The 63060-nt window shown below is 45.5% G+C and overlaps 1 protein-coding gene and 1 long non-coding RNA gene across 2 annotated transcripts; both read right to left on the reverse strand.

Annotated features, from left to right (window-relative positions):
* Positions 1 to 6778: 6778 nt before the first annotated feature.
* Positions 6779 to 13798, reverse strand: LOC311625104. The gene is made up of 4 exons (XR_014795433.1): positions 13667 to 13798; positions 10964 to 11050; positions 7119 to 7349; positions 6779 to 6950 (listed from the first exon to the last, which is right to left on the reverse strand). It is a non-coding gene; the product is annotated as an uncharacterized lncRNA (long non-coding RNA).
* Positions 13799 to 25603: 11805 nt separating this feature from the next.
* Positions 25604 to 44938, reverse strand: CYP24A1 (cytochrome P450 family 24 subfamily A member 1). Its single transcript, XM_084887281.1, has 12 exons — positions 44087 to 44938; positions 43679 to 43869; positions 42416 to 42509; positions 40482 to 40578; positions 38289 to 38380; positions 37384 to 37495; positions 35776 to 35921; positions 31629 to 31795; positions 30150 to 30228; positions 29495 to 29692; positions 29287 to 29406; positions 25604 to 27374 (listed from the first exon to the last, which is right to left on the reverse strand). Exons 1-11 carry the CDS (start codon positions 44342 to 44344, stop codon positions 29296 to 29298), a joined length of 1545 nt encoding a protein of 514 aa, XP_084743407.1. The 5' UTR covers positions 44345 to 44938; the 3' UTR covers positions 25604 to 27374; positions 29287 to 29295.
* Between the last annotated feature and the right edge of the window lie 18122 nt (positions 44939 to 63060).

Here is a 63060-nt window from a genome sequence, read left to right on the forward strand (position 1 = left end):
GGCCTGAGCCACTGTGCCTAAAGGAGATGTTGGCTCCGGTGGTGATGGGTGGGCGGTAACAGGAGGGACTGAGCAAACCAGGTGTAAGAGGGATGCAGCAGGAGCTGTGGCAGCCCAGAGCAGGCATGTCCCTTCCGTAGGAGACAGCCAAGCTCGTTGGGATCTGGGGGGAAGGCAGAGAATGAGCGCTCAATATTGACAAATGGGCAAATTTTCTAAGTTTAGAAAAGAAACCAGGAATCCAAATATTTTTTTGAATCAACTCACTGTTTCTATGAACACTATTCTAAGAAGAAATGAAGGGAGGGAAGGAGGAAAGGAGAAAGGGAGAAAGGAAGTAAGGAGAGAGCAAGGAAGGAAGGAAAGAAGGAAAAGGAAAAATACGGGGAAAGAACAAAGCATCCCACTTTGATTCAGTAAATGGACTTGGGGATCATGTGCATCTCAGCCGGCCCACTTGCTAGAGGCGTTCCTTGGGCAATGGACTTCATTCTCTAAAACGCACCTATCACCTATCACTATAACATGGGGATAACACTAGAGGCACTTTTGCTTCAGGGATGTGGGTCTTTAATAAGAATGCGGATTTGTATCGGGCCCTTAAAGTGCGATGGCATTTCAGATCCAGGCAGGGGCCTGTGGATCAGGCTCCATGCTTTCTGGAGCCAGGAAGGTGGTGCGGGGGCAGAGGAGGCAGGCCGGGCCTTGGTGGAGCCCAGCCCCCAGCTTGGGGCAGCCCTGCTCAGTCTGGCCCATTCTCGCCAAATGGGGATGCGGGCCCACGTCAGACACACTGACTTCCAGAGGGGCTGGGAGCCCGATTCTATGTGAAGGGCCTCGTTTATCTGGTTATGCTGGCAGTGGGTGGCGATGCTTAGAAACACAAAGTGACCGAATAGCGCACATCTGCAAGCTGGACGAGGCCTGGTGTGACCGGCTGGGATCCACTCCGATTGGAGAGGAATTCTGCAGTCGGTGCCCACATGTCTTGTAGGTGCCCTGGGAGCACTCCTGGCAGCATCTGTAGTGCAGGCCTCTGTGCCGGCAGGGGTGAGGCTGGAGGTGAACTTGGGGTAGAGCTCGTGTAAGCAGAAAGGAATGTTCAGGCCTCTGAGTCTGCATCACTGCTGGGAGGAAGGTCTGTTGGGGGGATCTGAATATGTCACCAGGAAAAAAGGACAGAGGTGTGTGAGGGACCACGCAGGACCCAGGTGACAGATTTTCGGTATTTAATTTTTGATTTTTTAGGGGAAAGAAAAGAAGCAGGTGAAATAAGAGGAAAAGGAATCCAGACATGCAAATCATAGGACTCTAGAGAAATCCTGAAAGCCAGGAGTCCCTGGAAAGTAACCTCCTACCTTTGCCAGTGAGATGTTTCAAGAGTATAAGGAGTCATTCCTCTAATAGAATCTTAAAGCTGAAGACCACAAAAGGAAACTTCACATTTTCAATATATATGTTTTTCATTTTAGAAATAAATAAAATGGGGACTGGAGTTAAAAGAAGGATTTGCCCATGGCCCAGAGCACCTGCTAAACACCCCAGTGCCCAGAGCGTAAGGCAGAGGATCTAAATGAGTGAGCTGGACCAAGGGGGAGGTAGCAGGGAATGGTGGAGACTGGGGCAAACCAGAGGGGTGTTTGTCAGCTGTGCCAGTCAGGAAGCAGGCCCACTGTGGACAGATCTAATGTTAGAAAAGGAAATCTCCGTTTGAGAGTGAAACCTCCCAATTTTTAAAAGTGGTCAACGAATTTAAAACTTTTAAATGCACCATGCAAGTCAAACAAAGCATTTCTGAGGTCCACAGTGAGCTGGAAACTGGCCAGTGTGTGACTTGTGTTCGAGAACCTTCCAGCACCTTCACAGGTTTCTGCCACAGCTTTCTCACCTCACTTCCTGTCCCATGGCTCCCTTCCAGGGAGCCTGTTTGCTTTCAAGTTGGAAGCCCTTGTGTGACAATCTCCCCTTCCCTTTTTATCCTGAATGAGGACCTTGAGCAAAGACAGTATTAACTTTTGCTTCCTGCCTACCATTCAGTCTGCTTGTCCAGCCACAAACTCAGGAAGGCTGTTAAGTACTAAAGAACGGTTTAAACTCTCACCCCAGCCCTATTATTCATTAAAGGATCTTCTTTTTATAGTAAACTAGAGAGAGGATGTCCAGAGTCCGGGTTCATAAGGTGCAGGGTTTTTGCTCAGTGGAGCCCCAAAATAGAATTGCAAAAATACGACCTGGTGAATCTTTAATGGCCCAACACAACCCCTTCCCTCAGGGAGCAGTCAGTGAACTGTGTCCACCTCTGTACTCAGAGCGAGACATGCCATTTTTCATGCACTGATGTTTCTTTCTAGTTCACAATCCCATCTGAGCATCTTTAAGGCAGGAAAAACAGCACGCGGCTTGATTATAAGTCTTTCTCCCGGATTTGTATGCAAACTGGGAAAATGAGTCAGAGGCACATCATAAACCCCATAAACTTCAGTTTGGGGTTAAAATCTTCATTTAAGATGAGGCCATAGCCCCCAATTATAATTTCTACTCTTCAGTGTGCAAATGTGTTCACTTTAAGATGTTGCTCTTAAAAGTCTTTCAACAGACATCATCTTTCAGAGAACTGCTAAGAGAGCCACTGTGCTTCAATCACAAAATGATGGGGTAGAAATACGAATTTTCATCTATTAAAATTTGGGTTACAAGTGATGTCCTCCTCCTCCCTCACACCCACACACACTTTCAAGACACAAGATGGTGAGGGATTACTTAGGGTGAGCGATCTCACCAGTTCACTTCATGGCTCTGGGCTGTCTTACCATCTTCCTAAACTTGCCTCCGTTCCTTTTTCTGCAAAGCACAGGTAATGACAGTGCCTCTCTCAGAAAGTTGTTGTAAAGATAAAATGATATAAAAATGCAGCTCATAGCACAGCGTCTGGTACATAAACACACCCATCCCTGGGAACGTTACTGATGCTAGCACTTCCACGACTCATGTTCGCACAGGTGTCTTGCTTCTAACCACTAAATGGCGCAGACAGAACTGTCCAAAACCAGAGCTCATGTTTCTCCAGAACTGTCCAACACCAGAACTCATCGAAGCTCAGGACCAGGATAATACAACCCAAGTTCTTCACCTGAATCTACTGGTCCCATCATGTTGGGAAAGAGAGACGGTGAACCCCGGGCCATGTTTACCACTAAGTGCGAACATGTGTGTGCCATGCAGACCCAGATCACGAGTTGTCCGTGTCCCTGTAAAGCATGGAGTCCCTGAAATGATGTGGTGGGGAAATACAGTATCTTTGGGGGGATATAGAAGATGTAAGGGAAGAAACACAGTCCCTGGGGGTGGTAGGTGAGTTCTGTAGGCAGTTGCTGCTTCTGAGATTTGAGACAAGCCATGCCTACAATGCACAGAAATTTGACTAAATGTCCTGCATTTTATTCAGACTACAGCCCAGATAATAAGTCAGCATTTCCTTTTAGAGAGATCCACCTTTTCCCTCAGATTAGGTTCAGCTAAAATGGGAACTCATCCGTCTCCTTACCTGTTTCACTTCCATGAAACTGTATGGTAGAAGGGGGGGGGGGGGGGGATAGAACCAGGGTGTCTAGGTCTGATTTCTGGATGGGCCACTTCTACTGGTTGGTTAATTTGGGGTTGTGAGATGGGGATGGTGAAAGTAGTGGTGGAAACTCATAAGTTGGTTGGGAGTACTCAACAAGACTCAGAACAATGTCTGGCCCCAAGTGCCAGCTCAAGGAATGTGAGCTATCCCAGCTTGGCCAGTTTGAAGACCTAAGAGAATCTTACCTGAGCTAAGGTTCCTATCCCGGAAATGCTCATTATCACATACACCCAAAGTCTGAGGGTCTTTCAGGGGTACACAGATCTCGCCTACACCCACCTCCTAACCCCAAGGCTAAGCACCTCTGTCTACAAACACCTGAAACAATGGACAAGTGTGTTTGGGTGTGCAAACTTCTTCAATCTTTGTCAGGTGACCTCCCGGCTTTTCTGAACCATGGCAACAGGTACAGGTAAACAAATAGGTACTGTGGGAGGGAACTTTGTAACTGGGCTCAAAGTTTCCTTTTTGTTTATTAGGAAGGAAAGCATAGGATCTCCCAGCCATCTTGGTTGGGTTTAGAGAGCAGGAGGAAGGCTTGGGTTTCCCAGGAAATGGAAGAAGCCAAGCTTTTCACCTGCCCTAGCCGGCCTAAGCCTCCACTCAAGGCTACAAAGTTTCAATTATAGAAAGTAAACAAATCCAAACAGAAATAGCTGCCATCCACAGAGACCGCAGGAGGCTTGGCTCCACTCCAGGCTACAAAGTTTCAATTGTAGAAGGTAAATAAATTCCAGATACCAGGGCCCCTGCTTGGATTGCCAGGGGGCATGGCTGGCCTGCAAACCACCACAGGCCCCTTGCTCTGGCTGCCCCATGCCCCAAGGGAACCCCCACCCTCATCCAGGACACCCTTCAGGGCAAACCAGCTGGCCCCCACTCATGCACCAAGCCTCTAGCCTATCTAATAAAAAAAAAATAATATGCAGATTTACCATCACTCCAACACACAATAGCTGCCCCCATGTGGTCAAAGATCCTGCCCCTATGAGGACACAAGATGGCCACTGCAGGATAGCCATTAGGGGAGGACAGTTGGGAGGCATCAGGCCTGCAAGGGAGGGCAGTTGGGAAGGACCAGGTTTGCAGGGGAGGGTAGTTGGGGGCGATCAAGCCTTCAGGGGAGGTGACCAGGCCGGCAGAGGAGGGAAGTTGGGGGCAAACAGGCTGGCAGGGGAGCAGTTAGACATCAATCAGGCTATCAGGGGAGTGATTAGGGAATGATCAGGCTGGCAGGCAGAAGCAGTTATGGGCAATCAGTCAGGCAGGCAGGTGAACAGTTGGGAGCCAGCAGTCCTGGATTGGAGAGGGATGTCCAACTGTCCGTTTAGGCCCGATCCCGGTGGAATTGGGCCTAAATGGCAGTCAGACATTCCTCGAGGGGTTCCAGATTGGAGAGGGTGCACTCTGGGCTGAGGGACGACCCCCTGCCCCGAGCCCACATGCACAAATTTTGTGCACCAGGCCTCTAGTTGTGAGAATAAACAAGTAATCTTTTCTGTCAAAGAAGGGAGTGTGGGCAGCTGCCATTTTGGCCAAAGTGACTTGCAGCTCCCCTGGGAGCTGCCATTATGAAATGTCAAAGGGATTGTTGTAAAAGAAACAACAAACAAACAAACAAACAAAAAACAAGGAATAGTAAGGGAAGAAGGAACATGGGCACAAAGAATAAAAATGGTGACAAACAAGTACCTATCGTATCAAATGATAACCTTAGAGGTAAAAGGCTTAACTGCTCCAATCAAAAGACATAGGGTAGCTGACTAGATAAGAAAACATGACCCATATATCTGATATCTATAAAAGACCTACCTCAGAACAAAGGACTCATATAGACTGATAGTGAAGGGATGGCAAAAACTTTTAGGCAAGTGAAAATGAAAAAAAAAAACCTGGATTAGCAGATCACAACTCTTTGAAATTGAAAGTAGAATGGTGGTTTCCAGAGGCTAGAGCAAGGGGGAAATGGAAGAACTCTTGTTTAATGGATATAGTTTCAGTTTGAAATGAGCTCTTGAGATTGGTTGCACAACAATTTAATACTACTGAACTCTACACTTAAAAATGGTACCAGTGGTCAACTTAATCCCCCCCCCCAAAAAAAAAAATTCAAAAAGTAAATTGAACTTTTAAGTAACTAAACATTTCAATTGCCTAGGGATCCTTGTCAAAAATGAAAGCATGGCCAAAACCGGTTTGGCTCAGTGGATAGATCGTCGACCTGAGGACTGAAAAGGTCCCAGGTTCAATTCGGGTCAAGGGCATGTACATTGGTTGCAGGCACATCCCCGGCAGGGGGTGTGCAGGAGACAGCTGGTCGATGTTTCTCTCTCATCGACATTTCTAACTCTCTATCCCTCTTCCTTCCTCTCTGTAAAAATCAATAATATATATATATATTTTTTAAATGAAAGCATGTTTTGTAACAGTAAATTTAAAAAGAGATAGCATCAAACATTTCACATTCCAGGTTAACCGAATTCTATGAACGAAGAGTATGGTGTCCAAATACCTTTCTGGAAGGAAGGGCATTGCTCGCCAGTACACAATCTACAATTGCTTCAGGTAAGGGTATGGCTAAGTGTGCAGCTGTTTAACATGCACCGCCAATAACTTTACCTAATGCAACACAATTCCTGACTTAAACCATAGCTAAGGAGAAAAATATATCACATGAGGAATATGCTCTCAAAACTTTTAATGGTTAACTTGCCAAAACCAGGTTTATTCTAAAAGTAAAAACAGGAACATGATTTCTTTTAAAAAAAGAAGATGGCACTGTTAAAACTTGAACCATCTTGAGCAAATGGAAGTAAGTTTACCATTCTTTTTAGCCCTTAATAATGTTATTGACCGACCTCCTGAAAGGAAAGGGAGAAACAGCACCCTTTAATAAAAGCCTTAAAGTCACTAGTCCCCATTACCACAAGATTTTACAGCAGGTGAAAGCTGTTTGCATTTTCACAAACAATTGTGAATCCAGGAAATAGCCTGGATATGCTTTCTGACCTGGAACAGTAGCAGGCACAGAGGAAAACAGAGGGCATGTCCTACAAAACAGGCAAACGTGCTCAAGGTCCAAACACTGGGAGGCATTTTTAAATTAGGGCGAACAGGGAGGCACAGAGGAGACAGCACGTTTACCGTTCTCCAGCTGATGCTGAGGATCCTCTAAATCCTGCTGCACGGACTGGTAGCGGCCCAGGAGGCGTTCAAAGCCCTGCTGGACAAAGTCGGGGGCAGAAGGCCTAGACCTGAGGGCTGCGCAGCTGGCACGCACCATTTCCATTCTGGGGTGGAGGCCAAGGAGATTCGTCAGTTCCCGCTGTGGAGGAGAGAAATCAGGTCACATCACTCACTGGAGGATGAACGTCCTCACAGAAAGCTGATCAGAGCAGAATTAACCTAACGGTCCTGAAACAAGGAGCATTCCTTTCAATACAGGACTGGGCACAGAATTCTTTCACATCCCGGATGGATGGTGTCTCTTTACCTTCGCACTCCGTAAGGCCTGCTGGGGGGGATGCTGAAGAGGGGGCATGTTTTAGCCACTCCTCCTTGTGTCTTTATGGTCCTGTCAAGCTCCTCGAGTTGCCTAAAGTAAGTGTTTATATCTTCCTGGAGCTGAATCTTTCTTGCCAGATCCTCCAAATGCTGAGATACATTCTTCCATTCTGATAATACCTTCTTAGGATATGCTTTGTATCTTCAGTCGGAAGACCTTCTATACAGGCATGAAAAATAAGCAAACACTTCATATATTATGACAAAACTGGTTTGGAATTTGTTATAAATAACATACTCAAAATAATGAGGTAATCTCACATATAATGATCATTCCATAATCCCTTTTAACAAAACAAAAAATATATAGTCATGAAATAAAATAAGTAAATATAAAATATAAACTATAATGATGCTATAATAATGATAATAATGCTGCTGCTGCTGCTGCTGCTGCTAGAAATAACTGCTCAATTCGTTGACCAAACTGAGAGAGGGGGAGCTTGAAATGGTGTTTCAGGAGTGGTGTGACTATCACAAAAGGACCATCACTGGAGCTTAGAACCTCAGCCACTGCCTTTCCTATACAAGGTGTATTTGCATCCTTGGCATCCTGGCATTCTGCTAGCTGCTAGCCTAAGCCAGGGAAATAAAACAGACTGTCTGGAGGTGTCTGGGGCTCTGACATCAGAAAGTAGACACTCTGTTAACAGAAAAGGGGCAGCTGGCTACAAAAACCAGGAGGCAGCTTAAGTCTTTGGTGACCAAACCACAGTGTCATAGGAATAGCAAAATGAATAGCAAGAAATCTCAGTGCTGGGAGCAACCTGGGAAAGTGTAGAGACAGTCAACCAGCAGCCAGACCCACGAGCATCAGCAAGTCTGCCCGGCACGCCACACACAGACCAGCAAATACCAAAACATCAATGCAGCAGTAATATTATCTACTTCAGAAATACATCAGAAAAAATGCCATTATGTTTATTACTGGCACCTTATACTTATTTTTAAGTGGGAATATCCCAAGAGCTTTACTTATTTATTTTGATACATTATATCCCCAGGAATTACATATAATTTTGCTTGTCTACTTTTTTTTTTATTGATTTCAGGGAGGAAGAAGGAGAGAGAGATAGAAATATCAATAATGAGAATCATTGATTACCTGCCTCTTGCGTGCCCCCCCCCCCCTCAGGATCGAACCCACAACCCAGGCATGTGACCTTGACCAGAATTGAACCTGAGACCCTTCAGTTTGCAGGCCAATGCTCAATCCACTGAGCCAACCCTGCTAGGGTTTATCTCACATTTTTGAGAGTTAGGAATGTTCATAGAAATAATCAAATTATATATAATAACAGCTTTTGTCATATAAAAACCCTAAGTACTATGAAAAAGTATGAGAAATCTGCACAGGAGAGCATGTATGTTGGGAAGATAGGAGGCCAATGAAGACAATTATACTTTATAAATATGTACCATTGAAATCTGGGGTAATGAGAGCAATAAGGGAAAAAAGGCAAGAACCATGAAAGTTCACTTCTAACCCACAAATGATGCAATTTCAAAAATTCCTATAACACCTGGTATCCACTGAAAATTAGAAATGCATACAGGACATGATTTGAATACATCACCCATGTCAGTGGCTGAAGTTCACTGGCTGTCATACAGGTAACCGAATAATAATTAAACCTAAGCAAAATATTCATACCATAGCCCAATGGTCAGCAAACTGTGGCTTGTGAGCCACACTCTGTTGACTAATGAGTTTGCCGACCACTGCCATAGCCCTAGTTCAGTTATCCCTGTTAACGGGGGTCATAAGCAAAACACATTAACATCTTCCTGACAAACTAACTGAGCGACGGAAACTCAGGCTGTGCTTCCACCTGGTCGTTTCTATTGTAAGTGGGCAAAAGAATAACTCCAACCACTTCATTTTCATGTCAGCACTTTGTGCTAAACAAGAAAGAACATCGAGCAGGTAAACAGTCTTGAGATGAAAAAGTATCGCTGCTCAGTTAAAAAACAGGCAATGGGTGCTCACGTTGGGTTCTAGGGAAGCCGAAGCAACTTCTCCAATTCCTTTGTTTATTCACTGACAGTACTTCATCATCCATTTATGTTGCCTCTTCAAACCAATTCTCAAAATGTAAATCTCCCTCCTCCAAGCTTGAGGTAATATAGGTCAGACCAATATCAAGGAAAGCACAAGTTGCATCATAAAAAAAAAAAGAGGAAAACTACACATTGTTTTTTAAAATAATGGTTTTGCTCCCAGAGACCCAAAATAATGACTTTTCTACCTCTATAAATCACCCAACTCTTAGAGGACTAATTAAAGCCACATCAATAGCTTCTCATTTTACTACTTAACCTAAGAAGAATAAAATAGAACATATTCTTGCCATTTATTCTCATTTGACTTTATGCTGTTCAGTGACTACACTGTTGCAATCAAGAAAAAGGTTTACAGAACACGGGACCATCAGGCTTACATACTTTGCCAGGCATAATGAGCGTCAATTCGTAAAGCCAAATGCCTATCCAAATGCCCCACGACTCTAATACATTTATTGAGAAACCCTAGGAGCCTGAGAAGCAAAACCAACACTACCAGGTAGAACCCTAGGAACCTGATAAGCAAAACCAACACTACCAGGTAGAACAGCAAAACCATTATTTTAAAACCTCAATATGCTATATGAGCTATCACAAAACTTAATTCAAATACATTAGCCAGAAAAGTCCTATCAGAATTCATTATGGTAGGATTTTTGATGGAATAGTTTGAGGAAGCCAGTGACATGATTATTTGAATATGCTTTTCTAATTGAACTGAATTATTTACCTGCCTCCTTACCTAGGTAGACTATAGCCAGATTACACCCTATAACACACACACACACACACACTCACACACACACCCTCTTATTAATTACCAGTGTTCTAGGACTTATTTCAGTTTTCTAGGGGAGGAGAAGGAGAAACAGAGAGGATCACCCAATTGTGCTTTCATTTCTGCTGATCATTCCTGGTTTTATAGCAGCAGCAGGATTATCAGCACTAACCACATGTGGAGAAATAATATGCAATGCTGTAAAATTATAATAATAGCTAACATGGAACAACAGTGGGGAAATTTTAAAAAAATCATTTTCATTCTCTCACTAACAAAAAGCAAACACCTTAAAAAAAAATGATAAAATTAAACCCAGAACATATAAACCCTGGATCAATGCCCCTATTTCTCAGCTTCCCACCCCATCCTAAAAAAAAATTTAATAACAGATATGAAATAAATAGAATTAGGGTTCTATAATGAATGCATTTCCAGTCCTACCAAAGCTCAAAATAATGGTAATGCAAAATATAAAAGGTTTCTTATGAAATTTAAAACGCATATATTAGGTCACAAAATTCATACCTTAAAGTAACTTTATCTCTCTGATGTTGCCAAAGCAAAATTTTCTTTTACAACCTCCCCTGTCTCCTCCCTTCACATAAATTTCCCAACATATAATCCCAAAGGAGGAGATTTTAAAATCTATGCAGTAGAATGTAACTGTTTTGCTGAGGTATCCGAGTTTTAGGTTCCCTGATCCTGTCTAAAAGCAGAACGACTTTGCTTTTATCAGTTTGATAAATCAGCCTCTGCATAAGATTTCATTAAAAAATATATACATATTTTGCTGACAAAAAAGTTTCTGAAAACCACTCTTCTAGCAAAGATGGTTAGAGTATCAAAACATATATTTGATTTGTCAAACTGTAAATGTGATGCAATGCCACCATCTAAAAACACATTAAAAAAAAAATCAAGGGTCTCACCTTTTCCCATTTGCTCCAAAAGGATTGTCCAGTTTTGTTTAATTCATCTAGTCTGGGTCTTCTTTCTGTCTGTTCTCTTTCTATTCCCTGGAAACAACGTCTCAATATAAGAATATTGTAAAACTTTCTTCTGCGAATAATGTTGAAGCTCTTTAAGTGTTAGTGTTTAAAGTCCCTCCCACATTCCCTTTAGGTGTCACTCAGTTTACCTAAGAGGATGCTACCATACACAACTAGGCAACTGCAGGCCACCTTCCAGAGCACCAGAGATGTTTAATTTTAAAAGGTATGTTCAAACAAACAATAAAAAAAACTTGGGTTTCTTAAAAAAAAAAAAATGTTTACACTACAATTACAAGTTTCTATCAAGAGGAAATAAGGCCGAAACCGGTTTGGCTCAGTGGATAGAGCGTCCACCTGCAGACCCAGGTTCGATTCCAGTCAAGGGCATGTACCTTGGTTGCGGGCACATCCCCAGTAGGGGGTGTGAAAGAGGCAGCTGATTGATGATTCTCTCTCATCGATGTTTCTAACTCTCTGTCTCTCTCTCTCTCTTCCTTTCTGTAAGAAATCAATAAAATATATATTTTTCTAAAAGAGGAAATTAATAAAATTAGTGGTTTAGATCCAGAATATCTATCTATTTACATATATATAGCCTCCACATATGCCACACCATAAAAATAAGGGTTTGCGCCGAAACCGGTTTGGCTCAGTGGTAGAGCATCGGTCTGCGGATTGAAAGGTCCCAGGTTCGATTCAGGTCAGGGGCATGTATCTTGGTTGCAGGCACATCCCCAGTAGGGGGTGTGCACGAGGCAGCTGGTCGTGTTTCTCTCTCATCGACATTTCTAGCTATCTCTCTCCCTTCCTCTCTGTAAAAAATCAATAAAAATATATTTTAAAAATAATAAAATAAGGGTTTGCATCCAGCGAACTGAATGTGCTCAGACAGAGATCACTGAACAAAAATTAATTAACAAGAAAAAGAAACAGCCCTCACTGGTTGGCGCAGTGGATAGCATGTCGGCCTGTGAACTGAAGGGTCCCAGGTTTAATTGTGGTCAAGGGTACATGCTTGGGTTGCAGGCTCAGTCCCCAGTAGGGGGCATGCAGGAGGTAGATGATCAATGATTCTCTCTCATCATTGATGTTTCAACATCCCTCTCCCTCTCCCTTCCTCTCTGAAATCAATAAAAATTATTTTTTTAAATAAATAAAAAGAGGCCAAAATAATTTGAGTCACAGTATTTTTTGTTGGTATTACATTAAGTCTAGAATGTATTGCAAACTTCAATCATCAACATAAATTCATACATAATTTATAAATAATTCCAACATACTTTAGGATCCAAACTAAAGCATTTTGGATTTTTGTGTTTTAAAATGGTTTAATTTTAATATTTACGTCTCTATGGTTTTACATTCTCGTTGTGCCTACTAACAGGTTATGAAGACAAACTCCACAACCTCTAAAAAAGGGCTGAACAAGATCACGAGAATACATACACATATATATACACATACACATACACATACATGCACACCCAGTATTTGAAATTTTCCCCTCTCCTCAAGTCCCAATTGGTATCAACTACTCAAATTGTGTCTAAAATAGCACAACAAAAACTTGTAGGGAGGCACAATAAGGAATTAACAAGATATTACTAATAAAATAGAATAATTATAACGATACATTGTAATAAAAATTATGCAAATGTGGTCTCCCTCTCTCTCAAAATACCCTATTGCACTGTACCCACCTTTTCTTTTCACATATCTGAACTGCCAGCATCACAACTCTTGTGCTTTGGGGCCATTAGTAAGTAAAATAACAGCCTTATTTGCACATAAGCAGTGATACCTCAACAGTCGATCTGATAATGAAGGCAGCTACCAAATGACTGACAGAGGGTAGCCTATACAATGAGGATACACTGAACAAAGGTGGGATTCACGCCCCAGGTGGGGCGAAGCAGGACAGTGCTGCTCAGAATGGCATGCAACTTAAAACTTCTGGACTGTTTATTTCTGGAATTCCCATTTAATATTCTTGGACTGCAGTTGATTGCAGATAACTGTGCATAAGGAGGTACTACTATAGTTTGCTGCAGAAAGCAAAGCGTCTTCCGCACACACACAGTCACAAATTATTAGGTAGCAGATTAAGACCTAATCAAGAGGGGGGTGGGAGTGGCCGGGGAGAGGTCAATGGGGGAAAAGGGAGACCCATGTAATATTTTAAACAATAAAGAATTTAATTTTTTTTTTTTAAAGATCGAATCAATGCCAGTAGGGGGTGTGCAAGAGGCAGCTGGTCGGTGTTTCTCTCTCATGGACATTTCTAGCTCTGCTCTCTGTCCTTCTCCCTTCCTCTCTGTGAAAAATCAATAATTTATATTAAAAAAAAAAGATTTAATCAAGCTAAAAATATAAATAATATTTAGATCCCCTTAGGAAGGAAATGTTCCTTCCTACACAACTCAGTGGTTAAGGAGGAAGGGAAACAATTTCTCTTCCACACAGGGATCTGATGCCAGTCAGCTTGAATCGATTCAAAATTTACTAGAATGTTCTAAAAGCTGCGTTATGGCTACATTTATTCTACAGGAAGCATTTGGGTCCCCTCCCACATTTATGCCAAAGTAAATCTATCCTGATGAAATATTTTATTCACTAGTGTACTTCTGTTTTATGTTTTACCTTCAACTTCTTTTTCATTTCTGAAGTCTCTTGCATCTTCTTATATTCTTTTATCTCTGTGGCCTGAATGTCAGTCTTTGATTTCAAAATCCAGTCCAGCAGCTCTGCACTCAGGGCATCAAACCTGATTTGAGATTCAGATGTTCACACCTGTCATTGGTTTCCTTCTATTGTGTCACTTGGCTCAAGAAAGAGAGCAGCCTAGCACCATCCAGCAAGCGTTTGTAAAAACTTGTCAGAAAACAAAATAAGGAGCCATCCCAGAAATACAGAAACCACGCAAAATAAGGTCACACACGCACAATCCAAAGCATGAACAGAGGAATAATAGTGTCGTGTTAATAAATAAAGAAAATCAATATTGAACGGTGGAAACTTTTAAAGAAATTACTTGCATTTTTATAAACGCTCATAGATCATGAGAAACAGATTTGGTTAGATAGTGACAAAAAGAACGAAGTAGGGACAGTGCTAAAGTTCATGCCTTCTTTAATTCATCGCAGAGTGGTCTCAGTTACTGTCCAACTGGCGTTTCCTTGTGCTCGGTGCTTTGTACTGTTTGTCTCAGGCAGGATGCCAGCTATTCCGTGTCTTTATTTCTCTGTATTCACCCATTCATTCGTAGTTTTTATGATGGTCCCCTATGGCCGAGTTACTGATTAGGACAGCAATTTTCAACTAGTGGGACACAAGAATGTTCAAAACATGCCATACCTGACTCTTTAGTCAGGGGCACTGACCTCATTTCCCTTAGATTGTCAACTAAAAAATCACAACAGTCAACACAACAATAACCATCTGGTGTGAATGAATCAAAATTACACTTTTTTTTGTGCCAGATTAGCAAAAATATATTGTTTGATGTGCCACAGAATTTTAGTAATTAGTCGGTATGTGCTATGAGGTGAAAAGACTAAAAACGCTGGTTTAAGATGCTGGGAAAACATAGATCAAGAAAGATAAGATACCTGTTCTCCCATGGTTTTGTTGAGGACATAAATAAACAAAATAATTTAAGATAGTGTTAAGAAATATGAAGAACAGCCAATAGAGTAGTTTGTGGGTTGTTGTTTTTTTTTGTTTTGTTTTGTTTTGTTTTTTTGGGGGGTAACCATTAGATGAGATTTCTCTCTGAAGAAGCGATTTTTATGCTGAGACCTAAAGAATGAAAAGAAGCCAGCAGTGTAATGACCCTGGTAAGTGGGTTGAAATTGAAAGTCAAAGTCCTCAAGCAGGGGTGAGCTTGGTTTATTGAAGCAACAAAAACAATAGCCCCAAAGGAATAAAGTGTGACTGTGCTTAGTGAGCAAGGGGACATGAGAGTATTGGGGGCCAGGTCATATAGACCATAGAGAGGACTTGTCATTTTATTCAATTATATCCATCCAACAATTTTTGCACATCTTACATTTCTTCACTTCCCTCCTCATCCATCTTAGGTTCCCTGCTTCATTCTTATAATTGCTCCCTTAAAAATACCCTTTTCTTGCCGAAACCTGTTTGGCTCAATGGATAGAGGGTCGGCTTGGGGACTGAAGGGTCCCGGATTCGATTCCGGTCAAGGGCATGTACCTTGGTTGCGAGCACATCCCCAGTAGGGGGTGTCCAAAAGGCAGCTGATCGATGACTCTCTCTCATCGATGTTTCTAACTCTCTCTCTCTCCCTTCCTCTCTGTACAAAATCAATAAAATTTTTTTTAAAAAAAAAACAAACACCCTTTTCTTTTGTGTTAGTACCTACTCCTGTGTAACAAATGACACAAAAATGTAGTGGCTTAAAGCAGGAAGCATTTTATCTCACAATATTTGCAGAGCGGAGACCTAAAGATGGTATAGTTGGGCAGGTGTGGCTGAGGGTTTCTGGTGAGCTTGCAGTGAAGATGTTAGCCAGCACTGCAGCTCCCTGAAGGCTTGACCGGGGTTGAGGGACTCGTTTCCAGGCTGACTCTCTCACACACATGGAGAGCAGCCCTGGTTGTTAGCTGGAGGACTAGTACCTTGTCACACGGACCTCTCCATAGAACTTCTTGAACATTCTCATTACACGATGGCTTGCTTTCCCCGAGAGAGTGATCCCAGAGAGTGCAAAGTCTGTTATGATATAGCTTAGAAATCACACACCATTGTTTTATCAGATTTCCCGAGCACCCAGGTCATCACTGCGCACAGAGGGAGAGGAACAAATGGCCATATGAACTCAAATTTACATGATGTGTTTTTTCCTTTCAAATACTCATCCGAAGGCATCAGTCATAGTGGTGAGGAGCCCTTTGCTCTGCAGCCAGAAGGAATATTGGGTTCAAAGAGCAGGTTCACCCTGTTCTGGTTCTGTGACCTGTGGCATGGTTCTTAACCTCTCTCAGCTTCTGTCTTCCCATCTGGAAAATGCTGGTAATGCTACATCACAGTTCACAATTGATATGAAGATCAAAGTGAGATAATGTTAGCAACAAACTTAGCCATAACGATTGGCATATACATCCTTAGTATATGCTATCAATTACTGCTCTTGTTCTTACTCCATCTTTTAGGACTATGGACTATAGCTACTCCTTGAAGTGCTTCATAAAATTTGGTGATAGATTATGTTTTGGAGAAGTCAAGGTTAGATTGGAGGGACTGTGAACCTGATGATCTTGACAAACCTTGATAATGCCGGAAGCTCAGACCTATCATAAAAAATTCCCCTCTGCAGGATAAAATTTGGCTCACCATTCATTTTCAGATGAGCTGTGAGTCAAGCCTTAGGGCCAGGTAGACAGGAGCATCTAAGTTCAATCCCAGTACAAAACCTAATCAACTCTCTCAAGTTCGAAGAATGAGCTGATGATTCAGACATTTATATCAAAAGGTGTTAAAAGATTATTTGGAACAGAGTGGAGGATAGGAATCAGGATTTTCAATCCATCCAGAATTGCATTTCTTGTGAGTCTTCTAGGAAATGAAGGCAACAACGTTTTCAAGATCATTCCTTTATTTGTCTTATATAAAAATTAATGTTTTTGAACATTTTCTATGTACCAGGTACTAAGGTAGGTTTTGGCAAAGTAGCTGAGAACAAGATTGCCTGAACCCCAATTCTCACGGTGTTCAAGATTTAAATCAACAGCTAGACTAAGCACTATTCTGCTTGATGGCTTAACTTTCCACAAGTTGCCAGAAATTGCTAGAAATCTGAGGGATTTCCACCGATATATTAAAATGATTAGTATTAATAGTAGGCAGAGGGTAAAATTCTGATTTCCCTCCATAATATTTGTACCCAGTTAATCAGCTGCCTAATTACTAAAAACAGATTAAAATGTATTAACTTGTTGAGGCACATATGTTTCCCAAAGCCACTGTCTAAACTGAATTACTAAGGACATGATTTGAGCAATAATATCAAGATTACAAGTCATTTTTCTCAACTTTCTCAGTGCTCGTACAAGACCCATGGGAACTGTTTGCATTGCAGGATAAATACATTAGTAATGCACAGATTCCCAAAGCAGTTTCAACACTGGCATGGAAATAGATACATTCCCTAAACTTTGCTTCAATGACAGATAAAATTCCTTCTGAGCTGGGTAAATGGAATGCATTCTGGAAACTGTACCTTTCATTACAATGAACTCAATTGCTCCTGGCATTCATAATTTGCTCAGCCTAATATGGCCTGACAAGCCAATTCTTTGTTCCTTTCCTAATCCATAGTGCAGATGTTAATCTCCAACAATTAATAACTCATTCCTACATAGCTTGGAAAGGTCACAAATGACAGTGGAAGCATTTTTAAAATTGTGCGTACCTTGGTTTCAGGCTTGATCCCCATTTTCGGTTGGGGTGCTTGTGAGAAGCAACCAACTGATGTGTCTCTCTCACATGGATATTTCTCTCTTTCTCTGTATATCCCCTGCCTTCCACTCTCTCTAAACATCAATGGAAAAATATCCGTGGGTGAGGATTAACAAAAAATTTAATATAAAATGAAGTGATAAAATATAGTTTTTAAGACCTTGGTTTTACTATCAAATCCTTGATCCATAACTAGACTCTCCCTTACCAGGCAGATGACGTCACACCAGGTTCTGAATTTATCCAAATCTGTTTACTCATTTGTATCCTGGGTTTGACGACAATAATGAGTAGTTGCTGTTGCTATGCATTGAAAATGAAATATATGCTGGGTGTTGCTGAGCACGCCTTGGGCACATAGTAAGCACTTTAGTAGGTCATAGTTATTATTACAATATTATTAGCTTCTCTATGTAGACTCTAGGGTAGAGCAGCAGCAGTCTCCAGGATGTCTCCCAGTGATTCTCGTCTTCTGGCACTCAAGCCCTTGGACCGACCCCTCCTAAACTGAGCAGAGCAGACCTGCTTAACCAATAAGACAATGCAGAAATGACATGTGTTACTTTCAAGCTTACATCCTAAAAGAAAATGTGGCTTCTGCCTTGCTCTCCCATGGGTTGCTCTCACTGGGGGAGATCAGCTGTGTTGTGAGTACACTCAAGAATAGCACATGGAGAGATGCCCACGGAATAAGGGTCAAAGATTCCCTACCAAGAGCATTAACTTTCTGGTACCTCGAGGGAGCCATATTGGGATGGGGTTCCCCAGTCTCTGTCGGGCTTTTGGATGATTGGCAGTCTGGCCGACCCACCAGGATCTCAGCCTCATGGGACCAATTCTGCCCTATGGAAACTGTGTGACATAAATTCTTTTAAAAGCCACATTTTGGGCAATTTCTTATGCAGCAATAGGTAACTACTCTAAGCACCTTATAGTATTTCTATACCCACTGGTTTCATGTCGTCCTACTGTATTCCAAGAGGAACAGAAGATGGTGAAGGATATTTCTGTTTCATTTTGTGAAGAAACGAAGACTTGGCCAATGAAGCATATTACAAACCATTTGATTGGGTAGTAGTTGGGAACTTCAGCCCAAGGTAGACTTGGGTTTGAAGCCTAGAGCTTCCACTTTCTAGCCAAATAACATTTCTAAGTGTTTTTTTTAAATCGATGGTAAAGTTGCTATGGGAATTATAAGAGACAAACTTATAAAATGCTTAGTACAATGACTAGCCAGGAATAAGTGATCTGTACATATTTATTAAATAAATAAATGGTATTGTATATTCCATAAGAAAGGTATTTTTTCAAATCAAATAACTCTATTTTTCTATCTACATCCTGGCCGTTCAAAGATTTGGGAATGAATCCCAAAGCCCATGATACATGAACTTGTGATATTTTGTTGAAGTTGAAATGAGAAAGGAATGATTTGCAAGGCGGGTTGGGTAGTTGTCACTTGGTGATTTCCCAGGTTTCTTCCCACAGTGCCTTCTATCCAGCCTTTGTCACTCACTGGAGCCGGGTCGAGGGTAAGGAGAGTGAGGCTCTTGTTCTGTTTAAATGTAATATGTGAAAATCAAATTGGCCACTTACCATCCACAGGCTGGACATTTGTTTTTATAGATAACATTTTTTTAAGTCATCACCCATGGCTGTGAACTAAATAATTTTCACCAAGCATATTTAAAGGATTAATTTTTAGCCGAAGCCAGTTTGGCTCAGTGGTAGGGCGTCGGTCTGCAGACTGAAGGGTCCCGGGTTCGATTCCGGTCAAGGGCATGTACATTGGTTGCGGGCACATCCCCGGTGGGGGGTGTGCAAGAGGCAGCTGGTCGATGTTTCTCTCTCATCGACGTTTCTAGCTATCTCTCTCCCTTCCTCTCTGTAAAAAATCAATAAAAATATATTTTAAAAAATAAATAAAGGATTAATTTTTAAATTTTATTTATTTTGTTTTCACTTATAGGGAAAATGTTGCCCCAACGTGGTATTCGTAGGTGGGAGCAGTTGTGAAATGAGTGACATTTATCCCCTGAAAGGGGTCACAGTTTAACACCTGCACCTTAGTGAGGACAAAGGTAGATGTGAGCAGCTGAAGCTGGAATCGATACCTTGCTTTCTAACATATCTTCTCTCTTTCACCAGGCTCTGGGCCACCCTAATTCATATGACTTGTACCCTAAAATTTGGAGCTAAAAATACATTACTTTAACTAGTGATTTTTGAAGGAAGAGATTCCAAGCCCTATTTTTAATTTCTAAGGCTACTGAATTCAGGGTAAAAGCAGAGAAGAGAAAGAAGAAGTAAAAAAATAACAGAAATGAAAGCATCAATTAATGAAATGGAAAAAGAAAAGCCAAAGTTTTGTTTTTTGAAAGGCTAAAAAGAAAAACCAAAGATTTGTTTTCTGATAGGTTTTGGTTGAGATACAGAGGACATATGAATAAGTTAATGATAAAAATTTTAAAATCCTCAATTATAGTAGATATTTTAAAAATTAAAAGAGAATACACTGAACAACTATGGGCCAAAAAGCTTATAAATTTAAATGAGATTGACAGTTTTCTAGAAAAGTCTAAATTACTTAAACTGACACAAGAAGAAAAAGAAAATCTGAATAAACCTGTATCCGTTAAAGGAACTGACATGGTGGTGAAACATCTTTATGCCCGTGTCAGGGCTGGCTCCAGAGGTGTGGGAGATGGCTGGGGCAGTGGCATGGTGACCCGTGCTTAGCAGGGCCTTGCACTGTGCTGTTATCTTTAAATTCTTTGTGCCACTCTCTTGAAATAAAATTAAAAAAAATTAACAAGGAGCTCCTCATTTTCATTTTATACTGGACCCTGCAGATTACTATCTACACCTGTATAATCTACAACTCCCTTTTAAGGTACTGATAACCCAAAGTTTTTCTGAAAATAGGAAAAGAAGGCAAGTTACCTAGTTCATTTGAGAAAACTAGTGTAACTTTTTGAACTTCCCAGATCCCTTGATCAAAGTTATTTATAAATTTAGGGATAAAATGTGATTTCCCCAGATCTGGCAGAATGTGACTAGCTACCATGGCCATTCAGTACCTAAGAAGTTCAATATTATTGACCATACGGTTGAGTTGTCCTTTCCTCAAATAAAATTGTTCCCTACTTTTTCTTTTCTTTTTCTGGTCCCAGCAAGGAACATGCTACACAAGCTTATACTAGGTTCATCCTGGGCTGGTTGATGAGTTAACTATTTTAAGCTCTTCCGGCACTTGTAGACTTTTAAAGCCTTAATATGAAATTTTTTTCAGGTCACTTGCTAGTGAACCTTGGAAAGATTTAGCAGGTTGGCTTAATGCTTGTCCAAAGTCGGACTCAGCACCTTTGTCCGGAAACTTGAAGAAAAACAAAAAAGATTGAATTAATCTTGGGAATCTCATTGAGAACACAATGGCCACATATTTGTTCTTTTCTACTGTCTCTGTACTTACGATCTAGCCAACTGTCTTTCTACAAGGCAATCATGAGTTCATCTTTATGGCCTTATGGTTCTCTTCACTCATTTTAATTAATAATCTGCCTCTGTTACTCAGTGAAAAATAGAATCCACTTCATTGATGTCTCAAAATATTGGTGCCTCTCTGCTTATTCACTTTCCCATTTTCTTCCTTGTTTTTATTTATTCATTTTTGATGAGAAGTAAGATAACTCATTTGTGGGGTTTTCCTGCAGTTAAAATGCACCTGGAATTGAAAATTGTAAAAGTATTTGAGAACAGTGACCTCAGATAATTTTCTACAATTTAGATGTTAAAAAAATGACTAATAAACCCAAGTTTGTCCCCCTCTGAATTATACTGAGAGGAACAGAGAATTTCAATGTGGGAATAAAAATCAAGTCTTGTTAACTGATGAATAAAATAAATCCAGAGACATAGAAGCATGGAACAGGCTGATGAATTTCAGAGGAAAGGTGGGGGTGGGTGGGAGGGGAGTGATTAACCAGGGAACTTAAATGCATATATGCACAACCCATGCACACAGACAATAATGTGGTAAAGGCCTGGGAAGGGAGGGTGTGAGGTGGAGAGGGTCAATGGGAAAAAAAACAAAGAGGACATTTGTAATATTTTCAATAATAAAGATAAATAAATTTAAAAATAATCAACTCTTGTAATATGAGAACAGAATCCTTTTATCCTTAATATGGGCTTTAATAGAGAGGTATTTAATAGATATTGGATAATTGGTGCCTGTTGTGGTTAATCTAAGACTTAGTGGGGTTCTTTCTTACTTTCTTTTTTATTTTATTTTTAATATATTTTATTGATTTTTTTTTTTTTTTACAGAGAGGAAGGGAGAGAGATAGAGCGCTAGAAACGTCGATGAGAGAGAAACATCGACCAGTTGCATCTTGCACACCCCCTACTGGGGATGTGCCCACAACCAAGGTACATGCCCTTGACTGGAATCGAATCTGGGACCTTTCAGTCCGCAGACTGATGCTCTACCACTGAGCCAAACCGGTTTCAGCTTACTTTCTTTTTTAATAGGGGACTGCCCTCAGTTCTGTGCTCTGTGGATTTTCCCAACATAACTGCCTACTCATTAAAACCAGCAAAGGAGAGAGTCTCTTAGGAGGGCAGATGTTGCATCTTCCATAACACAATCAGGTGAGTGACATCCCATTACCTTTACATATTCTTATTGAGTAGAAGCAAGTGACTGGTCTTGCCCATACTCAAGGGGTGGGACTTATACCCAGATGTGACTACCAGGCAGTAGGGAACATGGGGGCAACTAAGTGTTCGATCTCCATAGTCAGACTTCCTGGGTTCAAATCCTGGCCATATTACATACTATTTCCATAAATCCTGAGCATCTTATTAATCTCCAACGTTCAATTTCCTCAACTGTAAAATGCAGTCTACTTACACTATCATCACAGAGTTATCAAATTCAAGCACTTCCAAATTTCCAGCCATTCTTGTGCCATGTTCATGATTGTTGCCTACTTTGTATGCCTCCTAAAATATAATTCACTTACCATAATTTTCCCTTTAAAATGTAAATCAACTTTATTTAAGAAGCAAGCTTAATAATACCACTAGAAATTGAAAAAGAACTATTATTACCAGAAGCTAATTATAAACAGACACATTATCAGTAATGAAAATTATTTGTTTGCAAAATTCATCTTGCACATATATTGTGGGTGGACTTATGCACTCTTAATAAAAGCACTGAAAAAATTTAATATAGTTAATACAATGCCAAGCACACAGGTAGTGCTTAATAAATGTGAACTATTCTCATTACATACCTAAGTTTGGCACTCAGAAGATATTGTGTATAGATGGGCAAATACATAACACAAGCTATTGGCAGGCACTACGGAAAGTTCGAATTCTCTTCCTGTGTGTCTGAACTCAACTTCAGAATCTTTCTCAATATTGAGTTTTAGGCAGACGTCACCAATCTACAGGTGTTGGCAAGTACCAGAGAACACCTGCTGGCCTTCTAGTCAACAATAAATGAACTGACAGAGTAAAACAACTTACCAAAAAGGAAACCAATGACATGAAAAATAATTACAAAGCATTTATCATTCAGCCACATGCCATCAATTCTGGACTCAATATTAATGTTGACTTTGAGACCTCTTGCTTCCTCATCTTGCTGCTCAGCATGTGTAGAAAGTAACTCACACTCACTTTCATTAAAGCAAAATGAATGAGAGGGAAAAGCATCCACTCTTCATTAATAAAAGCAAATCCTTTCATTAATTCTAAAGCTCTGTTTGGTCCTGGGAGTTGCTGCTGCTTGGGAGGCCCAGGTGCAAAGCATCCAGATGATGAAGAGTTCTGCAAATATTTTTTTTGCTGATAAGGGAGGTCTGCAGGACAGAACAGTCATGGGCAGCAAAAGTGATTAAGTCACTTGGATCAATGTCCAACCCAGGAGATTAGAGCAAGCTCAACAAATTAGGTTGAATCATAAATGGAGCCTTGGCTTTCAACCAGCCTTGGCTTGAACAACAGGCTTAAGCTAAGTACTCACTAATAGGCGAATAGGCTGGCCAGAAGGTGTAGGGGAATGAATAGGGGCTGCGGAGTCAGGGATCGGGGTATCTGCTTACTGTATTTCCCTGAGTGAGATATGTGACTTCTCTGAGCCTATGAAGAATGGGAAAGTTCCCAGGCCTCTGGCGAGGCCGTGTGAGGAATGTTGGGTCAAGGAGCAGGGAAGGGTCAAAACTGGCACAAGAGTTTAGCCAAGTCTATGCCTAAAATGAACCATCACAATTGTTGTGTGGGGCAAGTGGGCTAAGGTATTTGAAGGTAGGTCTGACTCATAGAAGAACTCAGGGGAAAAAGTTACATATATCAGATATGTTTTATTCTGCATTATATTTTACATTTACTTATATTTAATATCTATGTTAAATGCCATAATTTCATAATACTGTATATTAATGTTCTATATGCGCCATATTTCATCGACAGCCTTCAACCCCCGGAAGGCGTCTGCATGTTCTCGGCTTTCTGAGGAAGCGTGTCCTGCTCTCGCTGGTGCTGGGCCAGGCATTGGGAAGCCCTTAGGGATGGTAGGCAGTGGGAGGGAACAGCCATGCAAAGAGTTACCAACAAGAGCAACCAGGTGGAGAAAAACGTTTGCTGGGAGCCTATTATGACCTCCAAGCCAGGTATCATGGGTGCAGTGGCAAACAAACCCCTGTCCTCATCACACCTACATTCGTCTCTGTGCGTGTGCGTGTGCTTGTACGTGTGCGTGTGTGTGTGTGTGTGTGTGTGTGTGTGTGTGTGTATGGGTAGGTGGTATCAGTCACATAATCACACACATCATATCAACACGCCATTGTGGGGAGTTAGGAACGAGAGGGATGTACTGTAGGAGGCAAGGCACGGACCCTGGAGCCACCACCATCTCCGCTTCCTCAGGTGTGGAATGGGGGAATTGTAATCCCAGCTGTATGGTGGGCTGTGAGGACTCATGCATTCACGTGTATGAGGGGCTTACAAGGGTGTCGGGGGCAGAGCAGTCAATACCAGTTATTATGATCATGAATACAACTCTGTTGGTCAGCGTCCACTCTAGGCCAGGTGCTCAGGGAAGCACAGGGTAGCTGACACTGCTGTGGCATTCCCCTAGCTTCCAATGCTTTGCTCCTATTGGCTGGCACCTGCTGAGGCCTCACAGACCTGCTGTGGCTATTTTGCATGGACAGGCTTAGAGTTAGTACCTGGGAGTTCACATCCCCGCGGTGCAGCCTGGGAACCTTGCCACCAGGAGAGCAAACGGGTCTGTAGCTGTAAGCTCCCAGCTCCCAGGATCAGGCTGAGGCTGCACCCCCCTGACTCCACTCCGTGCCAAACGGCACCCTCCTTGGCTCCTTCCCTGTCCCTCACAGGTTTCCCTGGGAATCACTTCTCTAATGAACCCTGGTCCCAGATCAGCTTGTGCAGACCTTGATCATCAAGGAAGGCTTCCTGCAGGAAGCTCAAGGGGGGCAGAGAGGGAGAAGGGAAAGAGACCGAGGAAGATGCCAGGACGAAGGACAGCAGGTGCCAACAGTCAGGGGCAGATAACCTTTAAGAGATAGAAGGAGCTGGCAGGAGCCGGTGGGAATCGGGGCATCCAGGGTGAGTGTTGTGGGGCCCGTGGGTCAGGGGGCCATCCTTCACAGGACACCCAGTCCAGCTGAAGAACGGGCTTTCACAAGGCACTGGGAAGGCACGGAAGCAGGAATGAGACACGATGAGGTTTGGGTTTTGAAAAGACCAACATGGCAGGTGGACAAGGACAGACTGGAGGGAGGCAAGATGGAGATGAGCTGGGCATTTCTGCTGTGGTCCCGGAGGTGGAAGAAGCAACAGACTGGGAAAAGGTTTAAGCGGCAAAAAAAAAAAAAAAAAAAAAGAAAAGAAAAGAAAAGAAAATCCCTTTGCCATTCAAATCATCATTTTGTTATTGAAGTCTAGATTTTCGTAAAGGTAGATCTTGTGATACACATCTCATGAAATGGCCACATGAGAATTTTTCTAAATTTGAATATTAAAATTTCTTTGTAACAAGTGCAATGAAGAGGAAACATTTGTCAAGTTTTAAAACCTTTATTCTTACTTTCAGAGAATTCTAAAAAGATACACAGATGAAATCTGACAACAAATGGATTTAAAATTCTAAAAATAATTCCATAGCAGGAAAAAAGCTTCTACTTACTTTAGCAATATGTATATATTTATTCAAATATAAAGATATAAATGTATACTTCTGAAATATTCTAAAAATATAACCTAAAAAGGAAAATCTTTATCAAATATACAGAAATATATAGTACACCTTTGGGAAAAGTGGTACTAAAAATATGTGTAAATAAACCATATGTAAACAAGTTTTAAGAAAACTTTTATAGGTATTGCAGAAATCTCTATGCATTTTCGATTTATGAAATTATACTGTCCCAAGAAGTTCAAGTCACAAAAGATGGGTTACACAGGGTGGACAAAAGTAGGTTTACAGTTGTATTATTTATTAACTAGAGGCCTGGTGCACAAAATTCGTGCATGGGAAGGGGGGTCCCTCAGCCCAGCCTATACCCTCTCCAACCTGGGACCCCTTGGGATGTCTGATTGCCAGGCCTAAACTGGCAGTTGGACTTTCCTCTCACAATCTGGGAACACTGGCTCCTAACTGCTTGCCTGCCTGCCTGCCTGCCTAATCGCCCCTAACTGCCTCTGCCTGCCAACCTGATTGCCCCCTAACTGCTCCACTGCTGGCCTGATAGCCCCTAACTACCCTCCCCTGCCAGCCTGATTGCCCTCTACAAAGTTCTCTTCCCTACTGGCCTAATCACCCCTAACCGCCTCTGCCTTGCCCCCTGCCCTAGTGGCTTTGTCTGGAAAGACACCTGGAAGATATCTGGTCTAATTAGCATATTACCCTTTTATTAGTATAGATTATTTGAGCAACTATAAACCTACTTTTGCACTATCCCATATAGTTAATCTATAATGTATGTACACTTTGCTACTGGCCCATTCTATAGATGGGGAAATTAAGGCATGGTAAGTCACTAAATGTTTTTGAACTGTGGCTGAACAATAATATTGCCCCAGACCACAGATCATAAATGAAATACCATACATTTTTTTTAAAAATGACACAAGCAAATTTCCATTAAAATATACCCATCCACATACAATTTAAAACTGTTCCTCCAGCTCCTGAATGTCATAGAGAAGATACATGCACTAAATAATAATAATTAAAAAAAAACCTTAATGATGTCACAGTAAGCCATTAAGGTCTTCTCAGAGAGGAGATTCTGACTTCATCAAAGCACTTCTTAAAATAGAGGTGTCCTCTCATTCCCTGATGATGTTCCTATTTTAAAGTGCAAAAATTTTTCCCCCAAAATAATACATTAGCAGAGTTACAATAAATGGACTGTCCATATTATCCCGAGCCCCAGACTACGCTAGGTGTTGTGATTCTGTAAACTTTTTTGGAAGCAGTAAAGATTCAAGTGGAGAGCTGGGTGGGGCAGGGACAGAAACATCTGACTGGTACCCAACTAACTGACATGGAAAATGCAGGAGGAAGCAAGATCCTGGGCAACTTAATGTCAGGATGGTGCTGACATTGGTCACATGTACGCTGCACTCTATACCCTGTGGAGTGCCGGTATTACAGCTCTCACTCCGCCCCTCTGAGTCCGCTGTCTTCACTGCCACCACGGACAGTGCAGCTTCGGGAGCAGCCACACAGAAGAAAGAAATAAACACAGCGTCCAAGGTCCCGTGTGCCGTCTCACGCTCCGGCTGGTGTAGTCCGCTGCTGAGTCTTGCGGCAGCCACAGCACCATCCCTGCAGGAGAGTGACAATTGTTGTTCCAGGTTGTGGTTAAAAAAAAAAAAAAAAATCTGTATTTTTTACAGAGTTAAATAAAGTATATCCCAATGGTACATCAAAGAAGTGTAATTCAATGAGGAATTATCTGCAAAAAAAATAAATGCCTAAACCAGAAATTATCTAGGTCTCTTGCCTAAGGTGTGGTTCGTCACCATAAATATGCATACTGTCCTTGCTGAAACCTCTGAGTTTCAAAATTCAGCTAGAATTCCTTCATTATTTATTCTACTTGATTCAGTGCTGTTGATGTGCTCAGCGTCGAATACATTGCATCATGGGACCAGACTCCTGGGGAGGGATTCAGTAAGGCCTTCATTCAGAAATTCCACCTGCAACTGCATGTTTCCTTAAATGACCACCAATCAGGGAATGCCCCTCAACTCAGTTAGCAAATAGCAACTCATTCTAGGCCAAATTTTAGGAGATTCTGTTGAAAACGTAGATGACTGACATTAAGTTTGAACATTAACATGGAATTCTATCAGCTTGTATGTTGGAAATGTTTTATCTCCACAGAAGATGATATTAGAGATTTCTCGGGCTTTCCCCCCACTTGAATAATTAACAGTGAGTACAGGGAAAGTATTACTTTGTGTTTAATACAGGCTGGCCCATACATAACACAAATATGTCCATGGCCCTGTGGTCAAATAGTGCCCACCATCTGATTGATAAAGTTTTATTAGAATGTAGTCTTGTGAGCCGAAACCGGTTTGGCTCAATGGATAGAGCGTCGGCCTGCGGACTGAAAGGTCCCGGGTTCGATTCCAGTCAAGGGCATGTACCTTGGTTGCGGGCACATCCCCAGTAGGGGGTTAGGGGGTGTGCAAGAGGCAGCTGATCGATGATTCTCTCTCATCGATGTTTCTAACTCTCTCTAAAAAAAAAAATCAATAAAATATATTTAAAAAAAATATATATATATATATTAGAATGTAGTCTTGTGAGGCAGAATAATGGCCCTCAAAAAAGCCTGTGCCCTAGTTCCCGAACCTGTGAGTATATCTCTTTACATGGCAATATATTACTTCATGTGGATACATTACTTTGCACATCTTTGCAGATGTGATTAAGGTTACGGACACTGAGATGGGGAGATTATACTATATGGCAGCCTGTCAGAGAGATTGGACAGAAGGAGGGGGAGAGTTTTAAGTCTGCAGAGGAACTCAGCTCACTCTGGGTAGCTGCGGAGAGGGAGGAAGAGCTCATAAACCCAGAAATGCAGGTGACTCTAGAAGCTTGGGACAGCTCTCAGCTGACAGCAAGGGAATGGGGAATCTCAGTCCTTCAACCACAAGAAACCAAATTCCGCCAACAACCCAAATGAGCAAGTGGATAGTTATTCCCTGGGAGCCTCCAGAAAAAGCCGCAGCCCTGCCAACACCCAGGTCTTTAGCCTGGTTAGCGCTGTATCAGACTTCTGACCCAAAGAACTGTAACACAATTCATTTCTGTTATTTGACAAATTGCCTGAGGCTGTTTTCAAGCTACAAGGCAGAGTTAAATGGATGAGTGAGACCTGATGGATGGCCGGGAAAACCTGACATTTGCACAGTGGCCCTTTACAGAAAAAGCGTGTCCACCCGTGATATTTACGTGCAAAAACTGGGCCAGCAGCACGCATGTATGGAACACTTAGTTGATTCCAGAATCTGAGCTAAGCATTTATTTTCCATATCAACCATCTGATAAATACTACTTTGGTCCCCATGTTACAAATGAAAAATTAAAACAAGGAGGCAGATGGGTTCAGTAACTACACAAGGTCCTCCCGGGAGTTGATGGGGAGCAGGGATTGAAGCCCGGGGCTGGCTGACTTGTGAGCTCAGCTCACCCCGTCACGCCCAGCCTCCCAGACGCTCACCGAGGCCTCTTATCGCTGGCAGAAGGCGATGGGGAGCTCCCGGCTGGGCACCAGGATGCCCAAGTGCAGCACTTCCACGGGCTCATGGTCCGCGGCCACGATGTCGTATTTGCGGACGATCTGGAACACAGGTGCACAGAGAGGGAATGAGCCCTGGCCCCGCCCTGCGGAGCAGCACAGGACACAGGCGGGCAGCAGGGGGGCTCACCCAGCACAGGGCCAGGTGCAGCTGCAGCTCAGCCAGCCGGCGCCCCACACACATTCTCTTCCCAACGCCAAACGGGAGGTGGGCGAAAGGGTTGATCTTCTTCTTCTCTTGAAGCCACCGTTCGGGCCTAAACTGACTGGCGTCTTCAAAATTTTCTTCGTCGGACCCCAACACCCGGGTATTTAGCATCAACACCGTCTACAAACACACGGAAACACGTGCAATAAAATAAGCAGAAGAAGGTGGTTGAAAAGCAAAACTTAACAAAAACGGTCACCTTATAGATATAAAAGTCACCCACAAGTTTATAATAATGATGATTGCCAACATGTATGGAAGACTTGAAATGTGTCAAGCACTAAATAGGTAAATGACTTTAATACTCTGTATCACATTCTCACTACAAACCCAAGCATAGGTTTTATTATTATCCCCATTTTACAGATGAGAAAGGTGAGGCTCCCAGGTCTATACTTGAACCCAGGTCTGTCCCCATAGCCATTATTCCTAATCCTATACGATGCAACACAGGTCAACCATGCACTACAATCTACTTATTTGCAAAAATGAATGTTTTCTCTGTTAATATTTTTAGGGGGACCGGATGCATATTTCCAAGCTTTGTAAGGTACAAAAATAAACAAATTCTACTCACTCCTTTGGGCAAAGCATATTCACCCAGAACGGTCGCCTTGTCAAGAGTCCTGGTTGTAAATGGCACACTGGGGGTGAGCCTGGGAAAGCAAAACCCAAGATGTACAGCAGGCACAGACCAAGTGCTAGCTCAAGTGCTGATGGGAAGGCATTCTGCTTAAGTAAAGGATTGTCGCATTAAGTTCCTACGCCAAAAGGGGAACTGGTCACGGTTCTTCACAAAGAGGTTCTGTCTCTTGTTTTATTGGGTTGGCACCCACCCTCCACCACCCTGCCCCCAACAAGCCTGCTTGGTAGCTGTTCGGAGTGGCTTCCCCTGCTTTAGCCTAAACTTCAAATGTCTTCCCCCTGAATCTTGATGTGTGTTCTAGGTCAGTGGTCGGCAAACCACAGCTCATGAGCCACATGTGGCTCTTTGGCCCCTTGAGTGTTTTAACGCCACTTCTTCAAAATAGACTCACCCCAGTTGAAAACCGACTTCTGCACATGGGCCACGAAGTTTCAATCACATTGTACGTGCGCGCCTGCCCACGCGTGGTATTTTGTGGGAGAGCCACACTCAAGGGGCCAAAGAGCAGCATGTAGCTCGCAAGCTGCAGTTTGCCGACCACTGTTCTAGGTTTCTCCTATTCACTATTCATATAGTTAAAGATATTTCCTTTTAATCCTAAAATGGAATGAGTTTTGTTTCCCAGAAAGGACGTAAAAAGAATTTTCAAAAGACATTTTTTATTATTTATTTACATATTTACTTACTAGAAGCCCAGCGAGCAAAATCGCTCGGACCCGTGTAGGACTTTGGTCATTATGGTGTTAGGGCCACTGGGTTTTTATAATATAGATTTATGTATTTTTGTTACTTCTCACCTGAGGATATTTTTTCACTGATTTTTAGAGAGTGTACAGGAAGGGGGAGGGGAAAAGTGAGAGAAAGAGAGAGAGAGAAACATGGATGTGAGAGAGACACATTAATTGGTTGCCTCCCACACTGGCTCTGAACCTGCAACCCAAGTATATGCCCTTGATCAGGAATCGAACCCTCAACGCGTTGGTGTGTGGGCCGATGCTCTCTCACTGAGAACACTGACCAGGGCTTTGAGGCCATTTTATACCAGAGGCTCAGTAATAAAGATGTCTCTATGTCTTATCATATAATAACATGGTTCCCTCGCTGGCTTTCATGTCAGACCCTCCAGGCCAGCCCAGAACCCTAATTAGTGCTCACCACACCTATGAGAGGATGATTCTTGCTCACTTAAAGGGCCCATCACTGACTTTCCAAGATGTCACAGAATTTGCCCAAATGACTCAGGGAATGAGCGATAGAAATGGAATGTGTTCCTGGGGTTCTTTTTTTCCAGTTTGAGAAAAGTTTCAGAATCAGCTGTGGGAACTGTATTGGGGTGGGGGGGTGACCCCTTACTGTGTATTTAAGAGAACATCGCCCTCCCATATACATAGCTCAGGCGTGTGCGCTTACCGCATGGACTCTTTCAGACAGGCCTTTAGATACGGCATATTCCTCACATCCTCTGCCCGCGGCACCCGATCCTCAGGCAGCACGCTCTGAATTTCCTCCAGCAGCTTTTGTTGCACGCGGCGATTACGGGATAAATTGTAGAGGACCCACAGCAAGCTGTTTGCTGTCTGAAAAACCAACGGACACAAACGTGAGTTTCTGCAAAGAAGCTGCCATGCAGCCTGTCTGAGCTGGACGCAGGGCGATGCGAAAGTAAACCAACAGCAGGCCAGCAATACTTTCTCCATGCCTCGTTGGCTGTGCCCTAATGAACACAAGCATGGAGAGTCAGACCGACCTTATGCAATGTACCAGTGAAGGCCAGTTTGTGTATTGAGGGAAGGAAATAGAATCCCGTCAATAACGGCCCCGTCAGGACACTTAGAATGTCGTGTGGCACACAGATGGCTGGGGCACTAAGAAACACACGCAGAACCCAGTGGAGGGGACGCCAGGCGGGTGGACGGGCTCAATGCCAAGGTCAGGGTGTGCTAACGATTACTGTCATGCCAGGTGCTACCAATGGGGTCAGTACTGCATGTGAGTCTATAATTATCTCAAAAGAGCTTAATTAGAGAATTATTAATATAAAATTGAGTGGGGAATGAGAAACAGAGATCACAGAGAGTTGCTATAAGAGATTTCTTTTTTCTTTCTTTCTTTCTTTCTTTTTTTTACAGAGAAAACAAAACCATATTTCTGGAATTTAAAAGAAAGGTGTTGTTTGTGTGTGTGTGTATGTGTTTGTGTTTTTTTCTGGCACACCCTAAAATTTTAACCACAAAAATATAAAGCTATTATCTACTCTCGGGGTTCCAGCCACACGCAAAGGGCCCTTGTGGGATGGTGCCAACACCCAAACAAGAAACTGTGGCACAGAGCCGAGTAGTTCACGGTGCCGGCCACAGTCTGACACAGGCTCCTGCCTTCCAAGTGGCACCTTGATTTCCTTTTGGCGGAGACAGCCAAGTGCAGCTTTTAGCGTCGTAATGTTCACCACTGTTAGCCACAAGTATTTGTTCCAGAGGCCTTTTTTTTTTTTTTTTTTTTTAGCCAATTTAAGCCAAACAGTCCCTTACAAGTGCTCATCGTGTCCTCGCTCTGTGGACACGAAGACGCTTTCCCTCGGCACATGCGCCAGTCACATGAACGAGCAAAGCACAAGGCGGCTCGGAGCCCTGGCGTGTATTATTTTTGGAAGAAGATGTCCCCCAGGCAAGCTTCTTTGTGTCAGAGGGCTGGCAGCCTCGGCTCCCTCCGACGTGGACCGATGGCATTAGTACCAGAGAGTAATTTTCAGACAGGAAGCGGGCGGAGCTGCCAAATTAGATAGATGTCAGATTTCCCCCATTTGCCAAGGGAGACTTTCAGAATAGCCAGGGCTAAAAAAGAAACAGATTGAGCCCTATCAACGGGTCCCTCACCACAAGCACCAAACAGAGTTTCCAAAAGGCAGATAACTGTAGCTTTCACCAAAGCCCGAGACAGCCCTGCCTGCCGGGGCAACTGGGGGCGAAGTGGCGGGGAAGTGGCCTGCAGAACCTCCTGGCACCAACTGTCCTGGCCTGACCTTCGTCACAGCGTCCGTCTCATCGCTGGCTTCCTGTTTGCACTCTCTCTCTCCGCTGGGTCCACTCTCCACCCCCCAGCCAGAGCCCACTTTACAAAGCATAAACTTGATCGAGACACTCCTTGCTTAAAGAACTCAAAAAGCTTTCTCTCACAGGTGCAATAAAATCCAAATGTCATACGAAGGCTCCTGGTTAACGTGGCCCATGGATTTCTCCAAACTCAACTCTGAGCACATTTGCTAGTTCACCAGCTCCATCTCTTTTTCTGCCCCAGGCCCTTTGCACAAGCTATTTCCTCTACTTGGAGAGCTCTTCAACCACATCTTCCTATGATTGGCTCCTCAACATGCCGGTGTTAGCTCCAGAGAGGGAGCCCTCCCCCATCTCTCTTACATCACCCAAATGGCTCCCTCCACGCCCATACCCCTATCTGAACTAATCACATGTATTTGTTTGTTTAAATGTCTATTGTCTGTTCCCCACTGCTGTTCCATAAGGAAAACTCGTTCATGGTGACATGTCAAGAATCTGGAATAGTGCCTGGCACATAGTAGGAACTCGTAGTTCCTGAACTCTTTCATTAATTGAACAAACATTTATTGAGCACCTACTATATGCCAACTATTCTACATCCTATGAATATAGCTGGGGACCAAACCATGCTATCACCCTCATAAAGCTCATGTTCCAGTTGAACAGAGAAATGGGTGCAGCTTTAGTTTGAATAGCTTTAAGGAGTCATGATCCCACAGGAAAATGAGTTGAAACTGATTCCCACTTTTGATAGCCTTCTGGGTCATGAGGTGACATCATATATAATCAATCATATATTATTGATTTTTAACAGAGAGAAAGGGAGAGAGATAGAGAGCTAGAAACGTCGATGAGAGAGAAACATCAACCAGCTGCCTCTTGCACACCCCCTACAGGAGATGTGCCCGCAATCAAGGTACATGCCCTTGACCAGAATCGAACCTGGGACCTTTCAGTCTGCAGAACAATGCTCTACCACTGAGCCAAACCAGCTTCGGCGACATCAGAACCTTTCTATCTCCTGATGTAGAAAATGCTATTTTTTTTTTCTTCAGGTAAGAAACACTGTGGAAAGGGGAAAAGCAAGAAAAAGAAGTGAACTTGTATAGATTCTTCTTAGGGACTCTTTGTTCAGGAAATGTTAGGCCTCTGAGGGATATTAATATGCATGACTCCATCGAGAGCTCAACAACCAATCAAAGCCAGTTAAACCCACCTGAACACTTGTCAGCATCTGTGTTTGGAGCCTGACTGACTGAGTACCTACTGGGAGTGTCCACTGCCTATGGCAGGGATGGAATCTTGGTATTTAAAAGGAGCTGTTTCAGTTAAACTAAAATCAATGTTTCCCAAACTCGCCATGTTTCCAATGTTAAACATAAAGAAAGAATTGGACTGGCAGAGAGTATTTCAAAATTTTTATAATAAGTTACAGCCACAGTTAGTTAGCATGCACGACCACCTAAGGTAGGTCCAAGTTTTGAAAATCTAAAATTTCAAATGGTGTGGTGTGGAACTTACTGCTTCTGCATTCCAGAGACAGTTGGCATGTTTATCACAGCGCTATGTCCTGCTCTTGTGTGCTGTCGCTAGGACAGAGTCATTGACAGTTTTCCTCCTAAGGTGTGAGGAGAAAGCCTAACCCTAACCCTAACCCAAACCCTAACCTTAACCCTAACCCTAACCCTAACCCTAAGGTCTCCCACGGCACCTGCTGAGGGACTTCTTAACTTTGCTCAGCTAGAGCTCAGTTAATCCTCGGGAAATGAATGAACTGAATGACTATTTAAAACCCATCACAAAAGACAAAGAGAGAATATTAAAAGCAGCAAGAGAAAAGCAGCTAGTTACCTATAAAGGAACACCCATATGATTGTCAGCTAATTTCTCAACAGAAACCATGCAGGCCAGACGGGAATGGCAAGAAATACTCAAGGTGATGAATAGTAAGAACCTACAGCCAAAAATACTCTATCCAGCAAAGATATCACTCAGAATCAAAGGACAGTTAAAGAGCTTCACAAATAAAAAAAAGCTAAAAGAGTTCATCACTGCCGAACCAGAATTATATGAATTGCTGAAGGGGGTTATTTAGGAAGGGGAAGAAGATAAAGATAAAAATTATGATCAACAAATACGTAACTATCAACAAGTGAATCTAAAAACCAAGGGAATTAAAAAAATCTGATGAACAATATTAACTGGTGAATATAATAGAATCAGAGGTATGGAAGGGGAGTGGACTGACGATTCTTGGGGAAAAGGGGAGTGAGGGTGCGGGAAGAGACTGAACAAAAACTGTGCACCTATGGATGAGGACAATGGAGGATGGGGAAAGGACAGAGGGTGGGGTGGGAACCTGGTGGAGGGGAGCAATTGAGGGGGGGAAGAGGATCACATTTATAATAATCTGAACAATAAAGATTTATTTAAAAAAAAAACAAAAAAAAAACATCACAATGAAAGGTGTCCCAGACTGTTTAGCAAAGAGCCACCACCCTCACCGTCTCCACGGCCGCCAGCTGGAGCTCCGTGACGGCGGCGTACAGCTCTTTCTTGGAGAGCTGGTTGCGGTGGTAAATGTCACAGAGGAAGTCCGCGCCGGGCTGCTCCGCGTGCTTCTCCAGCCGGCGGTCAATGGAAGATTTGACTGTTGGTGAAAAGGAAGGGGAAGCCCGCTGAACATTAGGGTGAGGAAAAGGATGGGAGGGAACCTAAGATGAAAGTCTTGCAACACCCAAAAGGGCTTTTGGGGGACATTGTTAGGTGAGCCCTACTGCCCCGTTGAGTCATCAAAGGTGGGTGGATGCTCATGTGACTAGGGCTTCTCAAAGTGCACCACAGTCATCTGGGCATCTTCCTTCAATGCAGACTCAGAACTGAGGGATCCAGGTGGGCCTGGACGTCTGCATTTCTAACAAGCTCCCAGGTGATGCTGTTGCTGCTGATCTGTGGTCACATCTTGACCAGCAAGCACTTAGAGCAGGGAGGAGACCATTATGACACAGGTGGGAGCTGGGTCCACACTCAGAATCAGGCCCAAGTGTCTAGTTGATATGGTCACGGATACAGGCAGACATGCTAATATAGGGTGTGGCTCCCAAATCTTGGCTATAGAGGAGGGAAGAACACCCTCTCCTAGTGTTATCTTTCTCTCTCTCTCTCTCTCTCTCTCTCTCTCTCTCTCTTTCTCCCCCTCTCTCTCTCTCTCTCATTACACACACCCCCACACCCCCATGTGCAGTGCCATGAATGTTGGCGATAATACTAACATTTTCTAACGTTTGTGAATTACATTCTAGGCTGCCCTCCCTCACTTCAGTCCCTGACAGGAGCCACCACCAGAGAAATAGTAGTGGTGATGGTGACAATGACAATGACGACACTAGTGGTACAGGAGCTTGAGTCTGAGCTGTAGGAACCTTTCTGATTGGCTTCTAGCCCTGGCTTTGCCATCACTGGGTATGTGATGTTGAGAACGTTACTTAACTTCTTGGTGCCTCAGTTCTGTTACTTGGGGCTAATGGAAGGATCTAACATAAGTATTTAGTGGGAATTAAGTATGTTTAGTAAATATATATAATATAATATATTATCTTAGGATAACCCCTAGCATCAAATATTCCCTCCATAATGTAGCAGAAATGGCTCTGATGCATTGAGATACTGTCATAATGCTAGGCTTTCACATGATCTAAATTACCTAGAAGTAATTACATTGAGGGGAGCACTCTTATTGTGGTTGTTTTTGTTGTTGCTGCTGCTGTTGAGAGCCCGTTTTAGAGGTAAGGCAGCTAGCTGATGATGAAAAGGAGGCAGCACGCTGGGCCACCCCACCACCCCAGTGACAGACCAGGAGCTTGAACCCAGGTAACTCTGATTCCAAAGCTCTCACTTATACTACTCACTTCTTGTTCCCCAAGACAACACAACGCCACCTCCTGCCTTTTCCTTAGAATTTGTCTACACTAGAGTGATCCCCACACTTGTGTTTGCACAGCCCGAAAGAACCAGGAGGAGCAACTCCATCGGAGGATCTAGGTAGGCAGGCCACAAGGTCATTGTAGACCTTAGCGGCAGCTCGGGAGACAGGGACTAGGTGTGGCTGTTACCTGACTTGAAAATCGTGTCCCAGGCCAGCGTGTGGGCCTGCCAGATCTTGGTGTTGAGGGTCTTGTGCAGCTCCACCGGGGTGACCATCAGCCTCCCAAATGTGCTCATCATCTACAAGGAACACAAGAGCTTTTCATCCCTCTTTCCCTCCAGGACGACGTTCTCTCTGGTCCAGGAGCATCTGCACATGGCACCCTGTGCTCCCCAAAGGCCAGAGTTCAAAGGACACCCCCAGGCCTCTGCTCCCCCAATAACATAGTCAAAATCATCTTTGGGATGATGGATTTTTCAATGGATTTTAATAACAACTTGCTCTTACAACCTACATGTCAAGAAAGAAGGAGCCCTGTTGGTGTGGTTCAGTGGTTGAGCGTTGACCTATGAACCAGGAGGTCATTGTTCAATTCCCAGTCAGGTACATGCCCAGGTTGTGGGCTCCATCCCCAATGTGGAGAGCTCAGGAGGCAAGCCGACCCATGATTCCCTCTCATCATTGATGTTTCTCTCTCCCTCTCTCTTCCTCTCTGAAATCAATGCAAATATATTTTAAAAATAAGGGGGGAAAAGGAAACTATAACTTATATTCACTTGAATTTCTGAACTTCAGCCATTCCCATGCCAGTTTCACAGTATCTATTACATCCACACACAACCCAAATGATTCAAAAATTTTAAATCTGAACATTTTCAGGCTTTTGAAAACAGTAATTTAATCAACTGATCTTTAATTATGCCTAATGGTCTAATGTACATCTTCATTATATGTGCCTAGGTGCATATCCATGCAGGGAAATACACAGCACACACTGAAATGAACTATTGTAATAAGATCTGTGTGCATGCCCCTCTTGGGCGATGACTGAATGATCTGTTGGGAGCCCAGCACTCCCCTGTGGATGCTCACTGTTTTGATGGCCATGATGAAGTTCAAGGCTTCATCCCCGGCGTTCTTCTGGAGGAGCCCAAATCTCTTCTCATAGAGCACAAGACAGATGCCTGTTAATAAGACAATGGACACTGTTACCCAACTTGGACTCCTGGCTACCGAGGGCTCAATTCCATTTCAGAAATATGAGGTCATTTCTAAGGACACAGGAGAAGTGAAGGGTCTGAGCGTCTGATCACCCTTCTAGAAATTACCTGCAGGCCCAATGACCCATGGCCCGCAGAACCTCCTGGTCAGAAATACCACTGTGCCAGCGTAGCCATTTCCATACAGGAGTGAATCTCTCCTGTACGTCTCGCTTTTGTCAGAGTTTATCACTGACATCACATGCAGTAGGCATTGTGAATGGCCTACCTGGTACTCGTTCTCCCTCATTTCTCCCCTCAGACACCCCGATTTTATTTAGGGCGTCAGAATGTCAGTCCTCGGGCAGTGAGTCAACATGGGTCTAAGACGCTAACAAGCCTGCTCCCTGATTCTCCTGCTTCCTGGATCCACCAAAGCAGCCAAATGAGCCAGGTCTGGTCAGTGAGACCAGAAGGAAATCCTCCCTGGCTTTCTAGCTAGAGCAGGAGCTGTACCCCCTTTCCTGCTCCCTGTGCCTGAAAGGCAAAGGTGCGGCCAGAGGGGCAAGACCAATTTTACATCAAGCCAACAAGTAAGGCTGGGTGAGCGAGAAGATGCCCAAGCTGGGCTCCCCCACAGCGTCACCCAGTGTGGCCCAGACTGCCTTCCTCTGGCCTTCCCACAAGGCTACACAATAATCTTTAAACCGCCGCAGTCAGATTCTCTTTGACTTGCAAACAGATGCATTTGATACTCCTTAATCTGAGTATTTACAGTGGGCATGTTCCAAAGCATACGCTTATTTTCTCCTCTGTAATCATCCCCTCTCTTCACCCCTCTTTCCCCTAACACCTTCTGTGGGTTTCTTGTTTGCATGGAGCTTTCTCGTGGGCTCAGATGCATGGTCCGTAACTTTAAAGCGAGGCGACAGGTCAGGACAAAAGCTACCACCCTCAGGGTGCCATGTCCACTCCCTCCCATCAGTAGCCAGAATGACCCTTGCCGCTAATCAAACCATGCCACCCTCCTGCTAAAAGCACTACTGTCACTCCCAGGTTCAAAGTCAAACTCTGTCCCTGGTTTACATGGGTTTGCATGGCTGGCTGCTGCCTTCTGCCCCACCCCTCTTTTCCTTCCCTGCAGGATATGCCCCAGTTCTAAATGGCTTCCTGCTCCTTCAACATAATCTCTGTTCCTCCACCTGGAACATTTCTCCTTCCGTCACTCTCACCTGGCGAACTCCTCCTCCTCCACCAGCTGAGATGGCACCTACGCCACAGAGCACCCCAGACCGAGCTCAGCTGCATCCCTCTGGGGTTCGCCCATGGCCTGAGCCTGCATAGTCTATTGAAATTGCCTTGCCTGCACCCTACTGGGCAGTGAGCTCATCCAGGCAGGGCTCTGCTTCTCATCCTCAGAGCCATCCTTGAAGAGCGTGATCACATCCTGTTCTGTTTAAAAGTCTCCATGGCCCCCCATGGGACTCAAACTAAAAGTTCTTGCCGGGACCTACAGGCCTTGGCTTGGTCTTCCTCGGCTCCTCTTCCCCCTGCAATCCACTCACACCAGCATCTCGAAGTTCCTCAAAGGCAAGTTTGTGCTTCTGCCCAGGGCATTTGCACTGCCTGTGTCCACTCTCCAGGACAGCCTTCCAACAGATACCCCTTCTTTAGGTCTCAGCTCAGGTGTCTCCTTACCAAAGCGGAGTTGCCCCAGCCAGGCACTATGTTCTTTCCCGGGCCTCTTTTCCCTCGGCAGAGTGTATGTTGAAATGTGTTTACTTGTCAATTGCCACCCCTACTAGAACCCAAGTTCCAGGTGAGCCAAGATGTTGCCTGTTTTATTCAAAGCTGCGTCCCTAGCTCGGTGCCTGGCACAGAGCAGGTGTTCCATGAGTGCTTGTTGAGTGCCCATACCAACAGCCCAGCATGCACACTGGGCGGAAAGCATTCAGAAGGCCGCCGCGGCCTTTCCTGCTCAGAATGGTGCAGAATTCCAAAGAGCTGCCAACTTGCTCACAGAGCCACCTTTTATCCGCAAAAGCACTTGCAAAGTCAGATGATGGAGACGGTGGAGACCACTTACTTTCAAATGACCATTTGTTCAGCTCACTGTACAAGTCTGCAACGTGGCCTCTCTCATCACAGAGCTCGTCCAGTCTGCCCATAAAATCAGCCAAGACCTTAGAAGAAAGGAACAACAAAAACGCATTTTCGTCTTTGAGGGAAAACAAAACAGAGCGCGAGCTAACCTCAGGTCTTGTTACCTTGGGCATTCCCTGGCCAGCCGGGTACCCCCTCTGCAGCAGCACCAGCTCTATGTTTTCCTGGGGAGCCCACCTGACACGCTAACAACCTTGTCCTGGGCTATTTCCTCAGCTTTTCCCGCTGCCACCCTGAAGCTAAGGTTTCAGCCTTTGATCTAAATTTAAAGAAAGGAAAACATCTCTTCTAATCAGAACGGGGACTAAGCCACAAAGGGGAAATCAGTCAAGTGTCGCTTCTGGCACAACATCTCAAAGGCTGTGATGCTATAACTACCCTGAGGTTTGCAGTTTCCATATCTGGGCAAGCAAACATCTCTTTACTGATTGGTATTGTGTCAGGCGTGTTGAACTTGGAGCCAGGAGATCTGCAAATTCTGGACGCAGCTCCCTGGCAAAATAGCTCTGTGACCTTGGTCGAGTTATGTAAGGCCATTAGATGCCAGTTCCAAAATCGGGGCTTTGGATGACTAAAGCCTCTCATTTCCTGAGGCTTCCACAGAGCCACGGGCTGCACCAGGGTGTTTTCGTAGCTGATCCTTACAAGCTTCTGAGGGAGAAAGTCCTGTCATTTCTCCCATTTCCCAGGTGAGAACACTGAGGCATAGAGAGAGGCGAAGGCACGGGCCCTTGGACACAGAACTGAGGAACAGCTGTGCTGGGCCTGGAACAAAGCCCCTGTGCCGACCCAGCCCACCGGGGAGACAAGGATGCTTAGTTTGCCCACAGAGTGCATCCAAATGTCCTCTGAATTAGCTGCCATAGCTGCCACAAAATATTTAGAGATTTCACACAAACATATTGATTTTCCACTACTTGTCGTCATAAGTAATTGCAGGGTCTGGCGACACCGTGTCAGCATTCCCACGGGGCAGTCATTTGCTGAAACTGGGACAGCTGTCACCTCCAGGAAGATCACGCGCTGTTCTGTTGGCTGAAACCCCTACAGGGCCTGCCCTATGCGTGCGCCTTCATTACCTGGCCCCTGGAAGCCCTGAACCCGCCATCTTTCACCCATACAATCCATGGGGGTACAAGCTCAGTTCAAAATGAACACCCAGAGTGAACACCCAGGAAGAAAAAGAGATTATTATGCTTAAATCCTCCCCTTCAGCCCCCTGTTGGCTAAATGATATGGTTCTAAATACCTTCGCCCTGGCACAGACCTGCCTTCTGTGCAGCCTCATTTCAGAAAAGGCCCACCCTGAATGCACTGTTCTCTCAGCTCTCCGTGCCAGGCACAGGCCTCCATATTGGCAGCTGGCTGTTCTTTCTGCCAGGATGCCTTTCTCTGCCTTCTCTGGCTTGTAGACTCCTACTCATCCTGCAAAACCCAGCTCAAATGTCACTACCAAGGAACTTCATAAGCATCCTCTCCTTTAGTGGTCACAGCAAATCTACGGAGTGAGAATTGCCACTCCCATTTTACAGACTGGGAAGCTGAGTCTCAGGGAAGTTAAAGGGTACAGTCAGGTCACATGGCATGGACGGCGGATGCTCACATCCAAGACTGAGGGATACAAAAGTCTGTGCTTGTAACTACACCCTTAATGCGATATTTTAAAGAAAGGGGAGAGAAAGGGGGGAGAAAGGCTTCGGGGGAGGAAGACGGGGAGAGGAATGAGGAGAATGTGAAGCCCCCCGAATCATCCAAAGTGCCCGCTTTGCCCTCTGCACTTTGTAGCTGTGACTTAAGGCTCCACAAACCCCCCTCCCTCCCCCCAGAGACCCTGAAAAGCTGGCCCAGCCTGCACACCTCATTGATTTTGCCGTCCAGCTTCATAATCTCCACCGGTTTCATTAGTTTCTTCTGAAAGGCACTCCGGACCCTCTGCCAGTCTTCTCCTTCCCTGGGAGAGAAATCTGTCTAGAGCAAGTTGCAAAGACCAGAAGAAAGAGGCAGAGATTCCACCCCTCCACCCCCTGACACACACACACACACACACACACACCATCAGATCAACACTGAGCATCAGGCCAGGACGTGCCCAGAGACTCAGCACCGGATGGAGCACTGGGCTGGTTTGATGATAGGAGGAGAAAGCTCCTTTTCTCCTGGCCAACCAAAGCGCCAGGAAGGTGACGTCCAGATAATTTGGGGTCCAGGCTGGGGAGGTGTCCCTCCTGGGTTTGAGCTGGGAGGCCAGACACCTCAATTCCCAGCACTGAGAGCGGGCACCCCACCCCCCACCCCAAAACCCAGGACTGTTTGAGGAAAGATCTTGTCTTCTTTCAACCCATTGATGTGGGCTGCAGGTCACACTTACACAACACCTCAGATTTAGAATTTGTCCATTGCCTGCACCGAATGCCATACAGCCAGAGAGCCACCGGCTTTGGAGAAAGCCTGTTCCATCAGGCGCCCTGTCTCACTTCCCCACAGCGGGTGACAGGGCCTGTGGTGCACCGAGCATCACTGTGTGTTTTAATTCCAGTAATCATATCCCCAAAATAGAACTAGTGGACATTAAATTTGGGGGCAAAAAAAAAAGGTGCTAACTTGTTAAACGGTAACAAGGAAAAAGCAAAGGAATCACATCACATGATAGCATTTATCTATCGAAAATGCAACCTGGACACCCCTCCTCACCCCACCTTTCACTCCCCTCCGGAGAAAAGGTCACTGTCAAAAGCGAAGGGGGTTCAATTCTGGCATTTGAGCTTCCAAGAGGGGGTCTCAGAGAACTTCAAGGGAAGGTTTAGTGTGCTTGGCACGCTGACTTCAGAACCCCATCCCGCCGCAGCCTGTACAGGGCTTTTTGGCATTTGTCTGACAGGGGACTGTGGCCCTGCCCTTTGAGGACACGGGTGTTAAGCCGGTGCGCGGTACCGCTGTCCCTCAACCCAACCCGTGCAGGTCTCCAGTGGGACGCGACTACCTCCGGTAGCGGCTTTCGTGTCCTCTGCGAGTCCAACTCCAGGGACCCTCTTCCCAGTTTCCCAGCGCCTTAGGCGCAGTCGCCAGCCCCATGGCCCCAGCCTGCCCCCCTCTCCACTGCCTTCCCGCCCACAGACTCACAGGATGAGCAGCCCGTAGCCCTCCTGGCGGTAGTCGCGATAGGCCTTCCAGGGTTTGATCTCCAGCCGCTGCGGGTACGCGCTCTCGGCGCGGTACAGGGCTTCCAGCAGGCCAGGCGAGCCCAGGTGCACCGAGTCAAAGGAGCCGAGCTTCATGCGGAAGATCTTGCCGTACTTCTTGTGGAACTCCGCCTGCAGCGGCCACACAGCGTGAGGTCAGAGCGCATCCCTGACAGTCCCGAGCACGTCTACCCTCTCCCGCCTTCCACACCTCCCCCCCCCCCACACACACACACACACCTCTCCCCAGAGCCCGCGCCTGGGGCAGTGTTCGGAGCGCCGGCCAAGGAAGGGAGAGGGAGAGGGGAAGAGAGAGGGAGAGGAAATTGGGGTGCGGAGAGGCATTTACCAGAGTGTCGTGCTGCTTCTTGAGCCCCCCTCTCCAGAGGATCTCCAGCAGGCTCCCCAGCAGCGGCCAGTTGGTGGGGCCGGGCAGGGCGGCCGCGCTCTGCGCCTCGCCGCGTCCCAGCAGCGGGCAGAGGGGCACCTCGGGCGGCCGAGGGGGCGCGCACGCCGTGGATGTCACGGGTCTGGGGGGCTGCCCGGGGCTGCGCAGCTGCTGCAGGAAGGCGACCAGGGAGCGGCTCTTCCTGATGGGGGAGCTCATAGCCGCAGGGAGGCCAGGCGCGGGGGACCACGCGGGGACCGAGGAGGGCGAGGCTGGCAAAGGGGCGCCCGCTGGGTTGGGGAGCGCGGCGACTCTGGGAAAGAGGCAAGGAGGACCAGCAGAGGTGATGGAGGGGGCCGAAGAGGGACGGAAAGGACCAGGGCGAGGATGCTCTGGCTGCGCTGTGCTGCAGCCTCAGGGCGCAGGTGACCGCGAGCGGCCGCAGAGGCTGGGGGAGGGCAGCCGGGGCCGGTGCCTCCTGGAAGGCGAAGGGAAGGGATGTTGGTCTGCCCGGGGGTCTGCGAGTCTGAATTCCGGCTCTGGAGCCGCGAAGTGGAGATGTCAGGGAGGGTAGCAGAGATGCCTCGGGCTCTGGGTCTTTCCTCTCCACGGTCCATGCCCGGGGACCAGTATTTATGGAGACGGGGCAGGCCCGGGTGGCCAATGAGCCGCGGAGTGGGGCGGAGTGGGCCCTGGCTTGCCCGGCCCGGAGGAGGGCGCGCCCGGGAGGCTGGAATAGGATGGAGTCAGCGAGGTGAGCGAGGGCGCCCGTGCCTCGGTGACCGGTGCTCCGCTCTCAGGGCGGGCGGAGCGCGGACTCCACCCCGGAGATAATCCCCAGGCGCTCTGAGTTCCCGGGAGGTCACAGGGTGTGCGCCGGGCGCCTCCCGCCCTCCCCGGAGGCGGCGGACTGGCAGTGGCAGCCGCAGCCTGGGCTTGCACAACCCCGCTGCCAGGCGGGCGGCGGGGTCTCCGAGTGCAGCCCGGGAAGCCGCCGGCGCCTGGCGGGGCCAGGAGCCCGCGCGCCTCCGGAGCGCAGGTTCATGCCACCCTCCTGGACGGCATCTCTCCGCGGGGAAATCCGGAGGCTCAGCATCTAAGGAGGGGATTCCACCTCTGGGTCTAGGGCAGCGAGGGCCAGTGGAGTTTGCAGAAGCTCCCCCTGCTGTTTCACTTTGGTTGAAGATTTCAGGGATCAATGCGAATCAATCGCCTGCGGTCCATGGCCAGCCCTCCACATCGCTGCCACCTCTTTAGGCGCCTGGGAAAGGCATGGCAACTGAGGCTGGCCTACCTCTTTCACGTTTCCCCCCACCCTTTTTGGGGCGCCCTGGGCAAAGGATAGGCACCTGCAGCCCCACACCACAGACCCCGCCAGGCCATCCCCGCCCTTCCCTGCAAAGCGCCTCCCTCCCCCTCACACACACACACACTCTCACACACACACACACACACACACACTCACACACACACACACACACACACACTCACACACACACATACACACACACTCACACCCCCCCACACACTCACACTCACACACACTCACACCCCCCCCACACACACACACACACTCACACACACAGACACTCACACACACACACACACTCACACACACACACACTCACACACACTCACACACACACTCACACACACACACTCACACACACACACACTCACACACACACACACACACTCACACACACACACATTCACACTCACACACACACACTCACACACACACACACACACACTCACACACACACACACACACACACTCGCACACACTTCCTAGTCATCCTGGCGGGTAGGCATAGGACTTCCCTTACAAATCCGGGAAGAGAAGTGGAGATTCTTGTGGATTATGTGAAAGCAGCTCCCCAGGATCTGCCGCCCCAGAGGAGCCAGGAGGACTTTTCAGCCCCTTGCCTGGGTACTGACCCCGTGCTGGCCAGTCCTCCCCTGGCAAGTTTATGGTCAGCTTTCAGTTTGTTACTTGAAACCTTTGCAGTCCGACTTGAGCTTGAACACTGTCATTTCAGATTTGTCCTGAGAAGTTAATGACTGTTAATGTGAATAAAAATAATAGCTTATATTATGTACAATGCACTTCAGATATGTGCTATATCTACTTATGTAGATATCTATACTAATAAAAGGGTAATATGCTAATTAGACTGGGAGACCTTCCGGACGTTCTTCTGGACAAAGCCATGGTGGCAAGGCTGAGGTAGAGGTGGTTAGGGACCTAGAGGGGAGGGCAGTTGTGAGTGATCAGGCTGGTGTGGGGAGGGAATTGGGGGTGATCAGGCCAGTGGGGGGAGCAGTTGGGGGTGAGCAGGCCAGCAGGCACCTCCCCACATGCACAAATTTTGTACACCGGGCCTCTAGTAACAAACTGAAAGCTGACCAAATTCATGCAGGGCGGGCTGGGGTTGTTCCTCAGCCCAGCCTGCACCCTCTCTAATCTGGGACCCCTAGAGGGATGTCCAACTGCCTGTTTCGGCTGGATCCTGGTGGGTTCAGGTCTAGGACTGCTGGTTCCCAACTGCTCGCCTGCCTGCCTTCCTGATTGCCCCTAACAACTTCTGCCTGCCAGCCTGATCACCCCTAACCACTCCCATGCCAGCCTGATTGATGTCTAACTGCTCCCCTGCCAGCCCGTTTGCCCCTAACTTCCCTCCTCTGCCGGCCTGATCACCCCTAACTGCCCTCCCCTGCAGGGTTGATTGCCTTCAACAGCCCTCCCTTGCAGGCCTGGTCCCTCTCAACTGCCCTCCTCTGCTGGCCATCTTGTGATGGCCATCTTGTGTCCACATGGGGGCAGGATCTTTGACCACATGGGGGCAGCCATCTTGTGTACTGGAGTAATTATCAATCTGCATATTACTCTTTTATTAGATAGGATAGACGCCTGGAACACGGGTGGGGGCTAGCTGGTTTTCCCTGAAGGGTATCCCAGATCAGGGTGGGGCTTTCCTTGGGGCATGGGGTGGCCTGGGTGAGGGGCCTGTGGTGGTTTGCAGGCTGGCCACACCCCCCAGAGACCCAAGCAGAGGCCCTGATATCAGGAATTTATTTACCTTCTACAACTGAAACTTTGTAGCCTAGAGAGGAGCCAAGCCTCCCACTTGCTCCCTGGTGGCAGACATTTCTGTTTGGATTTGTTTACCTTCTATAATTGAAACTTTGTAGCCTTGAGTGGAGGCTTAGGCCAGCAAGGGCAGGTGGAAAGCTTGGCTTCTTCTGTTGCTGGGAAAATGCCTTCCTCCTGCTCTCTGTGGCTGTAGCCATCTTGGTTGGGTTTATTTGCATACTCGCTCTAATTGGCTAGTGGGTGTGGATTGTGGGCATGGCTTGTGGAGAGGAGTGATGGTTAATTTGTATATTACTCTTCTATTCGGTAGGATACACACACACACACACACACACACAAACTATATAATACATATTTTATAGCATATGCTAAAGATATACTACAAAAGAGGGCAAAAGTAGGTTTATGGTTCTGAGTATGTGAAACAAAGTTTAGTCTAGTATTATTATTTATTAATTACTATATTACTAGAGGCCTGGTGCATGAAAATTCATGCACCTGGCATGGGGGGGGGGGGAGTCCCTCAGCTCGGCCTGTCCCCCTCATAGTCCAGGAGCCCTCACAAGATGCCCTACTGACAGCTTAGGCCTGCTCCCCACACAGTCTGGCCTCCCTCTGCAGGAGGTGACCAGCCGATCAGGTATATAGATACTTTCTGGAGGCAGCACACACTCCTTCCTTATTTCTTTCCTCTATGGTTGGAGAACAGGGGACTGAAAGATGGAGACAGAACTGTGGCCTGGCCTGAAGCTTTTGTAAGCAGCAGAAAGAGGAGAGAGCTGGGGAAAGTCTATTCCTATTTCCTTCCATGTCCTCCCTTCGGGCCCCTCCCTCGGTAGATGCTCAGGCCTGGGACCCAGTGGAGCCAACAGTGGTGTTCAGCCCCCTGACTTCTCAGCTGAACGTACAGCCGCCTCTCATTCCAAGCGGGGCTGTTTTCAAGTGACTAAAGCGCTGGGAATTCACACCTCCTGGCCTTTCCTCTCTCGGGGTCCTCCTTGGGTCTGTTGCAAAGTTCACCGAGACAGAAGCAGCTCTGCCCTGGGGGCGGGGGTGGGGGGACGCATGCAGGCAGCATCTCGTCCCAGGTCAGGGTCACAGGCAGACAGCATCACGTCCCTGGCTAGGGATGCAGGCAGGAAGCTTCACCTCAGTGCAAGGGCGGTGCGGGGGAGACGACACCCATGTGGTTGGAGAACAGAGTCTAAAAAGGGTCTAAAAGTTGGTGACAGAACTGTGCAGGCCTGGGCATGCCTCCACTGGGGGCGGAAGTCCCCACCCCTGTCCCTGCCCCCCCAGCCTCTGTGCGTGTGAAACCCATTGACTGGTCATGACTCGGACACTGTATGGACAAATCAGGATATTACCTCTTTATTATAGAGGATTTTCCATATAAACAACTGTAAACTTACTTTTGCCCACCCCCTGTATATGCAATATACACTCTATCTTGTATAAGACATGTTACCTAGTATACCAATGAAAGCTTTCTAGGGTGTATGATAAACCAGCCACTAAGCTAGACATTTTACCTAAATTCTCCCATTTAGTTCAGCCCAACAACAACAAAATAAATGAATAAATAAAATGAAGCTTGGAGAGTTAAGTAATTTGCCTGATGTCACAGACCTTACTTCTGGCTCGGGTGGGATTCAGACCCAGATTTTAAATTCTAACCTAGGCCCTTAATATACACCTCCATATACACCGTGCTTTATCGCATCACCTTTCCTTACACCAGGACTATCTCTGAATACTGGAAGTATTCCTTAAATGGGACTATCTCCCAGAGGTGGGTGGGGTCAGGCTGTGTAGGGCTGAGATGGAAATGTTGTTTTATGTGCTGATGATAGTGAAAGAGAAGAACCCTAACAGAAGATCCACTTAGCTCACCACTACGTGCCTTGCTTCTGGGGGGGAGGAAGGGGGGGGAGGAGGGAGTATTGTTGGCACATAATACATGCTCAGTAAAGCATCCCTCCTCTCGCATGCCTGCTGCTGAGTCATCACCCCTCTTTCTTCTTCTTGACAGGTATGCTCAGGAGGAAAGGCAAACATTTTCATACTTGCTGGTTTTTCATCTGAGCCGAGACTATGCTGCTTTACAAACACCAAGCAGATGCTTGGAAGGGCGGGCAATCATTAATCTCAATAGCACGAACATCCCCGCCTCAGGGAAATTGGTTTCGCATGTCCAGTGGAGGAAGTCCCCCTGATTTTACCCTGGGTCACGGAGGGCAGCAAAACCGGCTCTTTGAAGCTTCGTGAACATGGACACACACCCATCCTTGAGGAGGTACAGCTAAATCCAAGACTTGGGGCCCAGACCCAGCCCTCTCTATCCCTCCCTGGGCGGCTTCGCTGGCTCGAGACTTAGCCTCTGTGAGTCATCGCCTGCGATCCTGCCGGGAATCACTGATGAGAGATCCCAAGCGTCTCAGAAGTGCCCGCCGAATTACTGAGACCCGGCCCCAGCCCTGGTTGGTTCTGGGAAATCTTACCAAGACCTGAGGGGATAATTATACTCCAGCCCGCACCCCAAGTGACCACCGGTGACAAAGTGTCTGTACATGTGCACTTGTGCTGAGGGCAGGGCGGCCGGAGGCGGCGGAGCAGGGCAACAGGGGCTTCTCTGTGCTGGAGACACAAAGCTCTCTCAGACCGCTCCAACGGTAATAAAATGCTGTGCCTGAAGCTTTGGCGAGTCTTGGGTGTGAGTCCTAGACCTGTTTTCTGGTGGTGGAAACTTGGAGACTTACTCTCCACATCTGTGGAGTGGACAGTGCTGGAACTGACCTCGTAAAGCTCCAGCTTCATGGGAACAGGAGTCACAATAGTAGCCTATTCGCTGGGCTTGCCATGGGACTAACACACATACAGCAATGCGCTCTGTCAATGTTACTGCATATCAACACTGTATCGCATCCCGGGTTTTGCAAACTCCATACAAGAGAAACAACTAAGATGTGTCAATTACTATTTCTTTTAAATATATATTATTGATTTTTTTACAGAGAGGAAGGGAGAGGGATCAACTGATCAATGTTTCTCACTCATTAATGAGTGAGAAACATTGATCAGTTATCTCCTGCACACCTTCTACTGGGGATGTGCCTGCAACCACGGTACATGCCCTTGACCGGACTCAAACCTGGGAACTTTTAGTTCGAAGGCCAACACTCTATTCACTAAGACAAATTGGTTAGGGTTCAATTACTATTTCTTGTGTTCAACTTAATATTGAAGTTTTGACTCAGAAAACTGTGTCATTGGATAAAGTCAAAGGCAGGTTAGCAAAGAAATGCTGGCATGTTCCTCTCCAGCTCAGCCACCCAGGAGCCAGACATAGCAGGGGAAACTCCCAGCAAGCCTCAGGTCCCTCACCTCAAAGTGCAGGTGAAAGTGGGGCCCACCCAGTAGGGTTTTTCCAAGCATTGGTGTCTTTGGCTCCTGGACTGCAAGAGGGTGCAGCTGGGCTGAGGGACCTCCCCGCTCCCAGAGCTTGAATGCTGTGCACTGGGCCTCTAGTTGATAATAATAAGTTTGGAAGATATAAAGGCAAGTTAAGCTCTAATAAAAAGAAATCCTTTAATTTGGAAAAATTCTTTTGGTACCGTATATGTTGCATAATTAACTTTTTAAAATACATCATCACATGCATGCCTATTTCATTCTTTCCTGCATGATATGACTTGCCTAAGTCATCAGGGGCAAAATCAGGGAGATTCCATGACGGAATTATTGTTGCTAATTATATTGGACCCAAAGTATATTCTATTTTGCTCCTGTAAGTCAGGAGCCTGGCTTGGCATATCTGATTATGACTGTTGACTTGGAGGAAGATCGTTGTGCTTTGACTGGGTTTTGCCAAAGCTTAAACACGAGCCCCTGAGCACACACTTCCATGGGGGTTGACACCTCTAGGCAGCTGCTGGGAAGTACTCCCATAGTCCCGGCGAGCACATTCCCGGAAGAGTGGAAAGCAGTTTGCCACTGTTCACGGAATGGGCCAGGTAGCCCACTCTACAAGAGGAAAGCCCTGAAGAGTCCTTAGTCTTTGGTAAGGGGCTTTGAGGCATTCAGAGACGGTCAAGAGTGTTTTCAAGGGCGGAAACATCTCTACTGTTGAACTCAACTAGAATTCTATTGCACAAGGCCAAGGCTGCAAATAGACGCGGGGGAATTAAATTCAGATGTTGAGAGGGATCTGCAGAGATGAGAGAGGAGGGAGGGAAACTATTTTTCCATTCTTGAGATAAACAGCCGTTTTATGGAGTGCAACAAGCAGGCGCCCTTGTCCTGAAGCTTGTGATCAATGAGCCCATGCTGTTCTCATCAGGGACAGTGCCCTCGGCTGTCAACCCATCCACGCTCACTTATGTAACCATCGGTTCCTCTGGCCAACACAAACAAATTCCTCCTCCACCCGCCCGAGCTGGTGGCCTGATTTCAAAACAATTTAGTCACAAATACAGCTGCCCGTGCGACTTGTGTGTGAAGGGCACGGGCGTCACACGCTTGGCTCTGTAGCAGGATGGCGGCATGGCGCACACACAGGGCCGCCCGCCTTCACCGGAGTCCTCGGTCTGGAGGCTGAAAGAAAACAAGTGGTTTCATAAAGTCTCTTTCTCTAACAGGCACGGTGTGTGTCTGTGGGTGGGCCGAATCCTGGTTTGACTCTGAACGGAGGAAAGTGAAGGTTTGGAAATGGGACTCGGGCATCATATGCCCCAGGGTTTGAATCCCAGGTCCGGAGTCCACCGGCCTCTGCGACTGTGGGTGAGTGCTGCCACCCTCTCGTCTTGGCTTCCACACTGATGAGAAGGAGAGCATCGCCAGGCTCCCACGTGGCCATGTAGGAGCTGAGTGGAGTGCTGGCCCCTGGCGGCTTCCTTTGCCTCTGGCCAGAGCTTCATGGCACGGAGGGCCCATACTGGAAAGAGAGAGGGTGCCCCCAGCTCTGTAGAAAGCCTTGGTGGCAGGAAAGGAGAGTTCTCATGAACAGGCCTTATCTTTGGCCCCTTGTTAAGTTTTCCCTCTTTGAAGGGAACCTGGGAGCCAGGAGTGGCTGCCAATGCAGTTTGCAGGGAAGGGTTGACGGGACACCTGTCTGTCTCGGTGGCCTGGTTCCAGGAGGATGGCTCCAGGCAATGAGCACTACTCTGTTGGAGAGGATTGCTCCATCCTGCTGCTGCCTTTTTTTTTTTTTTTTTTTTTTTTTTATGATGGTGGAGTCTTTTCTTTCATGAGGTCGATTTTAGAGTTAGTCTTCAGTTTCATTTTATTTCCTTGGCAAAAAAAAATGTTGGCAACTTTCTGATGATACTATGTTATTAAATACTTACTGGAATGTGAAATTCAAATGTTTGAGAACTACTTCTGTTACAGTAGTATCAAGCAATTCTCCCTTTTATCCCCAACTATAGTATTCTTTAATGAATATGGCCCCAGAGATATAAACAGACCAACGCTTTTTTCAGGATCAGGTAAAATGAATCAGACCATTTTTTAATTTTGTTAAACTTATTTTTATGGTTGAAAGTATTACACGTGTCCCTGTCCTCCCTTCCCTCTTTCCCCCCCTCTACCTGGTTCCTGCCCCGCCACAGGCCTTCACCACCTGGTGTCTGTGTCCATAGGTTAGGCATATGTGCATGTAAGTTCTTTGGTTAATCTCTTTCCAACCCACCCCACTTCTGCGGAAATCCGTCACAGACTGACAACCAGACATTCTAATGAGGACAACACAATGAAGGCACAAAGGACCACGCCAGTCTCTAAAGCGGCCACCCCCTGCTGTTTTGTTGACCTATGAATGCCATGGTCTCTGCTGATTGGCCCGCTTGGGAAGCACACCGGTCACAGGGGCTGGTGCACAGCTTGCCAGAGGCATGGCTCAGGGAAGCCCAGAAAAGGCAGAACGGTGAGTGAGTTAAAAGCCAGGTGTTGCCAAAACCGGTTTGGCTCAATGGACAGAGAGTCAGCTTGGGGACTGAAAGGTCCCCTGGGTTCGATTCCGGTCAAGGGCATGTACCTTAGTTGTGGGCGCATCCCCAGTAGGGGGTGTGCAAGAGGCAGCTGATCGATGACTCTCTCTCATCGATATTTCTAACTCTCTATCTCTCTCCCTTCCTCTCTGTACAAACTCAATAAAAAATATATTAAAAAAAAAAAAAAAGCCAGGTGTTGGAGGCAGCAGACATGTTTCCAGGTAGCCGTGCCACGTATGGAAGCCCTAGGAAAGCTGAAACAGACCTAATATGTACTGATTATGGTGTTAAAAGATTAGGAAGAAAGTGGGGGGAAACTGGAAGTAGAGGTGAAAAGGCAGAAACGTTATCTGGGTTACATTTTGGAGAGCAGGAAGGTCACAGAAAAAAAAAATCACGATAATGATAACAGTGGCATCTTGGATGAGGCAGACTCCTGTGCGGTGTTTGCCATCCTGCAGAGGGCACATGTGTGCCCCGGGTCTGGGAATGGCTTTGCTCCCTGACCCTTGGCAGGCACACTGGCGCACCATGCCAGTGAATGCCGGCCGTGGAGTAGTCCGGAGGGTCGACATCGGCTGGTGAGTCTTCCTTTGAAGCATGGGTTTGGGATTTGGGGGGAAATCACTCAGTATAAACTGGCCTCCTGGTCAGAAGTTAGGGGAGACCATTCCCCCCCACATCTGACGCCGTGGAGGAAGGAGGTGTTCGGAGATGAAGAAGGCTGCAGCTGAGCAGAGAGCAGAGGGAGAAATGACGCAGGTCCCGGTGGCCTCAGGGCTCCCGTGTGCACGCCCCGGCCCAGGCCTGGTGGAGACTGAGCTTTTGGATTTGGTGGCAATTTAGAATCTTTTGTTGTAAGCAACAGAAACTGGCCCCTACTATCCTCAACAATAAGGGAATTTACCTGGCTGGTGACAGAGGCTTGCAAAAGTGGGGCTGATGGCCAGCTGGGATGCGGAGAGGTTCCAAACAGGAGCCCACCCCTGGAGCAGCAGCAGCAGCAGAGCCGCAGGGCACTGCCACCCAGAGCAACAGTAGGCTGGGGTCCTTCAAATACCCACTGACATTTGTTTTTATTTAGTTACTGGAGGCCTGATCCACGAATTTCATGCAAGAGTAGGCCTTCCTTCCCTAGGCTGCAGCACTGGCTTCACTCTGGCACCCGGGACCCGGGCTTCCCTCGCAGCCCCGGCTTCATCTGGAAGGTCATCCAGAAGGATGTGCGGTCTAATTAGCATATTACACTTTTATGATTATAGATTTTTATTTTGCCTATTTACTTATTTACATTATATTTATTGGGGTAACATGGGTTAACATGAACATACGGTTTCAGGTAGGGATTTCTATGGGACAAAGTCTTCCATGTCACAAGATCTGTATATGGCACCAGGTGCCCATCACCGGAAGTCAAATCTTCTCCTGTCACCACATATTAGGACCCCCTCCTCCCCCACCCTTTTCCCTCTGGCAACCACCACACTCCCACAGGAGATCTGAACCGCCTTCTTGCTTCCGAATTCTTCAGACTCAAATTGCTTAGGTATTTTCACTTCTCCAGCAGCTGGGTGAATGTAAACCCTTTGGCGTCTCTTTGGGCATTTGAATTTAAGACACAAGTTTGTTTACCAAAGTCATACTGGTTCTCAATCAGAGTAATCGGTGAGCGTGGATGGTACCAAAGACCTCACTGACTTCTCCCAGGAGTCTACTCCAAATCTTAGGGACCACGTCAGAGGAAGTAACTAAATGGAGGTGGGTTTGCAATGAGTAAGCGTTTTTCTTTCAAGTGATCTCAGCTAAACGTCCTTGCTTAGCTTAGGCAGCGTGGGAGTTTTTGACACTGTTTGGTTTATTTTTCTCAGGAGAACAATGTTATCTCAGTGTGGGGGCAGGTAGGCTTGCCCTTCTGGTCTGAAGAGCTCCCTGGAGACAAAAGGGATGAGTTGTTGGTTTGGAGGAAGAAAGTGACCTTGGCAAAGTAAGCCCTGGGGCTCTGGGAAAGATCAAGCACCCACTCTGACTAACCATCCATGACTCGGTGTTTCAGCCCAGGGCCTCCTGGACCCGCCCCACGAGAATCACCCTGCGGACACCGGTGGGTGACGTTTGGATTATTGGACACCCATCAAGCAGTCACCGGTTTTAGAGGAAGGTTTACCCGGGAAACAGAAAGAATGGAAGCTGTCACAGCTCATCCCTGGCAGTTAGGAAATGCGACAAAGTTTAAAATTAAAATAAGCCAACAAAACTCACCTGCAATCATCCCACCCGAGACAAGCAATAGAATTGTTTTAAAAAGAAAAATGCCATTGAAGTACTATGCACATACCAAAACAGGACATCACTGCTGAAATTTAAAAGTACATCTCTAACGTAGTCATGGATGGTCTTCAGTGTGGTAAACTTGGACATGAAGAGCTGTCCTTGTAGGTATGAATTAGAGATTTTTTAAAAGGTGCCTAAGGATTCGACTGTTTTTAAGTAGAACTGCTTTGTAGTGTTTTCAGCAGAAGGTGGCTCCTTTAGAATTAAGATCTTCAGAGATGGAGTCCCACGATTTTAATTATTAACTTGGACCCATCACAACGTAAGCTATAGTGAAGGCACTAACAGATAAGCGTGCGATAAGAGCTATTCACATAACCCAGAGACAGAAAGTACAAACTCGCTGCTGTCCGCAGGGTCATCTCTGGTGGGGCGGGGCCAGGAAGTCCCCGGCTGAGACACAGAGTCATGGATGGTAAGTGGGGGCTGGTGCTTGATCTCCCCAGGGGCCCCAGGGTTTACTTTGCCAAGGTCACTTTCTTCCTCCAAACCGTCAACTCATCCCTTTTGTCCGAATAATAAAGTACAAATTGGTTCTATGGCTTCCCAGCCCCCCACAACCTGACTTCACCGGCACCACTCACCCCTTCCTCAGTCTGAGGTCCTCACCTGGTGCCCATACAGGTGTCCCCCCAAAATGTATGTACCCTTTAAGCTGACAGCCCCATTTTGAAAAGGAAATGTATTTTAATAAACACTGCTTTTATAATGATTCCAAGTGTGTATTTGGGGGGACACCTTGTTGTTGTCTTTTTGTTTGTTTGTTTGTTTGTTTTTTAAATATATTTTTATTGATTTTTTTTACAGAGAGGAAGGGAGAGAGATAGAGAGCTAGAAACATCAATGAGAGAGAAACATCGACCAGCTGCCTTTTGCACACCCCCTACCGGGGATGTGCCCGCAACCAATGTATAATACATGCCCTTGACCAGAATCGAACCTGGGACCTTTCAGTCCGCAGACCGACGCTCTACCACTGAGCCAAACTGGTTTCGGCTGGGGGGACACCTTGTATTACTAGTATAGTCTCAACCTTTCTTCCTTTTTCAGTCTTCACCAACGCAGAGTTTACTCTAGCCACTCTCTGTCCCAGATGTGGGACTGCACTTCTCTGGGCTTCCTTGGTAACTTACAAAATATCTGACAAAACACTTGAATGATGTGCTTTCATGTGCACGCACACCTACAAAGCAGCTCCCTCTAAACTTCGGGACGTGGGAGGGCGAAGCTTGGTTCTGTGTTGGGATTTGAATCTGCTAGAGGCGCCCTTCATTCGGAAAAATTATTGTAACAAACAAAACTCAGTGAGTCTGAAACTTTTTTACAAACAAGAGAATATCTATCTGTCTATATCTATCATCTATCTATCTATCTATTTATCTATCTATCTCTATATACATATCTCTGCATCGCTCTATGTAATATTATGTTCCTTATTTCAAAAGTTTATACATTTAGTTACAGGTTAAGTGAATGTTGTAATTTCTATGACACCCATATTTGCAGATTAAGTAAATCAACATGGTTTCTCAGAGAAATCATGTTTTATGAGATGTGTGTCATCACATTAAAGATCAAATTAACAGAAATTTTAAAAAATGGCAGTTGACTGTTTATACCGCAGGGAACATTGTGTTTCTTCTCTGAGTCTTAGGACCATAATTCTGGGAAACTATTTAGATTTAAGCCCTTTGCTTCTGATGGGTGAGCTCCTGCGATTGGTGGAATGTGAGAATTATCTAACTTTCTCCTTACCGAGAAGGGTAGTAGCATAGTCATGTCTTGAAGTTTCCCAGATACTAGTAAAGTAATACCTAATCATGAAAAGGAATGTGAGAAAGGACAGATTAGAAAAAAATAATTGCGTTTCCTGTAGCTCAGTGACAGCCACTAGAATAGTTTTGTATAGTCCTTTCTACATAGCTTATGGGTGAATATTAAAATTCTATTTAAAATCACAATGTGTGTACTTCATAGCTTGCTTTATCACTTACCATTACATCTTGCATGTCTGCATATAAGTTAGCATTAATATTCATCATTCTACATGAATAAAACATTCATCCATGCTCACATCAAGAAAATGTAGGAAACTATAAAGATGGAAGTAAAACGTCACCTTTAATTCCTGACATCTAGATATAAAATCACTGTTATATATTTACATTTTTCTACATTTTCTTCTTGTATTTTTCTAAGTATATCCATCATCATGCTCTGGTTTCTCTTCAGACCGCATAAATCTTTCGCCTTTTACTAAGTATATCCATCAATATCTACAGGGTGGGCAAAAGTAGGGTTACAGTTGTAAGTACATGAAATAAGAGTTTATTATGTTATTATTAATAGCCCTGTGCATGAATCCGTGTGCCAGTAGCTCTCTGTGGGGCCTGGCTGCTCCAAGCTCACTGCCAGAGGCTCTCCTTGCTCAGAGGCCCATCCACAGTCAGGTGAGGAACACGTGCCTCCTTGTTGCCATGGCAATGATGCAAGCGACCCCCCCTCCTCCACATCCTTCCCCACCCCCATCGGTGGGGATGAAGCAAGCATTCTGCCAGGCCATTCATGCTACCCGCTCCAAGTGGCCACAACCCTGGGACTGAGGGACTCAGGCAGGGCTGAGAGGACTAGGTGCCACCTTGTGGCTATGGGCACCACCATCTTTGTGACAGAGTGATGGTTAATTTGCATATTGCCCTTTTATTAGATAGGATTGACTTGAGGCCCAGTGCATGAGATTTGTGCCAGCAGTCAGATATCCCTCTCGCAGTCCAGGGCTCTTACAGTCCGGGACCCCTGTACTTGCCAGCCATGAGCCAGCTTCTGGTTGAGCGGCACTCCCCCTATGGAAGCACACTGCCTCCTGATCATCTGCCCCCTGGTGGTCAGTGCATAGCGACTGGTCATTCCCCATTTGGTTGATTTGCATATTACCCTTTTATTATATAGGATAAATATTGTATTATTTTCCTTATGAACAAGTGTAACGCTACTTTTGCCCTCCCTGTACAGAGAGATGCTTTTTAAGAACAAAACTGACATCGGAATTTTGTATCCTGCCTGTTTTTCAGTATCTTCCCTCACGTCACTACTTCTCCCAATTGGCACTCAGTAACCGTGTCTCTGGGCCGTGAACCTGGCCTCTTTGAGCCCTTAGAGTAGTTTATGTAATGCTCCATCTCTGAAAACTCTGCTTTAATGACTCTTGTATAAATAGCTCATTTCTGGATTTAGGCCTATTTCCTCAGAAGAAGTGGCCAGAAAGAGAACTAGTCGTGAAACAAGAAGACTGTTTATTCATTTTGTGAAGCTGCTTCCGAAACCTTTTGAGCACTCATGCGTCTTCCTGGCGGCAGAGTGAGCAGGGCTGCTCTTTTCCCCCCTTCGGCCTCGGCGCCCGCGCAGAGTTCTGCTCAGAGAAAGCCTGCGGACCAGCAGCGATGGCCGCCAAGGGTTCCCGTGCGTCTCTGACCCATCCTTTGCTCAGCACCGAAAACAATCGAGAGAGGCGAGGTGCCTCCTGAGGCTTTGCAAGGAGCTGGCAACGGCCGAGGTACCCGTCACTTTCCTCTTCCGATGACCGTCCTTCCATCCACTCGTGTCCTCCCTGCTGGCTGATCCCCTTCCGGTGGTGACTGGGCTGTTTCTGGGGGTGTTGTTGGCTTCACTGTGACTGTGATACATCATCAGCCTGAATCTCCTCATAAAGCTCAGGGTCAATTTGACCGCAATGCAGCCTCCAGGTTACTGGGGTATGTGATTTATAAAATAGAAGCATTGAAAATACGCTCAGTCCATAGTGTGTAAGGTGGCAGCGTATTGAGGATGATTTTGTTGTTGTTGTCCAGATAGAATTTCACCCCTGCAGATAGAATCCCCTGGTTGTCTTGGCTGAATTACTTTTTATAATAATAATAATAATAATAATAATAATAATAATAAAGTTATTCTAAAAGAAATAACTTACCTTTTTTTCTAAAAATAACATCTTTTAGGGCTCTTTGTCAAACAACGCAACTCCCTGTAGCTAGGGGCAGCGGCAGCAGGCTTCGGTGAGGGGGCTTAGCCTGTGCACAGACCCTTAGTAAGGGTAGGGTTATCTGCACTAGAGGCAAACCTCTAGGGGCAACATTGAAATGACCTTACAGGCCTGCTCACCTCTAGGATCCCAGCACCTCCAGACCCCAGCCACCGAGCCAGGGCCTTCCGCGAGGACCTCTCTTCCTGCTGCTTCAGCAACTCAAGCTCCCCCTGCCAGGCTGCCCTCATCACATGCCTGGGTTCCCCTCCTCTCTTTCCCCTCCCTGCCACCCCTTCCCCGCCCCCCCCCCTCGTCCCCCCACAGCACCTGCCACCTCCCTCTTTGTGCCCTTAGTTTACCGGATCCAGCCGGCATCACAGGTCCTGGACATAGGGCTAGGAGGTTTTAAGAGAAATAAAGACAAAGAGAAAGCGGGACTTCAGGAGGACTGCTAGTCCATGATGAGACTGCAGTAACTTTATTAGTTGTAAGCGTACATTTATGTGGCTTTTCTGGGCATTTCTCCAAGTGCCCCTTTCCCAGGACAAGGCCGCCCGTCAGCTCCTCAAGACATTCTTGGAAAAGATACATAGAGCAAGCGTCTGGTTAGATATCATTGAGAACAGCCTAGCTGAGAACGTCCAGATAAGTCGTGCATCACACGCACTCTCTAACAATGGGGCTATGGTCTGCCCTGTCCTTGGTTGACCCTGAAGGCTTAGGGGAGAGCAGGTAGGGGTCCCTACCCTGCGCTCAATCCCCTGTAGGAAAGCAGGTAGGCGTCCCTACCCTATGCTCCATCCTTGCCCTCGGGCCCCACGGAACACGGCTTCCCACCGCTCCCTCTTTTTAATTTATTACAACTTAAGAGGGATGCTGTCCTTCTCTCGATGCAGCTGAAACAGGCGGATGTCCATGGCTAACTTGTACATTTGCTTACAGATTAATCTTATACAGAAAGGCAACAACATGCATAAAAGTATCAGGAAACTTGCTACTGCAATTAGGCCTATTACTCCATGAAGGAAAGCACTTGTAGTTGGGAAGTTGTCCCATAGCCAGGATACAAACTCCGAGGCTTCTCTGGCTATATCTATATCAAGCTTTGGTGCGTTCAGCAAATCTTGGATTTCTCCATGCAACATTCTCAAATCAAGGGAGGTGTTTGCATCATGCCATATACCCTGAAGATGCCTTTTGACATTTTCCCATGGAAACCTAGAATCATTATACTCTTTTGGTGTTATGCAAATCCATGAGAATGCGGCATGGCATCTTAGAGAGCTTTTCACCTCCAAGCTTACAATCTCATCGCCTAGGATTTGTACAACATCATAGAGAGCGTTCACCCTTTGCTCTATTTTCCTGTCCCAGTTCTCTTGGGTTTGTAGTGCTTGCGTTACATTGTAAGCCAGGTTGTTTACATAGTCTGCTGTCTGAAGTACAGCAAGCCCCGTGTCAGAGTACCACTCTTGGGTAGTGTTAACTGGCAGGAGAACAAATACAGGTTGATACAAGATTAACAAGGAAGGGGTAGTGCCATTAATGCAATTAGTCAGACTACAATTATTACAAGCGATGCTGGTTATTCCAGTTTCATCTAGGCTAATACTAAAATTACCCAGTAACAAAGCATAAGGTTCAGGTACACATGCAGACACGCTCACATTCCAACTGCTCCCCGAGCCACTGATGACTCCCCTTTGTGGCTGCACCGTCACATTCTCCTTCCTGACAGTGATATAGTCCATGGCAGCCACCATTTTCCACAAATCTCTTTGGTCAGTAATATTGTCCATTGTCCAAAGTCCAGTCACCAGGTTCTGGGGGCGAAAGTCATTATCAGTGTCCTCCCAGTCCCACAGCTTTCCCTGGTACACTGTCACATTACTGTGGCAGGTCCGCTACATTAGTCCCATTTCATTTCTAGATGGTCCCAGCCTCAGGCGGTCCAGTCGATCCCTCAGCTTTGCCACCTGACTTCGAGGCATGGCGCACACACCGCTCTGGCAACCACTGCGGGTTATCGTCTCCTGTAGGGAAAACACAAACAGCCTCGACCCCACATTAGTACTGGATCTGGCCCATGCAATTCCCTAGTCAGTGGATCTCTCCAGTATACATCTGGAAAGCGTTTTGGTGTGGCCTCCCAAAACTGCTGAGCCGCTGTCTGGCCGTCTTTGTCCATTTGCAAAAAGTTTAAAATAAAGATTATATGATTAAGTAAATTCCTGGGGGTGTGGGTATAATACTCCCCCTTTTTAATTTTAAAAAACTGATTTTTGAGTTCTTGATGAGCTCGCTCCACAATGCCTTGCCCCTGTGGGTTGTAAGGAATGCCATGTTTAAGGGAGATTCTAAAAGTTGTGCAAAACTGCTGAAATTTTTTACTGCAGTAGGCAGGTGCATTATCAGTCTTAATCTGCTGTGGAATACCCAAAATGGAAAAGCAATATAATAAATGATCTATACAATGTTTGGCTCCCTCACCTGTCTGAGGTGATGCTAGGATAAAGTGAGAGAAGGTATCTTTAATTTAAAAAAAATGGCAAAGAAACTTATTCAGTAAAACTTATAGGTTTGATACTTTATTGGTCTGATCTAAAAGCATGGCTTTTGTCTTTCTTGAAATTCTACTGCTGTTGAAAAATTTGGCTATATTTAAGAAATATATTGTTTTTGCCTTTCTTACAGGTGAAAACTTTTATAATATTTAATATATACCTTTTAATTTTTATTTGATAAGGCTTTCCATGCAATTTCAAGTATATTAGATCTGTTTTAAAAAGTTTTCCTATAAGAAGAGAGAATAAATTTCTTGTATTACTCCGGAGCTTTCCAAGAATCATCTCTGTTAATGCCTTGAAATTTTAACATGGAAAAAACCATCAAATAAATATCTATATATGATTTAAATACTTTAATATTTGTTATTATTATCTATTACTATCTTAAGATATCAATTAGATTTAGACTAGTTTTTGTATAGAAAATTTTTGGCTGAGATCATAGAATTAATCCTCTTTTTAATTAGATCAATAATAAGTAACTTATTTTGAATTCCTAATTATTAGAGGAAATATAACATTTTATTTTCTTAAAAATAAGTTTTTATGTTTTAAGTATTTAATCACTGCAAGTCTATAATTTTTTCTAATTTAATTTGTACTTTGAATTTTTAAAGCTGGCAAGTCAAATATATTTAGCAGTTCTTAGATTAATAACACTTTATACTTCTAAGAAAAATACAAGACATAATCAATTAATAGATTCAATTCTGTCCTCTAGGTTTTTTATGAGGCAAATTTAAACTTTAATTTTTATTTGCCAGTGGCTCTGGGAAACTAGGTTTTGTTTATTCGATTGTAAATTATCACATTCTTTAAGATGGCTACTGGCAGGACACTATATTAACTGTCTGCTGGGTGAAGGGCCTCTACCCTTTCCTCCCTCAACAAAGGACGTAGCCAGTTACCTGGGCTACTTAGATCTTTAG

The sequence above is a fragment of the Pipistrellus hanaki genome, assembly GCF_964339955.1.
Source record: "Pipistrellus hanaki genome assembly, chromosome: 6".
Classification (NCBI taxonomy): Eukaryota; Metazoa; Chordata; class Mammalia; order Chiroptera; family Vespertilionidae; genus Pipistrellus; species Pipistrellus hanaki.

Bases quoted from the DNA above. Each gene is read 5' to 3' on its own strand.
- CYP24A1 (XM_084887281.1), bottom strand. From the start codon at position 44,344: ATGAGCTCCCCCATCAGGAAGAGCCGCTCCCTGGTCGCCTTCCTGCAG. The intron at 37,496-38,288 runs GTGAGCATCCAC...TGTTCCTTGTAG, and splicing joins TCATCATGGCCATCAAAACA to ATGATGAGCACATTTGGGAG. The intron at 30,229-31,628 runs GTAAGCGCACAC...TTGCTTTCCCAG, and splicing joins TGTCTGAAAGAGTCCATGCG to GCTCACCCCCAGTGTGCCAT.